This window comes from Haemaphysalis longicornis, unplaced genomic scaffold (genome assembly GCF_048455015.1).
Source record: "Haemaphysalis longicornis isolate Haplotype H1 unplaced genomic scaffold, Haemaphysalis longicornis Haplotype H1 scaffold_6, whole genome shotgun sequence".
Taxonomy (NCBI): domain Eukaryota; kingdom Metazoa; phylum Arthropoda; class Arachnida; order Ixodida; family Ixodidae; genus Haemaphysalis; species Haemaphysalis longicornis.
Window position 1 is genome coordinate 130,628,145 of NW_027526407.1, and position 72,089 is coordinate 130,700,233.

The following is a 72,089-nucleotide window of genomic DNA, read 5'->3' on the forward strand; positions in this document are numbered from 1 at the left end:
TTCTTTTTCTTCTGTCACCTAAGAACAGCCTTCTTACGCCTCAGTTTTCGAAGTAACCCCTTCGATGCAGCCGGAAGTAGCGAACGAGGGTACCCAGCACTCAATAATCGGGAGACGTGGACGTGAAGCATGGTGGACGTGAAGCTTGGGTACGGGACTTTCTAATGGAGGACTCCAAGCGCATGAGGGCAATCGCACGTTTTACAGTTTTTGAGTGAGCTGATTCATAGGGCAGGAGCCGATGGGTCGCACCGAAACAAAATATACAGCACCCATGTTTTCTGCTACATGTGTATAAGACGATTTCTCCAAAACATCCAACGCACTCCTATTTGTCTTGGAGTTCTATTACTACGTCTTGTACCAATCGTGTTCAACGGAGTTATTACGACCAGGTCTACCGACTATTGGATGCTGGGTACACTCGTTCGCTACTCTTGGCTGTATCTAAGTCGCTGTTCGAAAAACTGAAGCGGAAGTAGGTCAATCCTCAAGTGACAAAAGCGTAGAAAGAGGCTTGAGTGAACCATATTTCCATAAACTATTTCCCGGAAGGCCTCATTTCCGCCTCTCCTCTCGATGCTCTCTTTTCATCGTATGAAAGCACGTAATTATTTGGGGTGACTTTAATTCACACCATGAATCTAGGGTGTTCTACCGAGATTCCTGTGGTAGGTGGCTAAGTGGTTGGATCCTTGATAACAATATGGATTGTTATAACTTTGGTTCAGGAAACGTTTTTCGTTGGAAGACTGTTTCAGTCTCAAACTTGATTTTTTCAAACTCCGGCAATATCTCTTCGTGGTCTACTTTAAATCACGCTACAAGTAAAAACCATGTTCCGGTTTTATTTGAGATTGTGGCACCCTCTAGTTCCCGACGTGCTCGTTTTGTTCGGAATACCGGTTGACGATGTATGTAAAACAAAGTCAACATAGCATTTCAGTCTATTCTATCCAGTAATGAGGAACGCAGGGCAGTTCAAGTTACATCCATCTTTTTAGATGCTGCACTGACTTCTCACACGACTTCTCACACAATATTCCAGACACTTTTTTTCGCCTTAAAAGCACTAAAACGCTTTGTTGTCGCGTCAAAATTTGACGATATTAGAGTGGCGATGGTTGACAAAATCGCAGAAGAAGCAGTCACCTTTGTGCTTATGCTCAATAGAGAAGTTTGCCTTAAGTAATCCATTTACACTGATTAAAGATGGTTTCGTCTAGTTTAAAAAAAAACCGAGGTGTAAAAACAGTAAATGAAAGTAAAAAAATCACTAGAGTAAATAAAATACTTGAGCGATAGATTTATTCGTGGAGGCAATATAAAATGTTTGGCATACCATTTTGACGAATCTTTATTTTCTCGAAAATTAATTGCATTCAAAATTCGTTGCTTACTTCAACAACTTACGTCCAACTAAGATACCCCTTTCATAAAAGGTATGACTAATAATGCCATTGGCGAGCTTGTCACTGTTCGGACATTTCTAAGTACTGAAAATGGAACAGAAATATTTTATTCAGAAAAAAATGTAGAAAAAATGACGCAAATGTGCAATTGGACACATCAAATACATTAACAAAAAGCTTTATAGCGAACGCAATACCGCGTTAGATAATCTGGCGGCGCGACATAAGGTTGGTGAGAACCTATTCTGGTGCAGCCAAAGATCAAAACATTGGCGAGTGCTTGTTTACTTGCCTAAACATACCACGCCCCTATGAATGTGGGGATGTGACACTACCCCATTTTTAGAATAAAGAATGGTGTTACATGGCGGCAGCGGTGTGAGGCGATTCGTCGTCGGTTTGAAGTGTATTTACTCGCCGATGCAATGACGTATTTAAGAATAAACATGGTGGACATAAGTTTAGTTGTCGCAAGTACACAGCCGCTCCATCGTCATCGTCGTCTTCGGATTCCAGCAATCGCACCATGTGACATCACCCGCCTCCGTGTCTATGACAATATCTTTCTCCTAACAATAAAATGTTAGCCAATACCTTTCCACATTGCCTTTGCAGGTGCAGGGTCCGTCACGTCTATTTCTGATGTTTGGTAATTTTTTGGAAGCGGTGCTTTAACGCCTATAAATATATAGGCCCAATCAGTACTTTTTGGTTTTAGCTTTTTCTCGCGGTTGTTATCATATTGTGTTGGAAGTATTACAATGAAAACTTGCAGTCCAGCCGTACAGCGACCATACTATGTACGTCTGTCTCTGCCACACACTTTTCTTGCGAGGGAAAAGTATTAAAAGTACAGAAGACTGCCGCACCATTGTGCTGAAACGAAGACCTATGAAGTTGCACATCTACTAAGAATTCAGCAGAATTGATCATTGGTTTGCCTTAGTGAAATATTATTAGATACGGGCAACTGCATTGCTACAGGGCTTACCTATGAAAAAAGTCCAATTACAAAAGAATATTACAAAATTTTTATACCATTCACAATAAATATACTTTTGTTTAGAGTAGAAGAAACGGTATTTCCAGGAGTCATGGTCTAAGAACAAGAGGAAATAGGGATGTTCACCATGCCAATCGCCATACGTATGTCGACGTCGTTGACAGAATTAATGCGCTGAAGGTCAGAGCTAGCTGCGATGTTTACCTGACGACATTCTGCTGTCTGTAGTTATGATGAATAAACGAAAGAAAGTCAAACAAGTAGGAAAAACTTTAAATTGGTAACATAACGGCAACCATAATTGAAATGTCGCCGTCTATAAGGAAGAAATTTCGGGAATATTTTGTATGTTGTTGTAAAGAGCGCAGGAAGCTTTTCTAGGTCTTTGAAGTTTTTATATTACCGTTTTCCTTCTCTTGTTTTTAATTTAAAGGTTGATAATACCTTCTGAGACCATTAAAGCGTGTTTCGTTGGCGACCTTGTTTTAAAATAGAGCTTTTGACTCTTAACTCCGTATTTGTTTTGAGCTGCTTTGTTCGTAGACACCAAACACCATAAACTTAACAAAACATTAGCAGCCGTTTATTTCCTTTTTAGATACACAGGCAAACAATTCTTTCTAATTGTATACGTGGTAATTGAACCCATAGAGAAATAACACACACGACTTGTTTTATACGAATCTTCTATTACTTCCGCATGGCAACAGTTGGTATACAAGGCAATTACCGTTTTATGGGGTGTTTGCAAATTCCATGCCATCTATAGAAGAAATTGAAGATGTAGAAAATGTCTCTTATTTGCAGCAACTTAGATACTGGGCAATATTCTAGGAGCCCCGCATGGCTTACGACAACCACTCGCCAATCGCGCTATGAGAGTACAGAAGAAAGAGGAATAGTTTCATAATGTAAAAAGGTGAGTTTTCGTATGACCGTAATAACATTGGACGCCGGGATGTTTCCAAAGTAGGCTTTAGTTTGAGATTTCGGCACACGGTTTGTGAAAAAAGAAATACGCATCTACAATTGGTCTTGTTTTACAATCGTGTTCTTTGTCCTCCCGAAGTGCTGTTCAGTTCAATTAGGGACATAGCCCTAATAGTGACGTTGCTCGCTACAGAACACTTAAAGCCATATTACTTCAAATCTTTACAAAAGAAGGACACGTTCCCCACAAATATTTCTCGAGCTCCTCACTTGAAAGAATACCCTTACGCTTCAAAGTTGCAGATACACGTAGCAAGGATTATCGGAAAGCGCAATTTTGACGCTGATTTGTATCTTTCGGAGGTAAAATGGCACTACATTCGCTATTCCAAAAGTATTGATCGATTTGTAAACTTGAATTTCTGAAAGGTCCGCCTTTGTTGCTAAACAGTTTTTCGAAAAGTTACCTTGCCTCTTGTATATGAGACCATTTTATCTGTAATGTTCACCTAAATAATTGGAACTCTACAACCACCACATAAAATTAACGTATTTTTTTCGGGAGTCGGGTGGTGCTCTTTCTTTTAAAAAGCATTCACTAAAAGGGTGAAAATATGGAGAGTAAGAGAGAATTCTTCCATTTCCTCAGGACAACTGAAGGTTAAGTGCTAACGTGGGCAGTGCAGTCAAGAGTGTTTTTATTATTTGCTTTATTTGAGCCTGTGTGTGATTTGCAAGGCAGGATTACTCGATTGGCAGAAGTCTACATTGACCGCGCTATACCATGTCTTGGGAAAGACAGCGTAAAGGAATCTAACTGGTCAGTTCCGAATTATTAGTAGGAAGCACTTTGACAACGGATGAATGCTTTTTGTCGTGCGTTTTCGGACAGTGTCTGATAAGGTGCCGATTGTATATAGAGTAGAGAAACCGCCGCGAGAATTTGGAGGAAGCAGTTATATGGTACAGCATTTTGGATAGTAAGTGGAGAATGCCTGGCGTGGCAAAAGAAACCTATTTAGGAATAGTTCAACTGGTAACGGAATAGGATGTGCGGATAGAGAACTAGTTGGAGCGCCGGTTTTCGGAGACATTTTTTCCTTTTTTTCTGCAGTAGAAGGTGAACGTCTCTCGGGGAGCACTCAAGCCCAACCCAGTCACAGTTTTATTTAGTATTAGCTCCCGATGTGCATTATTAGCTGTCGTGTGTATGGTACTAGGGGGGCGAGACTATAATGAAGATAACTTTCACTGAAATGCGGGGAGGACGTCCGGGGAAATATTGTATTCACAAAGGGATCTTAAAAGTGTGGTTTTTAAATCATTGAAGCAGTCCGGTATGCCTATTAGAAAAAAACACAGGAATAATTTCAAATTTCAGGACATATATTTTGGCAATGACTGCATGAAGTTTTAACTAAAGGAGGGCGACGTGTGGTATGCAGGTGCGAAGAACGTACTCTTGTTCAAGGTGAAATTACGCAGAGAATTCATGGAAGATGTTTACTGAGGACGTTGGGTGGTGCAGGAACAACTAGCCGTGCGGGCAATAACGGCAACACGTGGGATACCTTACAGATTGTGACGTGTGACCCACATCCGGACGCCAAAGGTAGGGATACACCATGGGTTGTTACTCTGTTAAGGTCAAAAGTGTACAAGGCTTTTTCTTTCAGGTCAAACTACTTACGACGCTGAAACATACACTTATTAGGAAGCATGTATTTCACTTCCAATACACCCCTGCTAAATATATTTTCTTGAATTGAGTGGCCTTGTTTCACTTTATGTTTGAATAATGCCTGTACTTTTGCACAAATTTCTACCGGTATTGTATAACCCTTGAATCAAATTGGCTGCCTGCTGTCTATAGCCAGCCTGATGCTTTTAGTCCGCCAGCACAACTCGTTTCGTAGAGTGTGTTTGGAAATTGCCCAAAGTTTACTCACATATAGTGCAAATGCACCAAGCATCAAAACACGGGATGTTATGGTGGCCACCGACTTTGAACGCAAATTTCACAACACCTCTGAAGCTGACGCGTGCTTGGATGTAGGCAAGACTCTTCCATAGTACGCCCAAAAAATTAGGTTATTTTTTTACACATACACAAATATTAGTATTGCTCCATTTGAACGATACGTCAGACACCCCTTTAAATGGGAAGAAATTATCCCCGGAAATATAGCCCCACCTAAAATACAGTCATTGTAGCGGGTGTGTTTTTATAAAAACGAAGCTTTTTATATACAGTGGAATGATAAGGTGGCATCACAGGCGGCAGTCTCCGGATATGCGCCGACTACCAACAATTGCAAACATCAGAGACAGACGTATACTAATCCCACAAATACCCGATGCCCGCACAACCTCTTTACATGTAGTTTGAATTGAAGAGATTTCCACTTTGCACAGCAAGAGCAATGTGCAAATCAGTTATCGACACTATTTTTGCCTGCCTGTAGTAGCACACCACAACTTTGTCGAACTAGCCCAGAGCTTTACGTAGCACACCGCAAGGTTGCAGGTGGTATTTCAGAGAAATGTGTCATAAAAACAACCGCTGAAGCCTTAACAGCGTCGCTTTGGAACGAAAAACTGACGTTTTTGGGACATATCTTCACCGACGAGTGTGTCCAGTCCGACCAGGTGAGAACAGAAGGAGAAAAAAAAACAGACGAACGATACTCCTAATCTGCTCTTAGTACTGCCGCTTTTCCGAAAACTTCGCCGAAATTGCCAAACCCTCTCACGGCCGGCGAAACAGTGTGCTCAAATCATTTAGGCGAAAAAGTAGCAGATTCGCTTCCAGCACCTGCCTCTCCTTCAACATCCTGAGGAGTACACCGAGATAGATTTGCGTATACCTCTTGTAACGTAGGCATGGGTAATGCCCTTGGAAAAAAACAGAGCTGCTGCCAAAACGTGTTCATCGATGTCAGCGGCGAAGCATCACAACGAGAAATGAACCTTTGGCAGTACGAAAATGTCCAGGCCAATTCACCCTGCGGTAGTGGTTTGGGAGCGAAAATTTACACATCCCCTAAGACGGGTGACTACAGGCCGCTTGCGTTTTTCACACGTTACACGGTACCTGTAACACGTTCTTCATTATTTCACTTCCGCACGATATTTAGGACGACTGTGTTATCGGTGTGATACCCAGTCAGGCTTTGAAATTTCATGCCAAATATACTCTTCGTGAACGTTAAGTCAATGCACGTGCCACCAATGCTAGTCGGATGTTTTATATAGATGTTGTACACGATTACAAATTTTTTGTTAACAAATGTCCATGTTAACGTGACCAACAATGATCGTGGGCGTCGCTTGGTTATTGGTCGTGAAGGCACAGTGAGTTCATATAAAATTTTTGATGTCGGTCATAGGTGTGTTTCGCACAATGTAGAACGTGTGTGTGGCAAAGCGTCCTCTCGTAGTCCCGGCGCACTCGTGGCCGTAGACGACATCTGTGTCTACGTTTTGAGCGTGCGCATCTGGAGGTCATTGCTAACGTCATCCCTCACAATAATTGCAACTTGCGATGGATGACTGGCTTTACGACTCACAGACGCAATTTACTAGCTCCTTGCACACGGGCAACGCGTGCACACAGCCCTTGCGCGATATGGGAGTAAACCGCACAGCCACGCGAGAGTCACGAGATGCTATCACGCGCCATTCATCCAGAATGCAGGGGCAAAACATAAAGCTATGCTCGCTGAGTACACTGTCTTTCTCAACCGTTTTCACAAGTACTTGCTGCTCAATTGATAAAAACTCGTGCTCTCGCTCGGTTTCTTTCTTCGGGCAGGTTCGATCCCTGGCAGTACATATGTTTCTATATTTGTTCGCTTCTAACTTTTTAGAAGGCGAGGGTCAGGAATGATCCCTTGGCTGGTAGAGGTACAATTCTTCGCTTTAACGAAGGTTTCGGAGCTTAATACGCGTCACTTCTAGGACTCCTCGCGTGTGTACGGCAGGCCATTCAATGTGGCAAAAAATTGCCGTGTGCTGTGATGGCTCGCAAACTTTCGGGAACATTCTGCCTGCCTTGGGCAATAGATCCCGTGCCTGCGGGAACTAAACTTGACAAGCGTTTGCAAGTGGAGCCGGAAATATTTAAATGTAGCCTGCCTGTCACGCGCCAATTTGACACATCTCCACTACACTGCGAAGAAATCGCTGCGTTCCAGTGCATCGCGACGGAAGTCAACATTTACAGAAAGCAGCCCGTCGACCCCCCAATGCCCCTCATAATAAAATACCTAGAAGAATAAATCTTCACTCGCCCAATAAATTGTAAGCGTAACTCCACTACATTCTGCCTGAAACCTTCGGTGCTAGTGAAGGAAATGTTGACTTCACAACAAGAATAAAGTCTTTTTTCAGCCAACCCGGTCTTTGCCACCAATTCCTAAAACCATGCCAATGTGAACCATCAACAAGGCACATCGGCACGCTGCGGATAGTGCGGAATATCAAGGCGAGATTCTCCTGGCGCTAAATTTTATACTATCTTACGAGCTGCGTTTGAAGCACTTCAGACTGCCGGCGGCAGAACAGGCCACCGAAGAGTCACGCCAGAGTTTTTCCGCCCACCGCCATTATTTTCCGGCCCTTCCAACATATCAAAATGGACCTTCTTGGCCCAGTCGCTATTTTTCAACCTGAGAACTAATGATTCATGATTGGATACACCGGCTACACGATGCGCTGCGGAGACGCCTCAATCTTACTAGAGCAAAGCTGAAGACGAAAACAAATATCACCAAGTTCTCGTAGGGGAGACCTGAGTTGTATGCGAAGCAGGCATGGAGTCGATTCAAGTGCCCATTAGATTTCAGTTCGTCGTTTCCGTGAGGTAGAAGTTCGTAGCTAGCGTTATATTTAGGGTTTGGTTTCCCTCATAAGTACCCCACTTTTCACTTACCGGACCTATGAAATGGGAAATTGCGTTGACCCCATGGCTGTTTTGCATACTACTCAGGATTCCCCGGTGGAAGATGGTGTAATTTAATTGGAGGGGGTGGAGGGTTTTAGAGTGGAGAGGCATCAAAGAGAGAGAGAAAGAGACGTTGTACCTTGTATCAGTTTGTCTTTTTTTAAGCATTTTCATCATGTTAAATGTAGTTGCCATCGAGCTGGGGTTTGCGTTCAGCTTTGATGATGACCTCCTTTTGGTCTGTGAATTGTAAAGTCAACGGCTGTTGTAGTGGATGAATCCCGAAGTGGCTGAAGATGCGGTGAAAGAACGTCCGCCGGATGTTTGTGGGCTGCTTGTAATCACGGGCCGCCGTGACTCGCCGACGCATGCCGCTGCCGACGACGATGAAACGTCAAAGGCGCGTGAAGCGTGCTCCACTTGTGCCGGCTCAAGAAGACACAGGCAACATTGTCGCTCTAGGAGCCCTTAAAGGCGAAGCGTACTCGTCTCGTGCCGGCCCAGGAAGACACCGGCAACGATGCCGCTCCAGGCGCCGGAGAAGATACCAGGCGTTCAGCAAGCCGAGCATGCGCAGTTTGGTTGTTGGTGGCGCAACAACGACAACGACAAGGGTGGGACATACCACCAACATGACATGCTTCGCATCTAAAATTCATTATATAAATTAGGCTGGATCAAGAGACCACACATATAGTCACAGACTACTGTACCTAATTGGGTGCAGAGGTCATGAAATGTGTGCTACGCTACAGCAACACGGATGGCCAAAAAGCTATTGTGTACCACAACCAGATGAGCGGACTAACCAAAAGCCTGAACAAGACAATCCCGGAAGTGAAGTTTAAGTGTATGGATGCACAATCCAAATAAGACATGCGAAATGGTTGTGCCCCATGGGAGACATGGACATGAACACGTGGGTCATGGGACACACGGTAGCCATTGTGTAGACATTACTTGATGACTGCTTCTCGAAGGTTTTCGCCTGTTTACGTGTTTTGGGGCATGACTTCGGTTTAATAAATCTTGTTTACTAGATTACTGCATTTGTCTTTTTCGCGCGACATCAGGTGGAGTTGTTAAGTAGATGCCCAATAAGTCCTCGTAATTCACCAAGGGAGTACCAGCTAAAGGTCGTTGACTTGAAGGTCATCACTGAAACTGCGGATTCTTCAAGGCCATCATCCGAATGTAGAAGTTTAACAGTAACCTACACCACAAGTAGGCTACCTGCGTCCCTGCAGACGCCAGCGAAGCAACCGTCATTTTGTGGGTCACCCTCACAACTTCCAGTAAAATCCTAGGGAAGACGAGGTGCAGGTATTTCTACATTAAAGACTCATGTATTTTGCGATTACAAATCTACCACAGTGGAAAGCAAATTTTCTTTCCCTGTTCAGAACCAAATTCTTCAAAACAATCACTGCTGCAGTACTCAAACAATGCGCTCAGTGCTTCGTGGAGACGCGGACCCAGCCTCCCAGTTAAGATATTTTATGTCTTCGTGTTGCGCAAACAACAGTAAAAGGCAGAAGATGGCGACGGCAAAAAGCGGTAATTTTCAACTGAGCTTTATAGAACAAATGCGCAAAGTTAAGCAAGCATTTTTAAAGAAGCTCAGTTGGAAGTTTGGGCATGTGCCATTCGACTAATTCTGTCCTTGTACATTGTGTGCGCCACACGAAGTAACCAATTATCACTACCATCTTGCCAAAACCCAAATTCTGTAAGGCTACAAAGGTGATTTGTTTTCTTCGCAGAAGGCATGATGCACGTACGGTGCGCTGACTCGGAGGTGACAAAAGAGAAGAAAGTGGGCTTCGTTATTGGAAGGGGGGAAGCATGCGCTCCTTGGTTGCCTCGTCCACAGCCACTTTGTCTGCCGCCATGTGCAGCCATCTGCACCCACTTCGTCACAGCCACGTAGCTCATGGCGAACAATTCAACTAGCCGTAGCAAGCTGTCCTCTCGCGTGCCAACCTTTGTGTTGGCGGCCCTCTTTATGAGGCGTGTGGCCATGGTGACCTTAGCCAAAAGGCGATTGATGGTTTCGCCATCCGTGCGACGCTTTTTGATTAACATGCGCCGCACTCAGATCTTCCGGACCTCCGGGATCACCTGTCTCTTGCTGGTTCGGATGGTGATTTTGTCTTTTGCCGTGGCTTCCTCTTCCACCGTCTTTTTTCTTGCGCCCTTCGGTGGCAGCACCAAGAGTTCTGACTTGCTCGGCGAGCATACCAGTCCTGATTTGTCAAGTTGGCTCTCGATGGGTTCCACCGCTTGCTGTAGTGTCGACTCTATTTGCCCGTTGCTGCCACCCGGGACCCACAACGTGATGTCATCGGCATGGATGGTGTGGCGCACATGCGCCAGTGGCTTCAGGTGCTGGCCGACCCCGATCATCACCAGGTTGAAGAGCAGCGGTGAAATCACCGAGCCGTGTGGGGTCCCTATGTTGCCGAGCTTCTTCTCTTCAAGCGTGGTGTCGCCGACGCAGATTTCTGCCGTGCGTTCTAACCGGAACTCGTACACGTAGTTGTACGCCCGGACTTCTATGTTCACCCCGCCGATTTAGGCCAAAACCGCCGCCTGCTTGACTTTGTAGAACGCACTAAGCACATCTAGCCTCACGATGGCCTTGTTGTCACGCGTCTTGGTCTTGTCGTCGATGATTTCAGCCTTGAGCTGTATCATTGCGTCCTGTGTGCTCAACTTGCTCCTGAAGCCGATCATCGACTCCGGGAACAAGTCGTTGTCTTCTAGATACTTTTGCCAGCGGTTCATCACGGCGTGCGCCAGTGCCTTCCCGACGCACGCGGTCAGGTGACGCGTGCGTCGCCTGACCGCGTTGGAGGTCTGACCGCGTCGCCTGACCGCGAAGATTGGGTGGAGGTTCTCAATGCCCGGCGTCTTCCGCGGTTTTGGGATGAGGATGGTTTTTGCTATCCTCCACATTTTATGTAACCTGACCTCCCTCCAGCGTTTGTTGAAAAGGGCTGTCAGGCTCGCAATAGCCGCCTCGTTGAGGTTCTTGAGTTCTTTGTGGGTGATCTTGTCCGTGCCCGCAGCACATCGGCAGTTGAGCTCATGCAACGCTGCTCGCACCTTCCAGAACTCGATGTCCCTGTCTAATTGTTCGTTTGCCACTCCCCCTTAGTCTGGGTGCGACTAAACTTGGCTTCGTGGCAAGTACTTGTTGTTAATTCGTTTGCGTACTTCTTTTTCTCCTAGCTCGCGCAGCGGCTTGTTTAGGATCTTGGCAAGGCTGTCCTTGTAGTGTGATTTTGTTTTTGTTTCGTGCTGGAGAATGGCCCATGTTCTTCCGCTGTGCCGTTGGCTGTCAGCTGCGTTGCCCGTCTCGTACCAGTGCTGCCTGCAAAGCGTGCGGCAGTGCTTTTTGATAGTGCGATTCAACTCAGCCACTCTTTTTTGCAGTCTGCGGTAGTTGCGTTTTTCTTGCCACTGTTTCTAAACTGATCTTTTCGCCTCCAGCAAATGGGCTAGGCGGCTGTCAATTCTGTCTATGTCCTGGCCTGTCTCGATTTCCTTTGTTGACCACGCCACTTTCTGTAAAATTCTGTTTGTCCACTCGTCCAGGTCCCGAATCTCCTCTTCCTCGGCCGGTAACAGGCTTCGGTAGTGGTCCCCGTCCGTGATCTCGTGGACCTGCTTTTTTTACGATGTTCCCCTGAGCGGCACCGTCACCTCAATATTAAAGTGATCGCTACCCAAGTCATGGCCGGAGTTGGTCCGCTCGGGCTGTCGGCCCCCATTCGGCGTCCTGACGAAGGTAAGGTACCGCGTGGTATCCCTGCTGACCGAGTTGCCGATCCGCGTCGGGTGCGCTGGGTCCGTTATTAGGGTGAGGCCCGCCTCAGTGGCGTCGGTCAGGATATCGCGTTTCTTGGCCGAAGTCTTGGCGTAGCCCGAGGATGGGCACGGACCGTTTGAAGTCACCAAAGATGACCAGGTTGTCTTTGCTTCCGGTGGTCTTGCAAGCGTTGTGTAGGATTGATATGAATTTTTGTTTGCTGTGCGCTAGGCTGCTGTACACGTTCACGAAAAATGTGCTTTCCTTCCTCTTACTTCCAGTTATTACTTCGATCATCGTGCGTTCGATCAGTGAGTTCTGCACGCCTTCCCTCTACACGCAGTTGAGACCCTTCACACCAGGGTGCAGCCGCCTCGTCCCTTGCCGCTGGTGGCTCGGCTGGGCGGGCTGGCGTGCGTCTTGTACCCGAGAAGTCGGGTCTCTTCCACGAGCATTTCTTGGATCATTATGATGTCTGGTTTCCTCGCCAATTGTTGTATGTGCTAATGCAAGACCGCCTTCTTGCTTGCGAACCCGTTACAATTCTAGTGCCACGCCGTGAGACTCTTCGCCGTTGTTCTCGCTGTCTTATTTAAGGTCCGATCCATGCTTGGAAGTTGCTGATTTGTTCTGTTAGCTGACGAACCGCCGCGGCGGTCTGGTGTACTACTTCCAAGATGCTTTGGCACGTCTGTTCTAAGCTCGTTACACGAGCCGTCAGCTGCGTCACGTTGCCTTTTAGCTTGTCTATTCACCCCGCGAGCTTACGTTGCCGGAGGTTTTCGACCGCACGTTGCTTCAGTGCCGCCTCCGAGGAACTAGTTGATTGCCTCGCAGTCACCTTGACTTCTTCCTCTTCTGGCTTTTCTTGCAGCTCTTGCTGTGCGAGTGGCTGCTGCGCTTGCTCCTGGCGGGCGTTAGCCTTCAGGAGTTCCCTGAGTTCCTCCATATGTCTGTTGTTCCTTTCGGTTGCCGAGCGCAGCTGTGCATTCTCCTTACCAAGCACTTCGATCATCTCCAACATTGTCTTGATTGCCTCGCTCTTGGCGCTACTATTGGCGCTCCAGCTTCTCGCCGGGCTCAATGCGCGCTACTCCAGCTCGACCTTTCCTCTTCCGCCTCCGTTGCCCCTGGCAAACTGAACCCAGCTCGCTCTTTTGCGTGATTTAGAACGTCCTTTGCTCGCCGCTCGGCTGTTGCTCCCACTGATAACCTTCGCGGCTGTGCGGCTTTGCGACCATGATGTCCACCCATTACTTATTGCCCCATCACCAATCCCCAGTGCCGGGAACCTGCGTGGTGCAAGGTTCTCTTGTTCTTGCATCATCATTTCCTGCTCCGTCATTTTCGCTCCCATCGCCTTTTTTTGACGATGCACGGCATTTTAAGTTTATTTTTACAGCCCTTGCCGCCCGTAGGAGGCTGGCCATCACAGAGTCTGCATTTTGGTTTGCAAACCTCGGCGTGGCCTTCCCCCGGGTTGTTTGCCTCGCAGCCGAAGCACACACGTTATTGTCCGTTCTTTTGCATATATTTGTGCCTGTATTGTATATATCTTTGATCAATTTCGCTGCCTACTGTTTGCAGCCAGACTGGTGCTTTTATTCTGCATGCACAACTTGTTTCGAAGAGTGCGTTTCGAAATTGCACAACTTTACTTAAATCGAGAGCAAATGCACCGAGTAACCAAGCGTGTGACGTTATTGTGGTCGCCGACTTTTAAAGCAAATTCCATAACACCTCCGAACCTGACACATGCTTGGTTGTACATACGGCTCTTCCCTTATAGAAACGAGATAGTTTAGTGCTTTTATTACGCATGCGCAAAGAATATCATTGCTCTACTATAACGATGCGTCTGACACCCGTTTCAAAGGGAAGGAATTCCCCGGAGATATAGCCCGACGTAAAGTACAGTCCCTGTAGCAGGCGTGGTATTATAAAAATGAAGCTGTTCATATACATTGGGAGGATATGGTGACATCACACAACGCTCAGAGAGGCTTTGGGCGGTGCCGGTAACGCCTATACAAAAATAGACGGCATTCTCAGGATATGCGCTTAATACCGTCAATGGCAAACATCATAGAAACATGTATGCTAATCCTGATATTCCCGATGCACTCACAACCTTGTTCACAGGAATATAAATTAAAGAGATTTGGAGTGTGCACAGCACCAACAATGTGCAAAAGAGTTATCGAAATTATTCTATCCTGCCCGTAATAGCACACCAGGATCGTATATCTCCATGACGTTGTCGCACTAGCCCAGAGCTTTACGTAGCACACCACAAGGTTGTAGGCGGTATTTCCGAGAAATATGTCATAAACGTAACCGCTGAAGTTTAACAGCATCGCTTTGTGTACGAGACACTGACGTTTTTGGGACATATAGTCACCGTCGGCCGGTGTCCAGTCCGACCAGGTGAGAACCCGGCGAGTAAAAGGAGAAAAAAGGGAGCCAAACATTCCTTCTAATCCGCTCTTAGTATCGGTGCTTCCCGAAAACCTCACCGAAATTGCCAAACCTATCACACGCCCTACGAAAAATAGTGTTCAAAGGTTTTTGAAACAAAAAGTAACAGAACCGCGTGCTGCACCCTCCTCTAAATTCACATCCTAAGGATTTCGCCGACATGGAAATGCTAATACCCCCTTGTGTCGTAGGCTAGAGTAGTGTCCTCGTGCAACTGGTGCGCAAAGGTATGCACCTATGTCAGCGGCTGTGCATCAGAACGAGAAATTAACTGTTAGCAGTAAGAAAAAGCCCACGCAATCCACCCTGTGCTTGTCGTTGGGAGCGAAGTTCACACATCACCTACCATGGGTGACTGCCGTCCACTTGCGTTTGTCACATGTTACACTGTACTTTTAACATGTTGTTTATTATTTCACTTATTTTCAGCCTATTTTCAGAATATTATTTCAGCTTATTTTCGCCGTGATACTCACTCAGGCTTTGCATTTTCACACTAAATTATGGTCTTCATGAACGTTACTTTATTGCACGTTCCACCGATGCTAGTAGGCAGTTTGATATTGGAGTTGCACACTATTACAAATTCTTTGAGGAAAAAATGTCAATGTTATATCACCAACAATGATCGGGCGCGTAGCTTGGTCATTGCTAGTGAAGGCACAGTGCGTTCGTATGAAATTTTTGATCTCTGTCCTGGGTGTGTTTCGCACGATGTACACAGTGTCTATGACAAAGCCTTCCCTCGTAGTCACGGCACACGCGTGGCCGTAGTCCGCATCTGTGCCCACGCTTACAGCATGCGCTTTAGGAGATAGTTGTAACGTCAGCCCCAACAATAATTGCAACTCCCGATGCACGACTGGCCTCACGACTCGCCGCCGCTTTTTACTAGCCCCTAGCACACGCGCAACGCGTGGACACGGCCGTTGCGCGAGCTGAGTGTAGCGCACAGCCGCGCGAGAGTCGCGAGATGATATCACGTGCCATTCATCAAGAATGCAGGCCTGAAAACATACAGCTATGCACGGTGAGTACACCGTCTCTCTTGCCCGTTTCCACATGCGCTCGCTGCTCAATTTCTAAAAACTCGGTCGCTGGGTCTGTTTTTTTATTCGGACCAGGTTCGATTCTTGGAGTTATCAATATTATCTATTATTTGTTCGCGTCTTTTTTTGTTAAAGCGGATGTTCTCAAACAAACCGTTGGCTTATAGAGGTACAATGCTTCACTTAAAAAGATTTTGGAACCTAATGTGCGTTACTTCTAAGAGGGCCCGTATGTGTACGGCAGACCCTTGAATGTGGTAAAATACGGCGTGTGCTATGATGGCTTTCAAGTTTGCGGGAACCTTCAGCCTGCCTTAGGCGATGGATTCGTCAATGCGGCAATTAAACCTGACCGTCATTGCGGCAATTAAACCTGACCACCTGACCGCCTACTGAAGGTCATGTGCCACTTTGACCCATCTGCACTGCACTCCGAAGAAAGCGCTGCATTCCAGGGCATCGCGAAGAAACTCGACATTTCTAGAAAGCAACCCGTCGACCCTACCATGCGCCTTATGATGAAATACCTAGAAGGATAAACCATCACTCTCCCAATAATTTCTAAGCGTAACTTCACAACGTTCTGCCTGAAACAATTGGTGCTTTGTGAAGAGAAGATTGAATTCAAAACAAGAATAAACTCTCTGGTCCGCCCAGCCGGTCTTCGCCACCAATTCGTAAAAGCATGCCAAGGTGCACTATCAACAAGGCACATCGGCACGCTACGGATAGTCGAGAATATAAAAGCGAAATTCACTTCTCACAAAATTTCATACTATGTTGCCTGCTGTATTTGCAGCACCTAAGAATGCCCGCGGCAGAAAGCGCCGTCGACGAGGCCAGCCCGATTTTTTTCCCACCGCATTGACTTCGCAGCCCTTCCAATACATCAAAACGGAGTTTCCTGGCCATATCACTATTTTACAACATAAGAACTAATAATTCATTATTGGTGCCATTGGCTACATGATGTTGTGCGCAGACGCCCCACTCTTACTAGAGGGTAGCTGAAGACGAAATATTCATTATTCAAATTTAGCTGCATATCTGAATATATAGAGACCGCCTATATATTCAGAGACCGCAGTACAGAATTCACTGCAGAGGTCATGCAAGGTGTCCTACGTTAGAGCAACACGGATGACCAAAAAGCCATTGTTTTCCGCAGCCAGACGAGTGGACTAACCAGACATCTGAACAAGGCAACCCCTGAAATAGAGTTTAGGTGTGTGAATGCACATTGCACATAAAACATGGGACATGGGTTTGTCCCATGAGACATACACATGAGACATGTGGGACATGGGACACATGGTACACATTCTATACACATTACTCGCTTACCGCCTCTCGACGTTTTCGTACTGTTTACGTTTTTTGGGGCATGCGTTCGCTCTAATAAATCTTGTTTACTACATTACTGCATTATTTTTGGCTCCGCGACATCAGGTGGAGTTGTTGAGTACATGCACACTAAGTCCTCGTAATTCGCCAAGTGAGTACCAGCTGAAAGGCGTTGACTCAAATGGCATCATTGCAACTGAGGATTCTTCATGGTCGTCATCCGAATTTAGAAATTGAACAATGGCCTACACCACATGTGCGATACCTGCTTCCCTGCAGACGCCCGCGAAGCAATCAGCATTTTGTGGGTAACCTTAACAAGTTCCAGAACAATGCCTAGGAAAAACAAGATGGAGGTATTCTTTACCTCAAAAACTCAGGTAATGTGCGAATTCAAATTCACCACAGTGGGAAGCACATTTTTTTACTCTCTTTAGAACAAAACTGTTCAAAACGACCACTTCTGCGGCACGCAAACATAGCGCCTAATGTTTCCTGGAGACGCGCACATAGCCACCCAGTGAATGTATTTCATGTCTTCGTGTAGCAGAAACAATTTATTTATTTTTATTTATTTAGCAATACTGCTAGCCCCAACGTGGGGCCATAGCAGAGTGGGTGTACATGGTACAATAATAAAATCAACAGTACAATACCGAAGTCATAACACAGAACAATGCACTTCAAACAACATGGAAAAGATCTTTCATGCAAAGCAAAAAAAAACCAAGCATGGCTAGGCAGATATCAATTTTTCAAATTCCTCAATACTGGTTGATCAATAATTTTACTGTCGAGCTCATTCCATTCTTCGACAGTGCGCGGAAGAAAGGAATACTTGAAAACAATATTTTTGGGCTGGTAAGGAACGACAGTATGTTTGTGACGATGTCTGGTGGAATAACCGGAAGAGAAGTTTAAGTATTCACCTGTAGTGCTATTTATCCGACCATTATCTATCTTAAAGAAGAGCAACAAACGGGCAATTCTATTCTTTTCTGATGTTCGTTTGAATCCGGCTTTGGCAACCAATTCTGAGACTGACGTTGGGCCGTATTTATTGAAAATAAATCTAACAGCCTTGTTTTTGATTCTATCTAGTTTATGGATGTTGACATTGGTGTAAGGATCCCAGATAATGTTTCCATAATCAAGAACGGGTTGGATAAGAGATTTGTATGCTAAACGTTTAGTGTCATATGACGAATATCGAAGAGAATGTCTCAAAAAGTGTAATTTCATCATTGCATTATTACCTATGTAGTTGATATGTCGATCCCAGTGGAGGTTGCTACATATATGCAAGCCGATATACTTGCACTCACTTACTTGATTTACGATATTTCCATCAGCTGTGTAATTATAAAAAAGGAGACACGTCTTATTTGTTATCGCCATAGCCACACTTCTCTGATAGGTGACACACAATAACCAAGAACAACACCATTTCATGAGTTTCTCAATTTCTGTGTTAAGCTTTACTTGGTCTTCGACTTTGTTAATGAAGAAATACAGTGCACAATCATCAGCGTATAAACGTATTTTAACGCCGCAGTTATCAACAATATCATTATTGAACAGTAAAAATAACAACGGGCCGAGCACAGAGCCCTGGGGGACCCCTGAGCCAACATGTAACATGTGTGAGGGATTGTCTTTAAAACAACGTATTGCTGCCGGGATGTTCGATACGATTTATTCCAGTTACACAGTTGCCGGTTTTTTATTGAGCGTTCAGTTTAGGGAGCAATTTATTATGGGAAGTCTTGTCGAATGATCTGGCAAAATTAAAAAAAAACTACATCTATCGGCTTATTCTAAGAAGACCGTAGTATGCTTATGAATGAGATGTTCAAAGATTTTACAACACTACATATTAAAGCTATAGGACGATAGTTGGAAATAAGCTGCTTATCGCCATTTTTAAACAATGGTTTTATATTAAAAATTCTCCAGTCATCAGGCAAGGGACCCGTCGAAAGGGATATACTGTAAATTAATACAAAAATTTAGATTACCACTTAGCGTATCGTTTAAGGAATGCATTAGGTATATTATCTGGTCCATCTGATTTTTTCACATCTAAATTAGGCTAGAGGTTAAATATTCCACTTTCTGTCCTTTCCATATCTTCAATAGGAGGCAATGTCTGGAAATTGTCAAAGAAGGGTATGCTATCATCATCTTTTGAAAAAACAGTTTCAAAGTGGGTGTTGAAGGCCTCAGAAATCTTAGCAGCATTGGATGTAAAATCATTGCCTATGTTATATGTATTTGTACCTGAGACCTTCGGTGTGATGGTCCTCCAAAACTTAGGTGGTGCCTCCTTTACCGCAGTGCTTAAACGCACGTTATAGAAGTTAAAACGTTCCTGCTTCATCTTTTTCTTAAGTTCACGAGAAAGCATTGCCACTTCAGCGATACTTTTTTGACTACTGCTCTTTTTATTTGTTTCCTAAGACGATTTAATTTTCTTTTATTGTGAATACTATCACGTGTTATCCAAGAATTCTTAGAATTGATTTTTCGGTACTTGACAGGTACAAACAGCTAAATGCAGACGTGAATTGTATTTTTAAATTTCAGCCACACTGAATTGACGTCATACACTTCAGTGACCATATTACTGCTAAGTTTGTCGTAGGCCATTTCGAGTCTGTCTAATATAGATGTATCATCAGCCGCCGAGTAGTCAGGAAAATGAGATGCCTTAACCATGGGCTTCTGCAGTAACGAAGAAAACTCTATTAAACACCTTGATGGTCGGAAATTCCCTCAACTATTTTACATAACTATTTCTAGTTGGGTTGAGCCAAATTGAAATGAAATATTAATTAATAATTCGTTAATATTTGCGTCGCTTCTGTCAGCCGAAAGAGTGTTCCAGTTAATGCCAGGCAGGTTAAAATCACCACACAAAATAAATTTAGTGTTATCAGTTGTATTGCAATCAATGTACTTTCTAAGATTCTCTAGTACTTCTAAATTACTCGCAGGTGGTCGGTATACAACGCCAACAATCATATTGGCCCTCATGAAATAGCGCACAAAAAATGCTTCAGCTTCTGCGGCATCAGACATTCTAGCCACGTTTAAATTTTTCTTGAAAAGAAGGGCAACTCTCCCACCACTAGAGTTGCAATCACGACGATAAACGTAAAAATTTGGGGGAGTGAATTCGTTTTCATAAACACCACTGTGAAGCCAGGTTTCAGCAAGCGCGATAACATCGGGGTCGTGAATTTTCACCAAGTGTTCAAGATCAAGACCCTTATTCACGATACTACGACAGTTTACATTAGGCAGCTTTAAGGAATTGCAACCAGTTGTTCGTCAAGTTTGGTGGCGTTTAAGAAAACGAACAATAGAACCGCTGGTATCGTCCCAGATGTAAAGAACATCGTTAATGGACACTTTGTCGAAGAACAGCTTCACTTTCTGTTTATTTTTCCTATTTTCTGCAGTGCAGTCCCATAATTTTGATATTAATTCCCAGACTTTCTGGGAAAAGTCTTCTGTGATATAGTAATCTGACCCTTTGAGTTTAGCGCAGTTTTTGAAAATTGCAAGCTTTTCACGGAAGTCAAGGAAATTCACGATGAGAGGCCGCGTCTTATAAGGCCATTTACTGCCACGTCTGTGACATCTTTCTATTTCTGGCACCGTAAGCTCGACCCGGTCATGAAAAAAATTTTTGGTTACACTCTCCCATCATGAAGTGGGAGTTTTACCAGTGGGTTCCTCAAGACCATGAATAATAATGTTGTTGCGACGACTGCGATTTTCTAGATCATCAATTTTGCTTACCATAAAACTAACACTTTTTCGCAGTATGCAAACTTCAGATTCAACGGCTTCCAGTTTGCCTTGCGTCAGGGATAATTTGGCAAGAGCCGTCTCCAGCGAATCAAGCCCACCCTTACATCCGTTAGTGGGTCAGATAATGTATTCTGCGCAGCACTGAAGTCGTTCATGCGCTTGAGAATTTCTTTCTGCCCCGTGAGAACATTGAGTATCAGGTCGCGATCACTTAAATCTGTGAGCCATGTTTTGAACTCAGATACTCCTTCATCATTATCAGAATCAGGACCCTATTTTGCTCGACATCCCCACATTGTACAATTAAGTCAACAAAAACGCACAAAATGGAATAAACATCATTTTGCACATGGGGGAAAGTCAGCAGCACTAAGCAAACATTAATACTACGAACACACTTAGCATTGTGGAGATAACTAACCGGCACAAGAAAGAAGACGTGCTTGTTCAGCATTGCTGTCGACGTGCTGCCACATTGCCCAATGAAATGCCAGAGGGACGTCGGCCGTTATAAGTAGCTGTCACGTCGTGACGTCACTCCGAAGGAGACGCTGTAGTCGGTAGCTTCCACGCGTTCGTACACCATCGGCTCAATGAAATCGCAGATTGAAGAAACCGTCAATGCGTCCTTTTCTTCTCAAACTACGGCAGCTGGCGAATCCAAGCGGAGGGAAGCATTTTCCAAGGCAAGCGCATGCTCACCAAAGGCGACAGTCAAAACCTGCACAAGAAAGATGTGCTTGTTCAGCATTCCGCTTCACGTGCTGCCACATTGACCACAATGAAAAAGGGCAGAAGAAGGCGACGGCCAAAAGCACTAACCTCCAATTGAGCTTTATAGAAAGAATTCGCAAACTTGAACAACATTTTTTAAGAAGCTTAGTAGGATGTTAGGGCTTCTGCCATACGCCTTATTCATTCCTTGTACACTTTTTGCGCCACCCGAAGTTACCAATTATCGGTACGAACTAGACAAACCCCAAGTACTGATAAGGGAATGAAGATGTTTGGCTTTCTTTGTAGAAGGCAAGATGCACTTATGGTATGCTGACTCGGAGTTGACAAAAGAGAACAAAGTAGGCTTCGTAATTGGAAAGATGAAGGATGAGCTTCTTTGTTGCATCGTCAGGTGCCATCCCGGCTTGGCCCCACCGGGATGGCGCCCGATTTTTCTGCATGGCGGCCTGATCGGAAACGGCGCTAGGAATTTGCATGATGCTGTACTACCGCCAAACTCTGCGATTATAACGGAGAAGTCCACCAACGGTGACATTTCCTACGACCCCCTACACGAGACAAACCATGCCGTAGCAAGGGAGGAGCTGTGGAAGGATTTCCCTACGGCGTGTGAACCCAAAGTTGCTTCCTCGGTTCGTGTCATCATAGAAGTGGCACAGGCACTTTAAGTGCTACGATCGCTGAAGAACTTTCGAGCTGAGAGCCAGATTCTACCCGCCTGCTGTTCATCGACCTCGGCAACCTGTCCCCTGTAGCTAGGGGGGACCTCCAGGTCCACTGAAAGACTCAACCGCGACAAAAACTAAAGGGTGGTGAGCCGCCCGTGTTGCCTGCTGTGATATAACTGCAGAGAAGCCACCGAGATCATCCGTCGCTGTAACTACAAGCACGTCGCCTGCAACTTTTCTTCGTGCGTAACAGTGCACGCTTTATCTGGGTAAAACCAAGTCACCAAACAAGAAGCCAGTCACAATGACGAGATCCTGTCTCAGTCAAATTGATGTCCGGCCCATCCAATTGTTTGCTTTCGCTCTATCCGAATACTCACCAAGCCAGCGCAGCAGTGGAGGCTTTGGATGCGAACGTTTCAACAACCAAAATATTTTCAACTAAAAGCAGCCGCTCCAACCCCCTAACCAAAGCAGGTGACCAAATTAGACACAGGAGGAGGGCGAACGTGCGTTCACGGGGACGGTGCTTGCTGCAAGTACGAGAACCCAGACCGAAATGTGCAACAGAGGATCATTGCATCACCGGGCCCCCACCAACGACGCCATGCCCCGACTGACCCTCACCAACGGCCCCACACCTTCACCAGTGCAAAGCAGTGGCAAAACTCGTGCCACTGTAAGCCGTGTACTGTGTTCCTCCGTCAGATAAAACTTTTTCTGTAGTCTTGTTTAGCCTTATTTATCTCTTGTAAAATGGGAGGAAAGGGGGGCATGCTGAACGAGTGAAGCAAGAAAAGCGAAAAGGTCGGATAGTTTATAATTTAAAAACAGATATAACGCTTCAGTTGAGGTGCTGTTATAGGAAACTATAGGTCAGCAGGAATGTCGGCAGTAACCAATAATTATACGGCGATTTGTATATTTTGGGAGATGCTAAAACTCTCCTCCCTGCCTATTAGTCAGTTTCATGTATTTTAGTTCAGGGATCGTTATTTATTCTCTAGATCACAGAAGTGCGAGGATTTGAAGGAATTTTAGGCTCTACTCCTGGCTCGGATCATTATCTTAGAGCCTCTAGTGACAATGGTTCTTGAGCTGCATATAAGATGCACCTTGGTATTCTCCCGTTTGTAAAACAACTACGCTGCCACTTTTGTCGGTTGAGTTTATGGCTTAGTCGGTTCTGGCTGATAGGCTACTCAGAGTAACTTTTTTCGGGAGAGTTACGTTCTTGCGCTTGTTTAAGTGCTCTGCAGTTCTCAATATTTCGCTTGTCACTGATTTTAAGTGCACCTCTAATTCTGGACATTGGTCTGCGCCTGCAGTTTAAGTGCGAGGTTCATGGAGAGCGTACTCGTAAAGGTAAGTTTGGTCTTGGTTTTCTGCCGAAAAGCTCCCTTAGCCTCATTCTCCCAGAAAAAAGTCAGTGAGATATTGGTGCAACTTGTAAAAATTCAAGTGGTCATTTCTGGGCCGAAAAGGTCGACCTAGTTTTAGGATACATTTTCCTAGACCATTAGTGTTTTGTAAAGGTCTATAACGATGCTGGTACAGGTGCCGAGGGAGCTCGGTTCTACAATTTCATCATTGGCTTGAGCAGGAGGCTGTACAGCAATTTCTGTGTCGAGGAGGAACGTTACATGACATAATCCTTCATATAACGGATTTTCGAGAAGTTCATGTTCTTCAGTACAACTTTAACTTGGCGAGTAAAGATGGCCACGTTCAAATATACACGCTTGCTTTGCAAAGTTTGTTTTTCTTCCGATTTATAAAAAATATCAAGATCTGCTTGTTCCAGCTCGGTCAGCAGAATAGCTTCAATTTCTTCATTGAAGAGGTTCAGTTGCCTGGTGCAATAGTACCTAACAATTTCAAAATGCGAATGCGAAGCGTTATGCAGAATACCTTGCCACGTGGCAGGTTGGTGAGGGAGGAGGACAACGTGGAAAAAATTAACTTTCACGCGGAGCCCTTCGGAATCGTTTAGCTTTGAAAGTAGGAGTACATTTGGAAATAAAATTTCTAGTTGGTTTGCTTGCCTCTCAGCTTTGGAGCTCTAAGGAAATAGCGCAATTTAAGGGTTGGAGCATCCCGTCTGCTCGATGGTATTTATTTAATTTCTTTCCAGCAGTCCTCCAAGGTTACGCTTTTCTGTTTGGAGTTTGTTGTTTAAGTGGGCTGCTAAGCGTGAGGCACGCATCAATGCTAGTTTGTGTGCTTGTTTTCGTTCAAGTGTGTGTTGAGGTCAGCGTGAATGATGAGCATGATGTGTTTGGTGTGTCTGGTTGCTATTTGCTTTCCTGCTCTACAGCTGGTGCTGTGGCCACGTCCGAGGCTTCATTGCTGCCATCACATGCGCTACTCCTAATTGGACGGAGACATCTCTCTAATGTTGGAAACGTTTGATTGCTTCTGAAGTTCTGTACTGGCCGCGGACGAGAGGCTGATGAGCGTAGTAGGGAGCGTCACCCTTAATGCGTTCTCCAGCCAGTACTTAACGTAATGGAAATTATACACTTCCAAAATTAGGTTTGAGTCCATCCATGGCGAGGTGTTGTAGTTTCTGATGGTGAATGGTTGATGTGGGTGTTGGACGATCATAACGCTTTCCTCATCGTGTTCTAGGTATACGAGAAAGTCGTTAGGCTTGGCTTTCCTTTAGAATAAGCTATAAGGCTGTACGTCTGTGGTATTTCTGGCCTGTGTTTCTTTGGACGCGATTCTGGGAAGTAGTGTTGTGAGGGTTATGTTTGCACGTCGTGAATGCACGTCGTGAAGTTTTTTCAGGGCAACGAAAGTGTTTTAGAGGTTTTGTACTTTGGGCCGTTAGAGCCGAAGGGAAGAATGAAGTGAGTGATTTGGCGTGGGTCATCGTCGAGGCGTTTTCTCATGTCATGGGTTGTGGTGCCGCTTTGAAAGGGAATGTATTGTTCGTGCTGTCCTGAAAAGAGGTGGTCATGAATGCACTAAACGTGGCTTTAACCAATCAGCTCTACTACTGCCAGAGAGAGCAGATAGAGGTTTTTTTCGTAATCTTCGAACACGAAATTTATGGAGCGATAACACTTGGAAGATGGTAGGGTACACAATAAAGCAAAACGTCGAACAACATAGCGACTACAATTGTTGCCATCGTTTCACCAAACAGACTTGCCTTCATGAGTGCAAACACTCGCCTGGCTGGAATGCCTAATATAAGGGTAGTTGCCCAGGACAGAAGGAGAATGAGAGATATAGAACGGGAGTATAGGAGCTAGGAGCAGGATTGGTTTGAGAGTGTGAGGAGGAGATATTGGGCGGGAACCAAAGGTGCATCATTTTAGCTGCCAGGATGAAATGTCGAATGTAAGGTTCGGTCGCTTTTACAAAGGGCAGGGTGAGAATGTATTTGTTCTCATGTTGCCTACCATATCCCACAATATATAAAATTATCTATATATATATATATATATATATATATATATATATATATATAAATATATAGCTGAAAGCACAGAAATAAGAGCTGGCATTCAAGAAAACCTCGGAAAACAAAAGGGGGGATGTCGTAGGTCATTGAAACCGATAAAGAGTTTGGATAGAAAGTGGAGAAAAAATGCCCGCCAGGTGGGTTCCGAACCCACGACCTACAGAATACCAGTCTGGTGCGATAACCACTACGCTACCGCTAGGTGATTTTTCCCTCCACTTTCTGGGGTATTTTATGCTAAGATAGTTTTGCTTCCTGTGCTCGGGGGTGGTAGCCAGCGCCACTCGGACTACTCGGGGTGAAGGGGACCTTTTTTTTTAACCCCAGGGCCGTGGCTCAATTGTCTATGACATGTTCAGAGTTGTCGACCGGAGTTGAACCCTCTTAAGCTTCCTATGGCACCAAGACCGCCAGAACAGAGGCCCTCGCTATGCATGGAGCGAATCAGAATAGGAAATGAGGGGCTCGTTGAAAATAACACAGTAATAGAAGCTGGCAGTCAAGAAAACCTCGGAAAGCAAAGGGGGTGTGGTGGTAGGTCATTTACCGGTATTCTGGTCATAGACCGGTATTCTAGAGGTCGTGGGTTCGGATTCCGCCTTGCGGTAATTTTTTCTCTACTTTCTTTCTTTCCCAATTCTTTATCTGTTTCAATGACCTACCACATCCCCCCTTTGCTTTCCGAGGTTTTCTTTAATGCCAGCTCTTAATTATGTGTTAGTTTCAATGAGCCCCTCATTTCCTATTCTGATTCGCTACATGCACAGCGAGGGCCTCTGTTCTGGAAGTGTTGGTGCCATAGGAACCTAAGATGGTTCAACACTGGTCGACCACGCTGGACATGTCGTAGACACTTGAGTCACGGCCCGGGGGTTAAAAAGAAGGTCCCCTGCACCCCGAGTAATCCGAGTGGCGCTGGCTACCACCCCTCAAGCTGGAATCCCTTTCTTCGGATCCCTTTCTTCAGAGTACTCTGAAGAAAGGAAGTCCTCTGCCTGATACGGCAGTAAACTTTTATTTTTATTTTTCATGTCTTTCTCGTGTGTCTCTGTCTCTACTTACCTTATTTTTTTGTGCTCTGTGTGAGGTTTTTGTTGCCAGACTGTAAAAATATATATATATATAAATATATATATATATATATATATATATATATATATATATATATATATATATATATATATATATATATATATATATATATATATATATATATATATGTATATATATATATATATATATATAAATATATATTTATATATATATATATATATATATATATATATATATATATATATATATATGTATATGTATATATATATATATATATATATATATATATATATAGAGAAAGATAAACTCACAAAGCGCGCAGAAATAGTATAAGTAAAGAGTCGGATACACAGCAAGAACAATAACAAACAATGTTTACTTACGTAGCGGCAACGGGACTTGCCTTCGTCAGAGTAAAGTTACATGATTTTACTGTCGCATTTTGAACACATTTCTTATATAGGTTTGCATAAAACTGTGAGAAAGAGCAGAAAATGTTTCGGAAATGGGGAGTGTGCATACAGTCAGGCTACGGCTATGTTACAACATCAACAAACAAACAAGAAAAATAAAAAAAGGGGGGGGGGAGCGAGAGTGAGAAAAAGGGGTCGTGTTAACAATGCAGCGTTCAAGGTTGCACCATGACGGGTCAACGTATGCCGCGCGGGCTGCAAGTTCAGACAATGGGGGAAACTGAACAACCGCAGTTTGAAAAGAAAGGGAAGAGTATACAGGAAGGTATTCAGTGACTGCGGAGACTGGTTCGCGGAAAGCGAAGACGGGTGTGCCCCCCGCGGGTCAAGAGAATAGATAGGGGGCACTAAAGAGCATTTCACAGAAGCTAGCAATTGAACAGGAAATAGGTAGGGTCACAAAAGGTTAAACATGAATAGATCACAAATAGTTAAACATTCTTAAGTGGTGGTGGGAACGAGGCCTCCCTCCCCAGGACAAATGGCATTGTTGAGCCGCATTAGGCTAATAAAGCTGCTGTATTAGGAGAGTTTCTGCGAATTCTGATGGCAAACTCGAGGGTAGGAATAATGAACATAGTTATAAAAATTATGAAGCCGCTAATTTTAATTGACGGATAAGCACGTTAGTTTTCCGTCACTTTCATTAATTCCAAGCGTGGCTGACCCAAACTTATAAATGAGATAAATTCCCGAACCTCGCGGTCGTGGTGCGTTTTGAAGGCGGATTCTAAAATCGTTGCTTTAAGATGTTCAAATGCATGCCCGGGACTGTTCACATGTCTTGACAGGGCAAATAAGGGCAGCTTTTTGCATGAGAGCGGTGATAATTGAACCGTGTTCGGAATGGCGTTTCAGTTTGGCCGATATATTGTTGCCTACAAACAGTGCACTCTAGAAGATATACATTAGCGGAGTCACAGTTAAAGTTACCTTTTATATTTACGTAGTAGTCTGAAGACGTGCTGGTGGCGCGCTGTGTAGTGGTCATGTGTGGGCATACTTTACATCGGGGTTTATTGCAGGGCATGCAGCCAGTAGTTGCCGGTCGGTTGATACGAGAGTTAGTAAGAAAGTCACCTAAATTCTTATTACGCCGGTAGACAACGCGTGGTGGTTCGGGGAATATGCTTTTTAAGCGGTCACTTTGCATTAGGATATTGTGATGTTTTTTTAGCACGGTTGACACTCTTGAAGCGGAGGATGAGTGGGTTAAAACTAAGTTAGTTTGCGGGTTCCCGTTCGGGGCTTTTTTCTTACAGATTTCGTTACGGTCTAATTGGTTGGCTCGCACAATAGCGTCGTCGATAACTTTTTCCGGGTATTTTTTATTCAGGAGGGCGGTCGTGAGTTCTCGACAGTTTGAGTCAAAGTCAGCTTGGTTTGAGCAAATTCTCCTAAATCGGTGGGCTTGGCTGTAAGGTATTGCTGTCTTGCAGTGTCTGGCATGACTGCTTCGGAAGTGCAAATACTGCCGCGTGTCTGTCGGTTTTCCATACAGTTTAGTTTGAAGCCGACCTTGGAAGGTAGTAACCGTGACGTCCAGAAAGTTTACACTGTGTTCCGAATAGGAATGAGCAAGGGAAATACTAGGATGGGCTAGGTTAAATGCCTCAATGAAGGTGAGGAGCTCCACCTCACCGTGTTGCCAGATCATGAATATGTCATCAATATACCTTTTATAGTATATTGGCTTTAAGTTTTGGGTGTCAAGAAAGTTGCATTCGAGGTGAGCCATAAAGATATTAGCGTAGTTAGGTGCGATTCGAGTTCCCATTGACGTTCCGCTGACTTGCACTTAATGAACTCCATCGAACTCAAAATTGTTAAGTTCAAGAATAAGCATAAGGAATGTTTGGAGAGCAGAAGAATCGATAGGTTTGTCGCACGATGACTGCTCATACGCAAGGGATACAGCGGCGATGCCATCTTCATGGGGGATGTTAGAATACAGTGACGCAACATCAAGGGTGACTAGAAGGCAGTTATCAGGAATTAAAATTTTTGAGATGTCTGAGAGAAAGTCATTGGTATCCTTAATGAAGGAGGGAAAACTGGGCGGAATGTCGCAAATGAGATTATCCACATAGCGCGAGAGGTTTTCGGTAACAGTGCCAATGCCAGAACCAATGGGGCGCCCTGGGTTGTTCACCTTGTGGATCTTTGGGAGAAGATAGAATTTACCTGCTACTGGGCTTAAGGGGATCAGGGAACGAGCCGTGGTTTCATTTATTGTTTTATTTTTAACAAGCTCAGCAAGTATATCTTTGACAATTTGCTTATAATCTTGAGTGGGATCATTGGGTAGTGCTTCATAGAACGTCGATACTGATAGTTGCTTATTGGCCTCGTTAACATAGTCGGTTTTTTCAAGGATTACGATTGCGCCTCCCTTGTCGGCAGGTTTAATAACTATGTCGGGACAGCTTGCGAGTTCTTCTAGGGCTTTCTTTTCGTTTTTAGTCATGTTGTGGTGGAACGAAATTTGTGTTTGGTAAGCTTTTCGCACATCGCGTTGGACAGCTTTGATGTACATGTCGAGGCAACTATCACGCTGTGTGGGAGGGGTCCAGTGCTTATATCTAGGTAGGGTTCTGCGGGCTTCTTCCGTCGCGTTGTGATCGTAGAAGTATTCTCGTAGTCTCATGTTTCTGGCGAAGTTATCTAAGTCCTTAAAAAGTTAAAATTCATCAAAACCACCAGTAGCCGGGCAAAAGTTGAGGCCCTTTGACAAGACGTTCATCTGAGCTGGGGAGAGGGTTATACTTGAAAGGTTCATTACATTCCCGGTAAGGTTTTCTTTTGTGACGGCAGGCGAGGGAAAAATATTAGTACAGGGATTTAACTGAACTGTTTGGGGTGCAGTAGTCGAAGCATTTATTACAGTCGTAGTGACATTATCGGTCGTATTGTCAGAGTTGTGGCAGTTACTAGTGCCGGAGCTTGTTAGGTTCTTACGCATGTGGCCAGTGTTAGAAATCTTATCTCGGTTAAACTTTCGGTCTTTTGTACGGGATATGGCGGAGGCCGTCTTAGATTCGTAGTTGCTTAAAAGGTTCAACTCCCTTTTGCTTAGTTCCTGACTTAGTTGATGACATATTCATGATCTGGCAACACGGTGAGGCGGAGCTCCTCACCTTCATTGAGGCATTTAACCTAGCCCATCCTAGTATTTCCGTTGCTCATTTCTATTCGGAACACAGTGTAAACTTTCTGGACGTCACCGTTACTACCTTCCAAGGTCGGCTTCAAACTAAACTGTATAGAAAACCGACAGACACGCGGCAGTATTTGCCCTTCCGAAGCAGCCATGTCAGACACTGCAAGACAGCAATACCTTACAGCCAAGCCCACCGATTTAGGAGAATTTGCTCAAACCAAGCCGACTTTGACTCAAACTGTCGAGAACTCAAGACCGCCCTCCTGAATAACAAATACCCGGAAAAAGTTATCGACGACGCTATTGTGCGAGCCAACCAATTAGACCGTAACGAAATCTGTAAGAAAAAAGCCCCGAACGGGAACCCGCAAACTAACTTAGTTTTAACCCACTCATCCTCCGCTTCAAGAGTGTCAACCGTGCTAAAACAACATCACAATATCCTAATGCAAAGTGACCGCTTAAAAAGCATATTCCCCGAACCACCACGCGTTGTCTACCGGCGTAATAGGAATTTAGGTGACTTTCTTACTAACTCTCGTATCAACCGACCGGCAACTACTGTCTGCATGCCCTGCAATAAACCCCGATGTAAAGTATGCCCACACATGACCACTACACAGCGCGCCACCAGCACGTCTTCAGACTACTACGTAAATATAAAAGGTAACTTTACCTGTGACTCCGCTAATGTATATCTTCTAGAGTGCACTGTTTGTAGGCAACAATCTATCGGCCAAACTGAAACGCCCTTCCGAATACGGTTGAATAATCACCGCTCTCATGCAAAAAGCTGCCCTTATTTGCCCCTGTCAAGACATGTGAACAGTCCCGGGCATGCATTTGAACATCTTAAAGCAGCGATTTTAGAATCCGCCTTCAAAACGCACCACGACCGCGAGGTTCGGGAATCTTATCTCATTTATAAGTTTGGGTCAGCCACGCTTGGAATTAATGAAAGTTACGGAAAACTAACGTGCTTATCCCTCGATTAAAATTACCGGCTTCATAATTTTTATAACTATGTTCATTATTCCTACCCTCGAGTTTGCCATCAGAATTCGCAGAAACTCTCCTAATACAGCAGCTTTATTAGCCTAATGCGGCTCAACAATGCCATTTGTCCTGGGGAGGGAGGCCTCGTTCCCACCACCACTTAAGAATGTTTAACTCTTTGTGTGATCTATTCATGTTTAACCTTTTGTGACCCTACCTATTTCCTGTTCAATTGCTAGCTTCTGTGAAATGCTCTTTTGTGCCCCCTATCTATTCTCTTGACCCGCGGGGGGCACACCCGTCTTCGCTTTCCCCGAACCAGTCTCCGCAGTCACTGAATACCTTCCTGTATACTCTTCCCTTTCTTTTCAAACCGCGGTTGTTCAGTTTCCCCCATTGTCTGAACTTGCAGCCCGCGCGGCATACGTTGACCCGTCATGGTGCAACCTTGAACGCTGCATTGTTAACACGACCCCTTTTTCTCTCTCTCGCTTCCCCCCCCTCTTTTTATTTTTCTTGTTTGTTTGTTGATGTTGTAACATAGCCGTAGCCTGACTGTATGCACACTCCCCATTTCCGAAACATTTTCTTCTCTTTCTCACAGTTTTATGCAAACCTATATAAGAAATGTGTTCATAATGTTTGCGACAGTAAAATCATGTAACTTTACTCTGACGAAGGCAAGTCCCGTTGCCGCTACGTAAGTAAACATTGTTTGTTATTGTTCCTGGTGTGTATCCGACTCTTTACTTATATATATATATATATATATATATATATATATATATATATATATGTATGCATATTGACTTGGTCGGCAGATCAAAGATTGCGCCGTTGTCCGTCAAAAGTCCATTCCAAGAATTACGTCGCGGGAGCAGTTAGGTAAAATGACCAACGCAGCACGGTATGTGGTGCCATATACGGTGACGCGTGATATGCACGTTCCACTCGGCGTTACGAGATGCCCTCCTGCTGTGCGTATGTGTGGACCGTGCCATATTTCCGTAACGTTCTTCAGTTTAGACGCGAATGACCCGCTCATCAATAAATAGTCGGCTCGCGTGTCGATGAGAGCGACTACGTCAAAGCCGCCGATGGACAACTGGACGTCGGACGCTGCCTTCGTGGAATTCCGGGTGCGTCATGGCGTCGTCTCGGCTTGTGTGTGTTGATGGTCAGGCACTGCGCGTAGTCGTTGTCATTGTCTTTTCAGCAGCAGTCTCGGTCATGTTGGGTACGCGTGGCGCCGTTTAGTTGTCGTTGTGGTCAGGAGTCTCGTCAAGGTTCTGTTGGGTCGTCGGAATGACGGCATGTCGTGAATCAGGGTGTTCGGTGGGTCCTTGCGTCGTTGGAGTGTTTCCGTTTTTCCGACGTTGTGCAACTTCACCTCCAGAAGTTGCTGCTTTTAGTTTTGCCCGCGTGGTCTGGGGGATCTTCCACGTGCGAATTCTGCATTGCTGCGGCGGTTCGGCGACTGGTATGGTTAGGGCGACGGGGAATGGTTGAAACGGGTTGGTCAACAGCTGGTGATGGAATGGTATTCGTCGATCTCAGATGGGCTCTGGCCGGGTGGGGGGCGTGGCGCGTCGACGGAGAACCCTCACAGACCGAGCCTCTTGTATGGGCAGCGATGGTAGATGTGGTTGGCTTCTCCGCAGTGGTAGAACAGTAGACGATTGTCGGGCGTTCGCCACGCGTCGGCCTTCCTTGGTGCGGCGGGTTGCACCGCAGGTGGTCGCGCCGGCGACAAGGGACGACGGTACGGAGCCTCGCGCGATAGGGCACAGGTGGGCGAGGGCGACGGACAGCAGCCGCGTAGGCCTTGGCTTACGGCTCGCGAGGTTCTTCTGGCGTCGTTGAAGTTTCCAGCGCTTTCTGCACTTCTTCTCTAATGACGTCGGCGAGGGAAGCGACTTGTGGTTGCGGCGTCGTCAGGAACAGTTTCTGCCGCTCCTCCCTCACTTTTTCGCGTATAGCCTCGTGTAGGCTATCGGCGGGAATGCACTTGCTGTCGACGCAATTCGCATTGGCCATGCCAACAAAGCTGCAGTCATACTGCTTAGCATGCATTTCGAGAGCTTTCTCATTGGTGCTGGCTTCGGTCACAAATTTGGGGACAGTTTCGGGCGGATAGCGGACAAGTCAAGTTACGCTCACTTGTGCACTTGTGAGACATGTTAACGAACCCGTCATAGCAGCAATGTTTTGAAATGACGAATACATGCTGCGGGCAGGAGCTTTTTTCGCGAACCGAGGACCAGAAATTGTAAAAAGCGCAGTTCTTGTACGGTGGATTTATGTAAAACGGAACCTGCCGTTTCACAGCCAGACACCAAGAAAGAAAGCTTTTTTTAACCTCTCGATCGTCAAACAAACAATAATGTCGACGTCAGAAAATCCTCTGCAATTTAAAACGGGTGACATTTGAAGCAGACATTCATAAATGTAGCGCAAATCCGGCACATCTGGAGAAACTCAAACAATCAGAACTCGAACAGGCCCGCAATTAGAGATACTCAAACGTCACGTGTGTGTGGAAGCATCGCTAGCAACAGCTCGGCTAAAAGAAATTCAAATGAATATATGTAGTGCGACAAAAAGTGCACCAGCCACGTGTAAATCTGTATCAATCACTGTCATCCAGCCAAGTTTCAATTCGTGCACTTGTAATTTGACACACCAGACATAACGAGTCGGGTATTTTTTAATATGCCCCTGGTCGTAAAAATATATTGCTGTTGGAGTTACGCTCAGTTTCTTATGGAGTTTTACATCGTTTTTAGCGCCCCTCACGATGAGAGTACTTTACCTAGTCAAGTTGTTTGTTGTATTAGTGGGTGCTGTTCCTCAAAAAATTACATGTTGCAACTGCCACGAGCGTGTGATGTATACGCAGGAATTACGGTTTGAAACTTATTTCGTTTTTGTGGGGAAGCATAGCGCCGGTGTTTGCTTATACGCTCCCTGCTGCATACCGACAACCTTACGAGCTATGTTTTCCTCATCTATACTCCCCGCTCTGTTACGGTGATCACCTGTGATGTTTTCCCTGTCGATTAGAAACAAACGCACAGGTATAAAAGCTAGTCTCTACCCAACTGCTGGTAGGCAAAAACCACTTGTTTATAGAATGTTTTGGCACCAAATACAGTACATCACAATTTTAAATTCATCAAGAAATGTGACTGCTGTCACAGTGATCCCAGAAAAATTTTGAAGGGTTGCAATCAGAGCCTTGGTCAAGCTCTGGCCGTTGAGCCCTCAGGCTGTGTACCAGGCAGGGAGCTCCGTAGCATGACGGACAAAGATGGTAAGGAAAGTGAAAAAGGTACTGCAGTTTCCCGTGTTTTTTTAATGACGCATAGGGATTTTTGTATTCTGAGACCCGATAATACGCCTACAATTTGGAACCACACAAAAGCAAACTTTCTTCACTTCTACAACTGTTGCCAATTTCTGACATTCCCCTCGCTCATGATTACGTATTCTGAAGATAACCGCACTACCGCGTCAAAAGAATCTCTACTGGTGATCACCACATTCATTTATATTGTTATACGCTGTGAACACTGTTTGTAAAGGCGCAACTAAAATCCCCCAAGCGTCCCGTGTTGAAAGGAGTGTTCAGTTGTTGCCCCTCACTGTGGGTGCTGCTTCGCCGCATGTTGGCGGCTGTGATTTGTATTTCTTTGCGCTGGAAATACATATACCTATGTACCATTTACTGTTCACAAATTACGAGTCGTTACGAAAGTGCAAATGTTTCTGAAATGATGTATTGTTCAAGAATACGTTTTTGTGAATCCCAGGTTTCTGTCACAGACCAGCGTCCCGTTCCGGTATTGTGCGTTGAGATGATGGTGCTTCCACCACCCTGAAATTTACGAAGAGTGTCCCCACTATCAGCATTTCTACAGATGGTTGAGCTACATTGGTGCTCTAACCTATATCAGTTTTATGGGCCTCTCTTTTCTTGTGGAGCACGTATGCCCGACAGCACACCCGGGTGCTTTCCAATATCATACTTGGGGTATTGATCACTACCTTAGGCAATCCCATGTGTCGTTCATTTCCTCGACATCCATAGAAAGAATTACGGATTGTAACACCAAATTAAAATCAGGGCATGACAATCAACTTTGACGCAGTCGTGCCCTCTCAAAGTGGATGTCCTGCAAAGCTCTTTTTAACCAGTTGAAAGGGTCATGGAAAAAACAGTAGAAAACAACTCTCGTCATCGTGGGCTTTCCGGTTGCCTTTGGCTAGTGTCACCTGATAACGGTACATAATATCCAGAATATTTTGTCCCATTGTTTCTTGCCACGGCCACACTATTTGGTCAATTCGCATTACCTGACATTTGTTTACATTGCGATGGTTCGTGGGCAGTTGAATTTGGCTGTTTATGAGTTTTAGCTGGTCAAATCTGCAGTGCTACGCTTGTCCTTGTTCTCTGGCTGTCCGCAACTGACATCGTTCCGAATACGAATCAAAGATAACTCGTCTAATAACTTTGTAAGATGCCGTTTTGCAGTAACTTCGGTAGTATTGTAACGATCGACTTTGACATTTGTTTACAGTGCGATGGTTCATGGGCCGCGCATTTTACCGGTTCATGAGTTTTAGTCGGTCAACTCTGCAGTGCTATGCTTGTGCTTGTTCTCTGGTGCGCATCACTGACATCGTTCCGAATACGAATCAAAGATAACTCGTCTAATAACTTCGTAAGATGCCGTTTTGCAGTAACTTCGGTAGTATTGTAACGATCGACTTTGACATTTGTTTACAGTGCGATGTTTCATGGGCCGCGCATTTGGCGGTTCATGAGTTTTAGTCGGTCAACTCTGCAGTGCTATGCTTGTGCTTGTTCTCTGGTGCGCATCACTGACATCCTTCCGAATACGAATCAAAGATAACTCGTCTAATAACTTCGTAAGATGCCGTTTTGCAGTAACTTCGGTAGTATTGTAACGATCGACTTTGACATTTGTTTACAGTGCGATGGTTCATGGGCCGCGCATTTGGCGGTTCATGAGTTTTAGTCGGTCAACTCTGCAGTGCTATGCTTGTGCTTGTTCTCTGGTGCGCATCACTGACATTGTTCCGAATACGAATCAAAGATAACTCGTCTAATCACTTCGTAAGATGCCGTTTTGCAGTAACTTCGGTAGTATTGTAACGATCGACTTTGACATTTGTTTACAGTGCGATGGTTCATGGGCCGCGCATTTTACCGGTTCATGAGTTTTAGTCGGTCAACTCTGCAGTGCTATGCTTGTGCTTGTTCTCTGGGGCGCATCACTGTCATCGTTCCGAATACGAATCAAAGATAACTCGTCTAAAAACTTCGTAAGATGCCGTTTTGCAGTAACTTCGGTAGTATTGTAACGATCGACTTTGACATTTGTTTACAGTGCGATGGTTCATGGGCCGCGCATTTTGGCGGTTCATGAGTGTTTGTCGGTCAACTCTGCAGTGCTATGCTTGTGCTTGTTCTCTGGTGCGCATCACTGACATTGTTCCGAATACGAATCAAAGATAACTCGTCTAATAACTTCGTAAGATGCCGTTTTGCAGTAACTTTGGTAGTATTGTAACGATCGACTTTGACATTTGTTTACAGTGCGATGGTTCATGGGCCGCGCATTTTGGCGGTTCATGAGTTTTAGTCGGTCAACTCTACAGTGCTATGCTTGTGCTTGTTCTCTGGTGCGCATCACTGACATCCTTCCGAATACGAATCAAAGAAAACTCGTCTAATAACTTCGTAAGATGCCGTTTTGCAGTAACTTCGGTAGTATTGTAACGATCGACTTTGACATTTGTTTACAGTGCGATGGTTCATGGGCCGCGCATTTTACCGGTTCATGAGTTTTAGTCGGTCAACTCTGCAGTGCTATGCTTGTGCTTGTTCTCTGGTGCGCATCACTGACATCGTTCCGAATACGAATCAAAGATAACTCGTCTAATAACTTCGTAAGATGCCGTTTTGCAGTAACTTCGGTAGTATTGTAACGATCGACTTTGACATTTGTTTACAGTGCGATGGTTCATGGGCCGCGCATTTTGGCGGTTCATGAGTTTTAGTCGGTCAACTCTGCAGTGCTATGCTTGTGCTTGTTCTCTGGTGCGCATCACTGACATTGTTCCGAATACGAATCAAAGATAACTCGTCTAATAACTTCGTAAGATGCCGTTTTGCAGTAACTTTGGTAGTATTGTAACAATCGACTTTGACATTTGTTTACAGTGCGATGGTTCATGGGCCGCGCATTTTGGCGGTTCATGAGTTTTAGTCGGTCAACTCTGCAGTGCTATGCTTGTGCTTGTTCTCTGGTGTGCATCACTGACATTGTTCCGAATACGAATCAAAGATAACTCGTCTAATAACTTCGTAAGATGCCGTTTTGCAGTAACTTCGGTAGTATTGTAACGATCGACTTTGACATTTGTTTACAGTGCGATGGTTCATGGGCCGCGCATTTTACCGGTTCATGAGTTTTAGTCGGTCAACTCTGCAGTGCTATGCTTGTGCTTGTTCTCTGGTGCGCATCACTGACATTGTTCCGAATACGAATCAAAGATAACTCGTCTAATAACTTCGTAAGATGCCGTTTTGCAGTAACTTCGGTAGTATTGTAACGATCGACTTTGACATTTGTTTACAGTGCGATGGTTCATGGGCCGCGCATTTGGCGGTTCATGAGTTTTAGTCGGTCAACTCTGCAGTGCTATGCTGGTGCTTGTTCTCTGGTGCGCATCACTGACATCCTTCCGAATACGAATCAAAGAAAACTCGTCTAATAACTTCGTAAGATGCCGTTTTGCAGTAACTTCGGTAGTATTGTAACGATCGACTTTGACATTTGTTTACAGTGCGATGGTTCATGGGCCGCGCATTTTACCGGTTCATGAGTTTTAGTTGGTCAACTCTGCAGTGCTATGCTTGTGCTTGTTCTCTGGTGCGCATCACTGACATCGTTCCGAATACGAATCAAAGATAACTCGTCTAATAACTTCGTAAGATGCCGTTTTGCAGTAACTTCGGTAGTATTGTAACGATCGACTTTGACATTTGTTTACAGTGCGATGGTTCATGGGCCTAGCATTTGGCGGTTCTTGAGTTTTAGTCGGTCAACTCTGCAGTGCTATGCTTGTGCTTGTTCTCTGGTGCGCATCACTGACATTGTTCCGAATACGAATCAAAGATAACTCGTCTAGTAACTTCGTAAGATGCCGTTTTGCTGTAACTTCGGTAGTATTGTAACGATCGACTTTGACATTTGTTTACAGTGCGATGGTTCATGGGCCGCGCATTTTACCGGTTCATGAGTTTTAGTCGGTCAACTCTGCAGTGCTATGCTTGTGCTTGTTCTCTGGTGCGCATCACTGACATCGTTCCGAATACGAATCAAAGATAACTCGTCTAATAACTTCGTAAGATGCCGTTTTGGAGTAACTTCGGTAGTATTGTAACGATCGACTTTGACATTTGTTTACAGTGCGATGGTTCATGGGCCGCGCATTTGGCGGTTCATGAGTTTTAGTCGGTCAACTCTGCAGTGCTATGCTTGTGCTTGTTCTCTGGTGCGCATCACTGACATTGTTCCGAATACGAATCAAAGATAACTCGTCTAATAACTTCGTAAGATGCCGTTTTGCAGTAACTTCGGTAGTATTGTAACGATCGACTTTGACATTTGTTTACAGTGCGATGGTTCATGGGCCGCGCATTTTGGCGGTTCATGAGTTTTAGTCGGTCAACTCTGCAGTGCTATGCTTGTGCTTGTTCTCTGGTGCGCATCACTGACATTGTTCCGAATACGAATCAAAGATAACTCGTCTAATAACTTCGTAAGATGCCGTTTTGCAGTAACTTCGGTAGTATTGTAACGATCGACTTTGACATTTGTTTACAGTGCGATGGTTCATGGGCCGCGCATTTTGGCGGTTCATGAGTTTTAGTCGGTCAACTCTGCAGTGCTATGCTTGTGCTTGTTCTCTGGTGCGCATCACTGACATTGTTCCGAATACGAATCAAAGATAACTCGTCTAATAACTTCGTAAGATGCCGTTTTGCAGTAACTTCGGTAGTATTGTAACGATCGACTTTGACATTTGTTTACAGTGCGATGGTTCATGGGCCGCGCATTTGGCGGTTCATGAGTTTTAGTCGGTCAACTCTGCAGTGCTATGCTTGTGCTTGTTCTCTGGTGCGCATCACTGACATTGTTCCGAATACGAATCAAAGATAACTCGTCTAATAACTTCGTAAGATGCCGTTTTGCAGTAACTTTGGTAGTATTGTAACAATCGACTTTGACATTTGTTTACAGTGCGATAGTTCATGGGCCGCGCATTTGGGCGGTTCATGAGTTTTAGTCGGTCAACTCTGCATTGCTATGCTTGTGCTTGTTCTCTGCTGCGCATCACTGACATCGTTCCGAATACGAATCAAAGATAACTCGTCTAATAACTTCGTAAGATGCCGTTTTGCAGTAACTTCGGTAGTATTGTAACGATCGACTTTGACATTTGTTTACAGTGCGATGGTTCATGGGCCGCGCATTTGGCGGTTCATGAGTTTTAGTCGGTCAACTCTGCAGTGCTATGCTTGTGCTTGTTCTCTGGTGCGCATCACTGACATCCTTCCGAATACGAATCAAAGATAACTCGTCTAATAACTTCGTAAGATGCCGTTTTGCAGTAACTTCGGTAGTATTGTAACGATCGACTTTGACATTTGTTTACAGTGCGATGGTTCATGGGCCGCGCATTTTACCGGTTCATGAGTTTTAGTCGGTCAACTCTGCAGTGCTATGCTTGTGCTTGTTCTCTGGTGCGCATCACTGACATCGTTCCGAATACGAATCAAAGATAACTCGTCTAATAACTTCGTAAGATGCCGTTTTGCAGTAACTTCGGTAGTATTGTAACGATCGACTTTGACATTTGTTTACAGTGCGATGGTTCATGGGCCGCGCATTTGGCGGTTCATGAGTTTTAGTCGGTCAACTCTGCAGTGCTATGCTTGTGCTTGTTCTCTGGTGCGCATCACTGACATCCTTCCGAATACGAATCAAGGATAACTCGTCTAATAACTTCGTAAGATGCCGTTTTGCAGTAACTTCGGTAGTATTGTAACGATCGACTTTGACATTTGTTTACACTGCGATGGTTCATGGGCCGCGCATTTTGGCGGTTCATGAGTTTTAGTCGGTCAACTCTGCAGTGCTATGCTTGTGCTTGTTCTCTGGTGCGCATCACTGACATTGTTCCGAATACGAATCAAAGATAACTCGTCTAATAACTTCGTAAGATGCCGTTTTGCAGTAACTTTGGTAGTATTGTAACAATCGACTTTGACATTTGTTTACAGTGTGATGGTTCATGGGCCGCGCATTTTGGCGGTTCATGAGTTTTAGTCGGTCAACTCTGCAGTGCTATGCTTGTGCTTGTTCTCTGGTGCGCATCACTGACATCGTTCCGAATACGAATCAAAGATAACTCGTCTAATAACTTCGTAAGATGCCGTTTTGCAGTAACTTCGGTAGTATTGTAACGATCGACTTTGACATTTGTTTACAGTGCGATGGTTCATGGGCCGCGCATTTGGCGGTTCATGAGTTTTAGTCGGTCAACTCTGCAGTGCTATGCTTGTGCTTGTTCTCTGGTGCGCATCACTGACATCGTTCCGAATACGAATCAAAGATAACTCGTCTAATAACTTCGTAAGATGCCGTTTTGCAGTAACTTCGGTAGTATTGTAACGATCGACTTTGACATTTGTTTACAGTGCGATGGTTCATGGGCCGCGCATTTGGCGGTTCATGAGTTTTAGTCGGTCAACTCTGCAGTGCTATGCTTGTGCTTGTTCTCTGGTGCGCATCACTGACATCGTTCCGAATACGAATCAAAGATAACTCGTCTAATAACTTCGTAAGATGCCGTTTTGCAGTAACTTTGGTAGTATTGTAACAATCGACTTTGACATTTGTTTACAGTGTGATGGTTCATGGGCCGCGCATTTGGCGGTTCATGAGTTTTAGTCGGTCAACTCTGCAGTGCTATGCTTGTGCTTGTTCTCTGGTGCGCATCACTGACATCGTTCCGAATACGAATCAAAGATAACTCGTCTAATAACTTCGTAAGATGCCGTTTTGCAGTAACTTCGGTAGTATTGTAACGATCGACTTTGACATTTGTTTACAGTGCGATGGTTCATGGGCCGCGCATTTGGCGGTTCATGAGTTTTAGTCGGTCAACTCTGCAGTGCTATGCTTGTGCTTGTTCTCTGGTGCGCATCACTGACATCCTTCCGAATACGAATCAAAGAAAACTCGTCTAATAACTTCGTAAGATGCCGTTTTGCAGTAACTTCGGTAGTATTGTAACGATCGACTTTGACATTTGTTTACAGTGCGATGGTTCATGGGCCGCGCATTTTGGCGGTTCATGAGTTTTAGTCGGTCAACTCTGCAGTGCTATGCTTGTGCTTGTTCTCTGGTGCGCATCACTGACATTGTTCCGAATACGAATCAAAGATAACTCGTCTAATAACTTCGTAAGATGCCGTTTTGCAGTAACTTCGGTAGTATTGTAACGATCGACTTTGACATTTGTTTACAGTGCGATGGTTCATGGGCCGCGCATTTTGGCGGTTCATGAGTTTTAGTCGGTCAACTCTGCAGTGCTATGCTTGTGCTTGTTCTCTGGTGCGCATCACTGACATCCTTCCGACTACGAATCAAAGATAACTCGTCTAATAACTTCGTAAGATGCCGTTTTGCAGTAACTTCGGCAGTATTGTAACGATCGACTTTGACATTTGTTTACAGTGCGATGGTTCATGGGCCGCGCATTTTACCGGTTCATGAGTTTTAGTCGGTCAACTCTGCAGTGCTATGCTTGTGCTTGTTCTCTGGTGCGCATCACTGACATCGTTCCAAATACGAATCAAAGATAACTCGTCTAATAACTTCGTAAGATGCCGTTTTGCAGTAACTTCTGTAGTATTGTAACGATCGACTTTGACATTTGTTTACAGTGCGATGGTTCATGGGCCGCGCATTTGGTGGTTCATGAGTTTTAGTCGGTCAACTCTGCAGTTCTATGCTTGTGCTTGTTCTCTGGTGCGCATCACTGACATCCTTCCGAATACGAATCAAAGATAACTCGTCTAATAACTTCGTAAGATGCCGTTTTGCAGTAACTTCGGTAGTATTGTAACGATCGACTTTGACATTTGTTTACAGTGCGATGGTTCATGGGCCGCGCATTTTGGCGGTTCATGAGTTTTAGTCGGTCAACTCTGCAGTGCTATGCTTGTGCTTGTTCTCTGGTGCGCATCACTGACATTGTTCCGAATACGAATCAAAGATAACTCGTCTAATAACTTCGTAAGATGCCGTTTTGCAGTAACTTTGGTAGTATTGTAACGATCGACTTTGACATTTGTTTACAGTGCGATGGTTCATGGGCCGCGCATTTTACCGGTTCATGAGTTTTAGTCGGTCAACTCTGCAGTGCTATGCTTGTGCTTGTTCTTTGGTGCGCATCACTGACATCGTTCCGAATACGAATCAAAGATAACTCGTCTAATAACTTCGTAAGATGCCGTTTTGCAGTAACTTCGGTAGTATTGTAACGATCGACTTTGACATTTGTTTACAGTGCGATGGTTCATGGGCCGCGCATTTTACCGGTTCATGAGTTTTAGTCGGTCAACTCTGCAGTGCTATGCTTGTGCTTGTTCTCTGGTGCGCATCACTGACATCGTTCCGAATACGAATCAAAGATAACTCGTCTAATAACTTCGAAGATGCCGTTTTGCAGTAACTTCGGTAGTATTGTAACGATCGACTTTGACATTTGTTTACAGTGCGATGGTTCATGGGCCGCGCATTTGGCGGTTCATGAGTTTTAGTCGGTCAACTCTGCAGTGCTATGCTTGTGCTTGTTCTCTGGTGCGCATCACTGACATCGTTCCGAATACGAATCAAAGATAACTCGTCTAATAACTTCGTAAGATGCCGTTTTGCAGTAACTTCGGTAGTATTGTAACGATCGACTTTGACATTTGTTTACAGTGTGATGGTTCATGGGCCGCGCATTTTGGCGGTTCATGAGTTTTAGTCGGTCAACTCTGCAGTGCTATGCTTGTGCTTGTTCTCTGGTGCGCATCACTGACATCGTTCCGAATACGAATCAAAGATAACTCGTCTAATAACTTCGTAAGATGCCGTTTTGCAGTAACTTCGGTAGTATTGTAACGATCGACTTTGACATTTGTTTACAGTGCGATGGTTCATGGGCCGCGCATTTGGCGGTTCATGAGTTTTAGTCGGTCAACTCTGCAGTGCTATGCTTGTGCTTGTTCTCTGGTGCGCATCACTGACATCGTTCCGAATACGAATCAAAGATAACTCGTCTAATAACTTCGTAAGATGCCGTTTTGCAGTAACTTCGGTAGTATTGTAACGATCGACTTTGACATTTGTTTACAGTGCGATGGTTCATGGGCCGCGCATTTGGCGGTTCATGAGTTTTAGTCGGTCAACTCTGCAGTGCTATGCTTGTGCTTGTTCTCTGGTGCGCATCACTGACATCGTTCCGAATACGAATCAAAGATAACTCGTCTAATAACTTCGTAAGATGCCGTTTTGCAGTAACTTTGGTAGTATTGTAACAATCGACTTTGACATTTGTTTACAGTGTGATGGTTCATGGGCCGCGCATTTGGCGGTTCATGAGTTTTAGTCGGTCAACTCTGCAGTGCTATGCTTGTGCTTGTTCTCTGGTGCGCATCACTGACATCGTTCCGAATACGAATCAAAGATAACTCGTCTAATAACTTCGTAAGATGCCGTTTTGCAGTAACTTCGGTAGTATTGTAACGATCGACTTTGACATTTGTTTACAGTGCGATGGTTCATGGGCCGCGCATTTGGCGGTTCATGAGTTTTAGTCGGTCAACTCTGCAGTGCTATGCTTGTGCTTGTTCTCTGGTGCGCATCACTGACATCCTTCCGAATACGAATCAAAGAAAACTCGTCTAATAACTTCGTAAGATGCCGTTTTGCAGTAACTTCGGTAGTATTGTAACGATCGACTTTGACATTTGTTTACAGTGCGATGGTTCATGGGCCGCGCATTTTGGCGGTTCATGAGTTTTAGTCGGTCAACTCTGCAGTGCTATGCTTGTGCTTGTTCTCTGGTGCGCATCACTGACATTGTTCCGAATACGAATCAAAGATAACTCGTCTAATAACTTCGTAAGATGCCGTTTTGCAGTAACTTCGGTAGTATTGTAACGATCGACTTTGACATTTGTTTACAGTGCGATGGTTCATGGGCCGCGCATTTGGCGGTTCATGAGTTTTAGTCGGTCAACTCTGCAGTGCTATGCTTGTGCTTGTTCTCTGGTGCGCATCACTGACATCCTTCCGACTACGAATCAAAGATAACTCGTCTAATAACTTCGTAAGATGCCGTTTTGCAGTAACTTCGGTAGTATTGTAACGATCGACTTTGACATTTGTTTACAGTGCGATGGTTCATGGGCCGCGCATTTTACCGGTTCATGAGTTTTAGTCGGTCAACTCTGCAGTGCTATGCTTGTGCTTGTTCTCTGGTGCGCATCACTGACATCGTTCCGAATACGAATCAAAGATAACTCGTCTAATAACTTCGTAAGATGCCGTTTTGCAGTAACTTCTGTAGTATTGTAACGATCGACTTTGACATTTGTTTACAGTGCGATGGTTCATGGGCCGCGCATTTGGCGGTTCATGAGTTTTAGTCGGTCAACTCTGCAGTTCTATGCTTGTGCTTGTTCTCTGGTGCGCATCACTGACATCCTTCCGAATACGAATCAAAGATAACTCGTCTAATAACTTCGTAAGATGCCGTTTTGCAGTAACTTCGGTAGTATTGTAACGATCGACTTTGACATTTGTTTACAGTGCGATGGTTCATGGGCCGCGCATTTTGGCGGTTCATGAGTTTTAGTCGGTCAACTCTGCAGTGCTATGCTTGTGCTTGTTCTCTGGTGCGCATCACTGACATTGTTCCGAATACGAATCAAAGATAACTCGTCTAATAACTTCGTAAGATGCCGTTTTGCAGTAACTTTGGTAGTATTGTAACGATCGACTTTGACATTTGTTTACAGTGCGATGGTTCATGGGCCGCGCATTTTACCGGTTCATGAGTTTTAGTCGGTCAACTCTGCAGTGCTATGCTTGTGCTTGTTCTTTGGTGCGCATCACTGACATCGTTCCGAATACGAATCAAAGATAACTCGTCTAATAACTTCGTAAGATGCCGTTTTGCAGTAACTTCGGTAGTATTGTAACGATCGACTTTGACATTTGTTTACAGTGCGATGGTTCATGGGCCGCGCATTTTACCGGTTCATGAGTTTTAGTCGGTCAACTCTGCAGTGCTATGCTTGTGCTTGTTCTCTGGTGCGCATCACTGACATCGTTCCGAATACGAATCAAAGATAACTCGTCTAATAACTTCGTAAGATGCCGTTTTGCAGTAACTTCGGTAGTATTGTAACGATCGACTTTGACATTTGTTTACAGTGCGATGGTTCATGGGCCGCGCATTTTACCGGTTCATGAGTTTTAGTCGGTCAACTCTGCAGTGCTATGCTTGTGCTTGTTCTCTGGTGCGCATCACTGACATCCTTCCGAATACGAATCAAAGATAACTCGTCTAATAACTTCGTAAGATGCCGTTTTGCAGTAACTTCAGTAGTATTGTAACGATCGACTTTGACATTTCTTTACAGTGCGATGGTTCATGGGCCGCGCATTTTTGCGGTTCATGAGTTTTAGTCGGTCAACTCTGCAGTGCTATGCTTGTGCTTGTTCTTTGGTGCGCATCACTGACATCGTTCCGAATACGAATCAAAGATAACTCGTCTAATAACTTCGTAAGATGCCGTTTTGCAGTAACTTCGGTAGTATTGTAACGATCGACTTTGACATTTGTTTACAGTGCGATGGTTCATGGGCCGCGCATTTTACCGGTTCATGAGTTTTAGTCGGTCAACTCTGCAGTGCTATGCTTGTGCTTGTTCTCTGGTGCGCATCACTGACATCGTTCCGAATACGAATCAAAGATAACTCGTGTAATAACTTCGTAAGATGCCGTTTTGCAGTAACTTCGGTAGTATTGTAACGATCGACTTTGACATTTGTTTACAGTGCGATGGTTCATGGGCCGCGCATTTTGGCGGTTCATGAGTTTTAGTCGGTCAACTCTGCAGTGCTATGCTTGTGCTTGTTCTCTGGTGCGCATCACTGACATCGTTCCGAATACGAATCAAAGATAACTCGTCTAATAACTTCGTAAGATGCCGTTTTGCAGTAACTTCGGTAGTATTGTAACGATCGACTTTGACATTTGTTTACAGTGCGATGGTTCATGGGCCGCGCATTTTGGCGGTTCATGAGTGTTTGTCGGTCAACTCTGCAGTGCTATGCTTGTGCTTGTTCTCTGGTGCGCATCACTGACATTGTTCCGAATACGAATCAAAGATAACTCGTCTAATAACTTCGTAAGATGCCGTTTTGCAGTAACTTTGGTAGTATTGTAACGATCGACTTTGACATTTGTTTACAGTGCGATGGTTCATGGGCCGCGCATTTTACCGGTTCATGAGTTTTAGTCGGTCAACTCTGCAGTGCTATGCTTGTGCTTGTTCTCTGGTGCGCATCACTGACATCGTTCCGAATACGAATCAAAGATAACTCGTCTAATAACTTCGTAAGATGCCGTTTTGCAGTAACTTCGGTAGTATTGTAACGATCGACTTTGACATTTGTTTACAGTGCGATGGTTCATGGGCCGCGCATTTTACCGGTTCATGAGTTTTAGTCGGTCAACTCTGCAGTGCTATGCTTGTGCTTGTTCTCTGGTGCGCATCACTGACATTGTTCCGAATACGAATCAAAGATAACTCGTCTAATAACTTCGTAAGATGCCGTTTTGCAGTAACTTTGGTAGTATTGTAACAATCGACTTTGACATTTGTTTACAGTGTGATGGTTCATGGGCCGCGCATTTTGGCGGTTCATGAGTTTTAGTCGGTCAACTCTGCAGTGCTATGCTTGTGCTTGTTCTCTGGTGCGCATCACTGACATCGTTCCGAATACGAATCAAAGATAACTCGTCTAATAACTTCGTAAGATGCCGTTTTGCAGTAACTTCGGTAGTATTGTAACGATCGACTTTGACATTTGTTTACAGTGCGATGGTTCATGGGCCGCGCATTTGGCGGTTCATGAGTTTTAGTCGGTCAACTCTGCAGTGCTATGCTTGTGCTTGTTCTCTGGTGCGCATCACTGACATCGTTCCGAATACGAATCAAAGATAACTCGTCTAATAACTTCGTAAGATGCCGTTTTGCAGTAACTTCGGTAGTATTGTAACGATCGACTTTGACATTTGTTTACAGTGTGATGGTTCATGGGCCGCGCATTTTGGCGGTTCATGAGTTTTAGTCGGTCAACTCTGCAGTGCTATGCTTGTGCTTGTTCTCTGGTGCGCATCACTGACATCGTTCCGAATACGAATCAAAGATAACTCGTCTAATAACTTCGTAAGATGCCGTTTTGCAGTAACTTCGGTAGTATTGTAACGATCGACTTTGACATTTGTTTACAGTGCGATGGTTCATGGGCCGCGCATTTGGCGGTTCATGAGTTTTAGTCGGTCAACTCTGCAGTGCTATGCTTGTGCTTGTTCTCTGGTGCGCATCACTGACATCGTTCCGAATACGAATCAAAGATAACTCGTCTAATAACTTCGTAAGATGCCGTTTTGCAGTAACTTCGGTAGTATTGTAACGATCGACTTTGACATTTGTTTACAGTGCGATGGTTCATGGGCCGCGCATTTGGCGGTTCATGAGTTTTAGTCGGTCAACTCTGCAGTGCTATGCTTGTGCTTGTTCTCTGGTGCGCATCACTGACATCCTTCCGACTACGAATCAAAGATAACTCGTCTAATAACTTCGTAAGATGCCGTTTTGCAGTAACTTCGGCAGTATTGTAACGATCGACTTTGACATTTGTTTACAGTGCGATGGTTCATGGGCCGCGCATTTTACCGGTTCATGAGTTTTAGTCGGTCAACTCTGCAGTGCTATGCTTGTGCTTGTTCTCTGGTGCGCATCACTGACATCGTTCCAAATACGAATCAAAGATAACTCGTCTAATAACTTCGTAAGATGCCGTTTTGCAGTAACTTCTGTAGTATTGTAACGATCGACTTTGACATTTGTTTACAGTGCGATGGTTCATGGGCCGCGCATTTGGTGGTTCATGAGTTTTAGTCGGTCAACTCTGCAGTTCTATGCTTGTGCTTGTTCTCTGGTGCGCATCACTGACATCCTTCCGAATACGAATCAAAGATAACTCGTCTAATAACTTCGTAAGATGCCGTTTTGCAGTAACTTCGGTAGTATTGTAACGATCGACTTTGACATTTGTTTACAGTGCGATGGTTCATGGGCCGCGCATTTTGGCGGTTCATGAGTTTTAGTCGGTCAACTCTGCAGTGCTATGCTTGTGCTTGTTCTCTGGTGCGCATCACTGACATTGTTCCGAATACGAATCAAAGATAACTCGTCTAATAACTTCGTAAGATGCCGTTTTGCAGTAACTTTGGTAGTATTGTAACGATCGACTTTGACATTTGTTTACAGTGCGATGGTTCATGGGCCGCGCATTTTACCGGTTCATGAGTTTTAGTCGGTCAACTCTGCAGTGCTATGCTTGTGCTTGTTCTTTGGTGCGCATCACTGACATCGTTCCGAATACGAATCAAAGATAACTCGTCTAATAACTTCGTAAGATGCCGTTTTGCAGTAACTTCGGTAGTATTGTAACGATCGACTTTGACATTTGTTTACAGTGCGATGGTTCATGGGCCGCGCATTTTACCGGTTCATGAGTTTTAGTCGGTCAACTCTGCAGTGCTATGCTTGTGCTTGTTCTCTGGTGCGCATCACTGACATCGTTCCGAATACGAATCAAAGATAACTCGTCTAATAACTTCGTAAGATGCCGTTTTGCAGTAACTTCGGTAGTATTGTAACGATCGACTTTGACATTTGTTTACAGTGCGATGGTTCATGGGCCGCGCATTTTACCGGTTCATGAGTTTTAGTCGGTCAACTCTGCAGTGCTATGCTTGTGCTTGTTCTCTGGTGCGCATCACTGACATTGTTCCGAATACGAATCAAAGATAACTCGTCTAATAACTTCGTAAGATGCCGTTTTGCAGTAACTTTGGTAGTATTGTAACAATCGACTTTGACATTTGTTTACAGTGTGATGGTTCATGGGCCGCGCATTTTGGCGGTTCATGAGTTTTAGTCGGTCAACTCTGCAGTGCTATGCTTGTGCTTGTTCTCTGGTGCGCATCACTGACATCGTTCCGAATACGAATCAAAGATAACTCGTCTAATAACTTCGTAAGATGCCGTTTTGCAGTAACTTCGGTAGTATTGTAACGATCGACTTTGACATTTGTTTACAGTGCGATGGTTCATGGGCCGCGCATTTGGCGGTTCATGAGTTTTAGTCGGTCAACTCTGCAGTGCTATGCTTGTGCTTGTTCTCTGGTGCGCATCACTGACATCGTTCCGAATACGAATCAAAGATAACTCGTCTAATAACTTCGTAAGATGCCGTTTTGCAGTAACTTCGGTAGTATTGTAACGATCGACTTTGACATTTGTTTACAGTGTGATGGTTCATGGGCCGCGCATTTTGGCGGTTCATGAGTTTTAGTCGGTCAACTCTGCAGTGCTATGCTTGTGCTTGTTCTCTGGTGCGCATCACTGACATCGTTCCGAATACGAATCAAAGATAACTCGTCTAATAACTTCGTAAGATGCCGTTTTGCAGTAACTTCGGTAGTATTGTAACGATCGACTTTGACATTTGTTTACAGTGCGATGGTTCATGGGCCGCGCATTTGGCGGTTCATGAGTTTTAGTCGGTCAACTCTGCAGTGCTATGCTTGTGCTTGTTCTCTGGTGCGCATCACTGACATCGTTCCGAATACGAATCAAAGATAACTCGTCTAATAACTTCGTAAGATGCCGTTTTGCAGTAACTTCGGTAGTATTGTAACGATCGACTTTGACATTTGTTTACAGTGCGATGGTTCATGGGCCGCGCATTTGGCGGTTCATGAGTTTTAGTCGGTCAACTCTGCAGTGCTATGCTTGTGCTTGTTCTCTGGTGCGCATCACTGACATCGTTCCGAATACGAATCAAAGATAACTCGTCTAATAACTTCGTAAGATGCCGTTTTGCAGTAACTTTGGTAGTATTGTAACAATCGACTTTGACATTTGTTTACAGTGTGATGGTTCATGGGCCGCGCATTTGGCGGTTCATGAGTTTTAGTCGGTCAACTCTGCAGTGCTATGCTTGTGCTTGTTCTCTGGTGCGCATCACTGACATCGTTCCGAATACGAATCAAAGATAACTCGTCTAATAACTTCGTAAGATGCCGTTTTGCAGTAACTTCGGTAGTATTGTAACGATCGACTTTGACATTTGTTTACAGTGCGATGGTTCATGGGCCGCGCATTTGGCGGTTCATGAGTTTTAGTCGGTCAACTCTGCAGTGCTATGCTTGTGCTTGTTCTCTGGTGCGCATCACTGACATCCTTCCGAATACGAATCAAAGAAAACTCGTCTAATAACTTCGTAAGATGCCGTTTTGCAGTAACTTCGGTAGTATTGTAACGATCGACTTTGACATTTGTTTACAGTGCGATGGTTCATGGGCCGCGCATTTTGGCGGTTCATGAGTTTTAGTCGGTCAACTCTGCAGTGCTATGCTTGTGCTTGTTCTCTGGTGCGCATCACTGACATTGTTCCGAATACGAATCAAAGATAACTCGTCTAATAACTTCGTAAGATGCCGTTTTGCAGTAACTTCGGTAGTATTGTAACGATCGACTTTGACATTTGTTTACAGTGCGATGGTTCATGGGCCGCGCATTTGGCGGTTCATGAGTTTTAGTCGGTCAACTCTGCAGTGCTATGCTTGTGCTTGTTCTCTGGTGCGCATCACTGACATCCTTCCGACTACGAATCAAAGATAACTCGTCTAATAACTTCGTAAGATGCCGTTTTGCAGTAACTTCGGTAGTATTGTAACGATCGACTTTGACATTTGTTTACAGTGCGATGGTTCATGGGCCGCGCATTTTACCGGTTCATGAGTTTTAGTCGGTCAACTCTGCAGTGCTATGCTTGTGCTTGTTCTCTGGTGCGCATCACTGACATCGTTCCGAATACGAATCAAAGATAACTCGTCTAATAACTTCGTAAGATGCCGTTTTGCAGTAACTTCTGTAGTATTGTAACGATCGACTTTGACATTTGTTTACAGTGCGATGGTTCATGGGCCGCGCATTTGGCGGTTCATGAGTTTTAGTCGGTCAACTCTGCAGTTCTATGCTTGTGCTTGTTCTCTGGTGCGCATCACTGACATCCTTCCGAATACGAATCAAAGATAACTCGTCTAATAACTTCGTAAGATGCCGTTTTGCAGTAACTTCGGTAGTATTGTAACGATCGACTTTGACATTTGTTTACAGTGCGATGGTTCATGGGCCGCGCATTTTGGCGGTTCATGAGTTTTAGTCGGTCAACTCTGCAGTGCTATGCTTGTGCTTGTTCTCTGGTGCGCATCACTGACATTGTTCCGAATACGAATCAAAGATAACTCGTCTAATAACTTCGTAAGATGCCGTTTTGCAGTAACTTTGGTAGTATTGTAACGATCGACTTTGACATTTGTTTACAGTGCGATGGTTCATGGGCCGCGCATTTTACCGGTTCATGAGTTTTAGTCGGTCAACTCTGCAGTGCTATGCTTGTGCTTGTTCTTTGGTGCGCATCACTGACATCGTTCCGAATACGAATCAAAGATAACTCGTCTAATAACTTCGTAAGATGCCGTTTTGCAGTAACTTCGGTAGTATTGTAACGATCGACTTTGACATTTGTTTACAGTGCGATGGTTCATGGGCCGCGCATTTTACCGGTTCATGAGTTTTAGTCGGTCAACTCTGCAGTGCTATGCTTGTGCTTGTTCTCTGGTGCGCATCACTGACATCGTTCCGAATACGAATCAAAGATAACTCGTCTAATAACTTCGTAAGATGCCGTTTTGCAGTAACTTCGGTAGTATTGTAACGATCGACTTTGACATTTGTTTACAGTGCGATGGTTCATGGGCCGCGCATTTTACCGGTTCATGAGTTTTAGTCGGTCAACTCTGCAGTGCTATGCTTGTGCTTGTTCTCTGGTGCGCATCACTGACATCCTTCCGAATACGAATCAAAGATAACTCGTCTAATAACTTCGTAAGATGCCGTTTTGCAGTAACTTCAGTAGTATTGTAACGATCGACTTTGACATTTCTTTACAGTGCGATGGTTCATGGGCCGCGCATTTTTGCGGTTCATGAGTTTTAGTCGGTCAACTCTGCAGTGCTATGCTTGTGCTTGTTCTTTGGTGCGCATCACTGACATCGTTCCGAATACGAATCAAAGATAACTCGTCTAATAACTTCGTAAGATGCCGTTTTGCAGTAACTTCGGTAGTATTGTAACGATCGACTTTGACATTTGTTTACAGTGCGATGGTTCATGGGCCGCGCATTTTACCGGTTCATGAGTTTTAGTCGGTCAACTCTGCAGTGCTATGCTTGTGCTTGTTCTCTGGTGCGCATCACTGACATCGTTCCGAATACGAATCAAAGATAACTCGTGTAATAACTTCGTAAGATGCCGTTTTGCAGTAACTTCGGTAGTATTGTAACGATCGACTTTGACATTTGTTTACAGTGCGATGGTTCATGGGCCGCGCATTTTGGCGGTTCATGAGTTTTAGTCGGTCAACTCTGCAGTGCTATGCTTGTGCTTGTTCTCTGGTGCGCATCACTGACATCGTTCCGAATACGAATCAAAGATAACTCGTCTAATAACTTCGTAAGATGCCGTTTTGCAGTAACTTCGGTAGTATTGTAACGATCGACTTTGACATTTGTTTACAGTGCGATGGTTCATGGGCCGCGCATTTTGGCGGTTCATGAGTGTTTGTCGGTCAACTCTGCAGTGCTATGCTTGTGCTTGTTCTCTGGTGCGCATCACTGACATTGTTCCGAATACGAATCAAAGATAACTCGTCTAATAACTTCGTAAGATGCCGTTTTGCAGTAACTTTGGTAGTATTGTAACGATCGACTTTGACATTTGTTTACAGTGCGATGGTTCATGGGCCGCGCATTTTACCGGTTCATGAGTTTTAGTCGGTCAACTCTGCAGTGCTATGCTTGTGCTTGTTCTCTGGTGCGCATCACTGACATCGTTCCGAATACGAATCAAAGATAACTCGTCTAATAACTTCGTAAGATGCCGTTTTGCAGTAACTTCGGTAGTATTGTAACGATCGACTTTGACATTTGTTTACAGTGCGATGGTTCATGGGCCGCGCATTTTACCGGTTCATGAGTTTTAGTCGGTCAACTCTGCAGTGCTATGCTTGTGCTTGTTCTCTGGTGCGCATCACTGACATTGTTCCGAATACGAATCAAAGATAACTCGTCTAATAACTTCGTAAGATGCCGTTTTGCAGTAACTTTGGTAGTATTGTAACAATCGACTTTGACATTTGTTTACAGTGTGATGGTTCATGGGCCGCGCATTTTGGCGGTTCATGAGTTTTAGTCGGTCAACTCTGCAGTGCTATGCTTGTGCTTGTTCTCTGGTGCGCATCACTGACATCGTTCCGAATACGAATCAAAGATAACTCGTCTAATAACTTCGTAAGATGCCGTTTTGCAGTAACTTCGGTAGTATTGTAACGATCGACTTTGACATTTGTTTACAGTGCGATGGTTCATGGGCCGCGCATTTGGCGGTTCATGAGTTTTAGTCGGTCAACTCTGCAGTGCTATGCTTGTGCTTGTTCTCTGGTGCGCATCACTGACATCGTTCCGAATACGAATCAAAGATAACTCGTCTAATAACTTCGTAAGATGCCGTTTTGCAGTAACTTCGGTAGTATTGTAACGATCGACTTTGACATTTGTTTACAGTGTGATGGTTCATGGGCCGCGCATTTTGGCGGTTCATGAGTTTTAGTCGGTCAACTCTGCAGTGCTATGCTTGTGCTTGTTCTCTGGTGCGCATCACTGACATCGTTCCGAATACGAATCAAAGATAACTCGTCTAATAACTTCGTAAGATGCCGTTTTGCAGTAACTTCGGTAGTATTGTAACGATCGACTTTGACATTTGTTTACAGTGCGATGGTTCATGGGCCGCGCATTTGGCGGTTCATGAGTTTTAGTCGGTCAACTCTGCAGTGCTATGCTTGTGCTTGTTCTCTGGTGCGCATCACTGACATCGTTCCGAATACGAATCAAAGATAACTCGTCTAATAACTTCGTAAGATGCCGTTTTGCAGTAACTTCGGTAGTATTGTAACGATCGACTTTGACATTTGTTTACAGTGCGATGGTTCATGGGCCGCGCATTTGGCGGTTCATGAGTTTTAGTCGGTCAACTCTGCAGTGCTATGCTTGTGCTTGTTCTCTGGTGCGCATCACTGACATCGTTCCGAATACGAATCAAAGATAACTCGTCTAATAACTTCGTAAGATGCCGTTTTGCAGTAACTTTGGTAGTATTGTAACAATCGACTTTGACATTTGTTTACAGTGTGATGGTTCATGGGCCGCGCATTTGGCGGTTCATGAGTTTTAGTCGGTCAACTCTGCAGTGCTATGCTTGTGCTTGTTCTCTGGTGCGCATCACTGACATCGTTCCGAATACGAATCAAAGATAACTCGTCTAATAACTTCGTAAGATGCCGTTTTGCAGTAACTTCGGTAGTATTGTAACGATCGACTTTGACATTTGTTTACAGTGCGATGGTTCATGGGCCGCGCATTTGGCGGTTCATGAGTTTTAGTCGGTCAACTCTGCAGTGCTATGCTTGTGCTTGTTCTCTGGTGCGCATCACTGACATCCTTCCGAATACGAATCAAAGAAAACTCGTCTAATAACTTCGTAAGATGCCGTTTTGCAGTAACTTCGGTAGTATTGTAACGATCGACTTTGACATTTGTTTACAGTGCGATGGTTCATGGGCCGCGCATTTTGGCGGTTCATGAGTTTTAGTCGGTCAACTCTGCAGTGCTATGCTTGTGCTTGTTCTCTGGTGCGCATCACTGACATTGTTCCGAATACGAATCAAAGATAACTCGTCTAATAACTTCGTAAGATGCCGTTTTGCAGTAACTTCGGTAGTATTGTAACGATCGACTTTGACATTTGTTTACAGTGCGATGGTTCATGGGCCGCGCATTTGGCGGTTCATGAGTTTTAGTCGGTCAACTCTGCAGTGCTATGCTTGTGCTTGTTCTCTGGTGCGCATCACTGACATCCTTCCGACTACGAATCAAAGATAACTCGTCTAATAACTTCGTAAGATGCCGTTTTGCAGTAACTTCGGTAGTATTGTAACGATCGACTTTGACATTTGTTTACAGTGCGATGGTTCATGGGCCGCGCATTTTACCGGTTCATGAGTTTTAGTCGGTCAACTCTGCAGTGCTATGCTTGTGCTTGTTCTCTGGTGCGCATCACTGACATCGTTCCGAATACGAATCAAAGATAACTCGTCTAATAACTTCGTAAGATGCCGTTTTGCAGTAACTTCTGTAGTATTGTAACGATCGACTTTGACATTTGTTTACAGTGCGATGGTTCATGGGCCGCGCATTTGGCGGTTCATGAGTTTTAGTCGGTCAACTCTGCAGTTCTATGCTTGTGCTTGTTCTCTGGTGCGCATCACTGACATCCTTCCGAATACGAATCAAAGATAACTCGTCTAATAACTTCGTAAGATGCCGTTTTGCAGTAACTTCGGTAGTATTGTAACGATCGACTTTGACATTTGTTTACAGTGCGATGGTTCATGGGCCGCGCATTTTGGCGGTTCATGAGTTTTAGTCGGTCAACTCTGCAGTGCTATGCTTGTGCTTGTTCTCTGGTGCGCATCACTGACATTGTTCCGAATACGAATCAAAGATAACTCGTCTAATAACTTCGTAAGATGCCGTTTTGCAGTAACTTTGGTAGTATTGTAACGATCGACTTTGACATTTGTTTACAGTGCGATGGTTCATGGGCCGCGCATTTTACCGGTTCATGAGTTTTAGTCGGTCAACTCTGCAGTGCTATGCTTGTGCTTGTTCTTTGGTGCGCATCACTGACATCGTTCCGAATACGAATCAAAGATAACTCGTCTAATAACTTCGTAAGATGCCGTTTTGCAGTAACTTCGGTAGTATTGTAACGATCGACTTTGACATTTGTTTACAGTGCGATGGTTCATGGGCCGCGCATTTTACCGGTTCATGAGTTTTAGTCGGTCAACTCTGCAGTGCTATGCTTGTGCTTGTTCTCTGGTGCGCATCACTGACATCGTTCCGAATACGAATCAAAGATAACTCGTCTAATAACTTCGTAAGATGCCGTTTTGCAGTAACTTCGGTAGTATTGTAACGATCGACTTTGACATTTGTTTACAGTGCGATGGTTCATGGGCCGCGCATTTTACCGGTTCATGAGTTTTAGTCGGTCAACTCTGCAGTGCTATGCTTGTGCTTGTTCTCTGGTGCGCATCACTGACATCCTTCCGAATACGAATCAAAGATAACTCGTCTAATAACTTCGTAAGATGCCGTTTTGCAGTAACTTCAGTAGTATTGTAACGATCGACTTTGACATTTCTTTACAGTGCGATGGTTCATGGGCCGCGCATTTTTGCGGTTCATGAGTTTTAGTCGGTCAACTCTGCAGTGCTATGCTTGTGCTTGTTCTTTGGTGCGCATCACTGACATCGTTCCGAATACGAATCAAAGATAACTCGTCTAATAACTTCGTAAGATGCCGTTTTGCAGTAACTTCGGTAGTATTGTAACGATCGACTTTGACATTTGTTTACAGTGCGATGGTTCATGGGCCGCGCATTTTACCGGTTCATGAGTTTTAGTCGGTCAACTCTGCAGTGCTATGCTTGTGCTTGTTCTCTGGTGCGCATCACTGACATCGTTCCGAATACGAATCAAAGATAACTCGTGTAATAACTTCGTAAGATGCCGTTTTGCAGTAACTTCGGTAGTATTGTAACGATCGACTTTGACATTTGTTTACAGTGCGATGGTTCATGGGCCGCGCATTTTGGCGGTTCATGAGTTTTAGTCGGTCAACTCTGCAGTGCTATGCTTGTGCTTGTTCTCTGGTGCGCATCACTGACATCGTTCCGAATACGAATCAAAGATAACTCGTCTAATAACTTCGTAAGATGCCGTTTTGCAGTAACTTCGGTAGTATTGTAACGATCGACTTTGACATTTGTTTACAGTGCGATGGTTCATGGGCCGCGCATTTCGGCGGTTCATGAGTTTTAGTCGGTCAACTCTGCAGTGCTATGCTTGTGCTTGTTCTCTGGTGCGCATCACTGACATTGTTCCGAATACGAATCAAAGATAACTCGTCTAATAACTTCGTAAGATGCCGTTTTGCAGTAACTTTGGTAGTATTGTAACAATCGACTTTGACATTTGTTTACAGTGCGATGGTTCATGGGCCGCGCATTTTGGCGGTTCATGAGTTTTAGTCGGTCAACTCTGCAGTGCTATGCTTGTGCTTGTTCTCTGGTGCGCATCACTGACATCCTTCCGAATACGAATCAAAGAAAACTCGTCTAATAACTTCGTAAGATGCCGTTTTGCAGTAACTTCGGTAGTATTGTAACGATCGACTTTGACATTTGTTTACAGTGCGATGGTTCATGGGCCGCGCATTTTACCGGTTCATGAGTTTTAGTCGGTCAACTCTGCAGTGCTATGCTTGTGCTTGTTCTCTGGTGCGCATCACTGACATCGTTCCGAATACGAATCAAAGATAACTCGTCTAATAACTTCGTAAGATGCCGTTTTGCAGTAACTTCGGTAGTATTGTAACGATCGACTTTGACATTTGTTTACAGTGCGATGGTTCATGGGCCGCGCATTTGGCGGTTCATGAGTTTTAGTCGGTCAACTCTGCAGTGCTATGCTTGTGCTTGTTCTCTGGTGCGCATCACTGACATTGTTCCGAATACGAATCAAAGATAACTCGTCTAATAACTTCGTAAGATGCCGTTTTGCAGTAACTTCGGTAGTATTGTAACGATCGACTTTGACATTTGTTTACAGTGCGATGGTTCATGGGCCGCGCATTTTACCGGTTCATGAGTTTTAGTCGGTCAACTCTGCAGTGCTATGCTTGTGCTTGTTCTCTGGTGCGCATCACTGACATCGTTCCGAATACGAATCAAAGATAACTCGTCTAATAACTTCGTAAGATGCCGTTTTGCAGTAACTTCGGTAGTATTGTAACGATCGACTTTGACATTTGTTCACAGTGCGATGGTTCATGGGCCGCGCATTTTGGCGGTTCATGAGTTTTAGTCGGTCAACTCTGCAGTGCTATGCTTGTGCTTGTTCTCTGGTGCGCATCAATGACATCGTTCCGAATACGAATCAAAGATAACTCGTCTAATAACTTCGTAAGATGCCGTTTTGCATTAACTTCGGTGGTATTGTAACGATCGACTTTGACATTTGTTTACAGTGCGATGGTTCATGGGCCGCGCATTTTGGCGGTTCATGAGTTTTAGTCGGTCAACTCTGCAGTGCTATGGTTGTGCTTGTTCTTTGGTGCGCATCACTGACATCCTTCCGAATACAAATCAAAGATAACTCGTCTAATAACTTCGTAAGATGCCGTTTTGCAGTAACTTCGGTAGTATTGTAACGATCGACTTTGACATTTGTTCACAGTGCGATGGTTCATGGGCCGCGCATTTTGGCGGTTCATGAGTTTTAGTCGGTCAACTCTGCAGTGCTATGCTTGTGCTTGTTCTCTGGTGCGCATCACTGACATCCTTCCGAATACGAATCAAAGATAACTCGTCTAATAACTTCGTAAGATGCCGTTTTGCAGTAACTTCAGTAGTATTGTAACGATCGACTTTGACATTTGTTTACAGTGCGATGGTTCATGGGCCGCGCATTTTTGCGGTTCATGAGTTTTAGTCGGTCAACTCTGCAGTGCTATGCTTGTGCTTGTTCTTTGGTGCGCATCACTGACATCGTTCCGAATACGAATCAAAGATAACTCGTCTAATAACTTCGTAAGATGCCGTTTTGCAGTAACTTCGGTAGTATTGTAACGATCGACTTTGACATTTGTTTACAGTGCGATGGTTCATGGGCCGCGCATTTTACCGGTTCATGAGTTTTAGTCGGTCAACTCTGCAGTGCTATGCTTGTGCTTGTTCTCTGGTGCGCATCACTGACATCGTTCCGAATACGAATCAAAGATAACTCGTGTAATAACTTCGTAAGATGCCGTTTTGCAGTAACTTCAGTAGTATTGTAACGATCGACTTTGACATTTGTTTACAGTGCGATGGTTCATGGGCCGCGCATTTTGGCGGTTCATGAGTTTTAGTCGGTCAACTCTGCAGTGCTATGCTTGTGCTTGTTCTCTGGTGCGCATCACTGACATCGTTCCGAATACGAATCAAAGATAACTCGTCTAATAACTTCCTAAGATGCCGTTTTGCAGTAACTTCGGTAGTATTGTAACGATCGACTTTGACATTTGTTCACAGTGCGATGGTTCATGGGCCGCGCATTTTGGCGGTTCATGAGTTTTAGTCGGTCAACTCTGCAGTGCTATGCTTGTGCTTGTTCTCTGGTGCGCATCACTGACATCCTTCCGAATACGAATCAAAGATAACTCGTCTAATAACTTCGTAAGATGCCGTTTTGCAGTAACTTCAGTAGTATTGTAACGATCGACTTTGACATTTGTTCACAGTGCGATGGTTCATGGGCCGCGCATTTTGGCGGTTCATGAGTTTTAGTCGGTCAACTCTGCAGTGCTATGCTTGTGCTTGTTCTCTGGTGCGCATCACTGACATCCTTCCGAATACGAATCAGATAACTCGTCTAATAACTTCGTAAGATGCCGTTTTGCAGTAACTTCGGTAGTATTGTAACGATCGACTTTGACATTTGTTCACAGTGCGATGGTTCATGGGCCGCGCATTTTGGCGGTTCATGAGTTTTAGTCGGTCAACTCTGCAGTGCTATGCTTGTGCTTGTTCTCTGCTGCGCATCACTGACATCGTTCCGAATACGAATCAAAGATAACTCGTCTAATACCTTCGTAAGATGCCGTTTTGCAGTAACTTCGGTAGTATTGTAACGATCCACTTTGACATTTGTTTACAGTGCGATGGTTCATGGGCCGCGCATTTTGGCGGTTCATGAGTTTTAGTCGGTCAACTCTGCAGTGCTATGCTTGTGCTTGTTCTCTGGTGCGCATCACTGACATCCTTCCGAATACGAATCAAAGATAACTCGTCTAATAACTTCGTAAGATGCCGTTTTGCAGTAACTTCGGTAGTATTGTAACGATCGACTTTGACATTTGTTCACAGTGCGATGGTTCATGGGCCGCGCATTTTGGCGGTTCATGAGTTTTAGTCGGTCAACTCTGCAGCGCTATGCTTGTGCTTGTTCTCTGGTGCGCATCACTGACATCGTTCCGAATACGAATCAAAGATAACTCGTCTAATACCTTCGTAAGATGCCGTTTTGCAGTAACTTCGGTAGTATTGTAACGATCGACTTTGACATTTGTTTACAGTGCGATGGTTCATGGGCCGCGCATTTTGGCGGTTCATGAGTTTTAGTCGGTCAACTCTGCAGTGCTATGCTTGTGCTTGTTCTCTGGTGCGCATCATTGACATCCTTCCGAATACGAATCAAAGATAACTCGTCTAACAACTGTTGAAGATGCCATTTTGCAGCAACTTTGGTAGTATTATTATCGATCTACTTACCCGAATTTACTGGCGATGCCGTAGATGCAGCAATCTCGCAACATGTTTTAACGTCAAAATGACCACCGCCGCTGCTGACTTGCTTGGTGATGCTCTAAGACTGTACCTACTGATACTACGTTCGACATCTCTGTCGGCAAATGCTGGTCCCTGTGCAGCCTGACGCATGCTGTCCAGTCTTGATCAAGAAGCGCTCGTTTTTGTGGCACTAGTCCTGCCTAGCCTTCATCGATAATTTTAAAAAAATAATATTGGTACACATGGTTGGGGTAAGCCCAATTTTGACAGGCACATTATCCCCAGGAATTTGTTTTTTACGATTGATTTGTTGTTTTCAAAACAAAAATCGGAACTTTTTACGGTAGGCCTGACTAGCCTGGCGGGTGCGCTGGGCGTCGTGCACCTTGGCGCTTCGGCGTTTCCTGCCATGTAGAATAAACTATTGGGTGATTGAGCGATACAGCTTTGATACCAAATTCATTGCTAGGTCGTGCGAACAAACTCCTCCTACTTCGTCCGCAGAACATTGCTGTCCTGTGAACAAAAAAATACGGGCAATGCCCGCAGCCCCACAACCGCACAGAAAACTGCCGTAGCAATGCCTTTAAATTTTCAAACTCCCGAGGCTTTCATCTAATATGCGCAAAGAGCGAAAAGTTCCAACTTGAACAAACATCTTCAGGTGTAATTTATTAAAAACACCTATGCAGAATCGACAATGATGCAGAGAGCCTCCGGTTCTACAAAGTATATGGAGTCAGCTTGCTTGATCTCGACACCTCGGTAACCTCCAGGACATCAGGCAACAAAATGGGCGTTGCCTACTTCTAGCGTGCATTACAGCATAAGGAATGGAGTACGTCTAAGTCCACAGATTACCCTCCCTTCAGGAAAATATCCGAGATAAGCGCGACAGCTTCATCTCACCAGATCAGCATCAGAACACCGTCAAAACGTTTGTTAAAATTTCGTCAAACCTTCATGAAGATTTCGTATAATGGGTTCTCCAACCTTCAAAGACCGAAGAACTAACACATGCGAAGGCTTTTACCGCCATAGATAAACCCTTCTACGAACAATATAATGTATACGAATGTGTGGTTTATTTGATAAAGCTAAACTATCATACTCACTCTTTATAATCAAGGTTTGTATTGTCTTACTTTGACACGTTATTTTATTTCAATTTCAAGAAACCGTCTTGACACAGTAGCGAGTCCGCTCGATCTACAAAACGTGTGTCCGGATATCTTATAGCAGGTTTTCATTCCACCAAACGGTCTCCGGAGTAGTACATTAGATTTTTTGCATCACGCAATTGTTCCCACTAAGAAACGCTTCGCTTTCAGCCAAGAAAACCCACAACAAAATTCACTGTCAATAGAACGCGCATAAAGCCACATTTTCAGAGCTCTTGCTAGAAATAAGACAAACACAAATGCAAGTCCTTCAAAAAAGTAGTGTGCTCAAAAATCTAGATGGCATACACAAAATACAATATTCCCACCTAAGAAGAGTCGCATAATTATAGGAAACACAATAAAACTTCCAGCACAGAAATGTGTTGGTGAAATAGGTTATTTACTTAAAGAAAGCTATTTGCACATTGTCGTCTGTGGTGCGAACCTCGTTTCCCAACATTTTCGTCACGTCACACTATTAATCTAAACTGTGTGCTTCAGATTGTCATAGTTAGAGCCGTATATTGGGTCATTACTAGTACGTTTTGTACATTCCTTTAGATTATAAGATATGTATTAGTCACTTTAGGAATTTTATAAATCATTTTCATGCAGCACACATAATAAAAGGGGACCTAGGTGCACATGATAACTATGGAATTCTTGTGGCCCGAATACCTTAGGTCCCCATTTTGAAACTTTCTTAACATTGTCAGGATCATGAATTTTTAACAAAAAACAGCCCAAATATAATTACTTGGCAAACACACGCACACGTCTACATAGATATTGGCTCTTCAGTTGTCTTTTTATGTCTAGAATGGAGGTGTGCAAGTACCAGTAATATAGTGAGGACTCCCCAACGATTCTAACATATCCCGGTAAAGAAAAAATAGTCACCTTCCAACAGAAAGCTCAACAAAGCCACAATAAACTGTATACGGTCACAGAGACCTCTTAAGTAGATTACACATCCATAACTCGCATGTAGTAGGCGGCAGTGCTACAACGTGGATGGTAGGTTTAAGGAGGACTCTCATAATAAGGCGTGGGTCACTCTTCTTAGTGCTTCCCACCTTATACCCCTTGAGTTGAAACGCCCATGGGCTTTTGGAAAGCCTGCGTGCCGAGAGGCAAACCACGAGCGTTTCTACGCCTTCCTTACACGAATAAAGTGACACTCATACAAAAACCTAATCTTGACCTGAATCCGTTACACTAAAGGCCAATATACACGTACCCTGCTAATGATAGGCACAATTGAAGACAGCAGTGAAGGCCATTGTAAACGCCATTGTAAAACGGTGTCGTGCCCCTATAAAAACAATGCGAGCATGTGTCTAGTCCTCCACACTAACCATGAACGTTCATAAAACGAAATACTTTCCACAAAAGAACTCGACAATTTCTTACAATTTTCATGGCATTTCAGGAGTTGAGGGCTGCTGGTGCGCACTTGTGAAATTTGAGCTTCAGATGCAGGTAACATTACATACACATTGACACAACACCTAAACCCTGACACACTTGCAACATTTCTCCATTCAACCCACAAAAAAAAGTTTGCAGGGCACTTTGCGATGTAATGGAAGGAGGCAGTAGTAGTGACTTTCGTGAAGGCGGTAAGAGACTCATACTGTTCCCTAAGTTATTGCTCCATTTATCTAACTCACCGTTTGTCCAACCTTGAGATGATAAAAGGAGAATTTTTATTTTTTAGCGTGCAGTTATCTTTTTGAACGCAACCAGGCAGGCTTCATAAGTTGCGATGTAGAAACGATGAACTAGTGGCCTTAAAATCATGTAAAAAAGATCCTTTGATAAACACGTTTTTGATATGCATAATTTTTTTACATAACAAAAGGCTCTTATTCTTTAGCACTATTCTCGCTTGTACGTAACAGGCGGGTCAGCACTGTTGAAAGTTTACGATGGTGAAAATGTCGTGCATCAAAAAATAGTATCGAGCTCCACGTTGCTTATACTGAAAATAAATTCACCTTAGTAAACATTCCCGCCATCAATCTCTTCTCGAATAAACGATGTGGAAATATTGCTTATATCTTGTTAACACGTTGTGCTTGGAATAAAGAGGCTTCTTTTCTGAGTTGATGAAATAGGTTTTGAAAAAATTGTTTTGGAAAGCAGCTGTGGTATATGTTTTACAAACAATCTCACAAATTCCCTATAACGAATACAAAGAAAAGTGATAAGATTTGTTTATAACATGCACAGAATGACAGACTCACACAGAGAAATTTAAAAAAAATCAGGTCTCTTAACAATAAAAAACCGCGCTAAACTGGCACGTCAGAAATTCCTGTATCAATTAGTTCACTAACAGTAAAATATAGACAGTTCAAAGTACATGTCATACGCACAAACAAGGCCAACACGACAAAAGCATGCACAGACACTGAAAGAGTATCAGTGCAGTACTGACTGTCCGAAATATTATTTTCTTCTCTATCAATTATTGAGTAGAATTTTTTGCCAATGAGTATAACAAACAGTCAATCATTGGAAACATTTTCATTCCTGCTTCAATGTTACTTATTGTGTTTGGAATGACAGTTTTTTTGCGCACTGTTTGAAGTGCTCACTATTCTTTTTTCAGTACTAGTTGGTATTGATGTCGCATGGTATTGATGTAGTTATATTTGTACTAATGTAGTCATAAAATGTAATGCTGTCAGTTTTGTCTCACTTATATTGCAATATTTCAGTGAGTACTCTCTGGATAAATCTCGCACTTTCACAATGTATGTGCCCTTCCTGCAATAATCCCTAATTGGGATTGGTAGGGTGTGTAAATAAAAATAAATAAATAAATATAGAGGAAGAAAGAGCAATAATGTGCAACTCGCCAAAATGTATTTGAAGGAAATTAAGTTGCTTAAAATAGGATTATACAGATACACATAAACCTATAAAAGCAGATAGGAAAAGCGATAACAATACGAAAGTAATCATAGTCCGTCTTTCGAATCAATATTCGGACCCTTGTTATATTTTTGCGTATAAATGATCTACCGGTGATACCTGGTCCACCGAAAATAATAATTTATGCCTACGACACCAATCTATTTTTCACAGATATCGCCTTGCCACAATTGGTAACTATGCTTAACCAATAATTTTATCTTCCCTCCCACTGGCTGCATCAAAATAAGTTACAATAAACATAGGTAAAGTTATTATGTGGTGTTCACACAACTAAGTAAACCACTGGCTTATAGTAAAGATTTCTTCTATCAGAATGTCTGACTCAACCAATAAAAACCACAAACATTTTCAGGTGTTTGATTTGAAAACAATCCTTCGTAGATACAAATGTGTGCAAATAAGCTGCTTATCGGAGCAACACGATGGGATATCTATATGAAATTCGAAATAAACTGGTATGGTTAGAAAAGACACTGTAATTCTTGTTTATAGTTTATAGACGTTCTAATATGCGTTATTTTTCTAAGTTTCCGACTCCGCTTTAGTATGGGGCACAATACTACCCAGCACTATAACAATTTGGTCATGTTACAGAAAGCATTAGGAATATACAAAAAATTAGTGCGGCAGTCCCCAATACCTCGCTAAACATGAACTAGTTCTATACCATTCACTTCTAAAGGCAAATCAAATATACTTCTCAACTCACTTCCTTACATTAGGGACAACAATTTATGTACTTGCAACCCTGTACCTGTCACGCAACGTACATGGCATTGACGACATCGACCAACGCCTTCTACGAGAACCAACTAACTGCCGGCTACAACGATTATGAAATCCCCTCCTTATTGAACGATGTTCACAATCACAGCACCTTTTTTCACAGGTTGTGAAACACAGGTAAAAAATGTCGTCTGAGAGAAGGCAATTCCGTATAGTTAAAATTTACCGAAGCATTAAATAAATTGTTGCTGCGAAATAAAAATATCTATGCTGAAATAAGTCTCTGTTTCGTTTTTTTTGTCCGTTGACTGCTTTCCCTGCACGGTAAAACTGGCGAGTGCTGTGATAGTATACCCTGTGTGTAAATATTGATCTGTACTTGTTTGTTTTGTGCCAAGTGGTACCCCATAAAATGATCAAGGATCATGATTGTACATGTATTCTCGGCAGTTTTTTGTATATTTTTGTTTTTTGATTTTAATTTTTTTTTGAAACTCGACTACCAGTGTGTAATATATTACACCATGCCCACGCGCTACCTGCAGCCGGGTCAGGGACCCTTCTCAGTCTTCAAGCCTTTAGCCGCTGCTCCCCTTTCTGTACGGAAAGAAATATTCAAGACAAAAAAGAAGCCTAAAAACATTTTATTCCTACAATCAGATAATGTCGGTTCACTAATGACGTCCTCAAGATTTTCTTGAATGAAGGACTCTTCTGAAACCTCACGCGCCAGTGTCATGGCTTCTGTGAAGAATAATATTTTGGATCCCACTTTGGAGTCCACTTTGGATCTCACCTTGGATCCCACTTTTCATTCTCCACAATTCTTGGCGCGTTTCTTACCGCATAGGCTTGGAGTCTTTTTTTCGGCTGATACCGCTGCAAAATTCACCTAGCCGGCGTGGTGACGATTACACCATAGGCACTTGATATTTCGTAGCCCCAGACCTAATCCTGTGAACATGGGTAAGTGGCTGGTTCCCTCAAATCATTGCCCATTCCTACGTGGGGAATTGGCAAAGAGGCTTGTACGAAATAAGCAAGCGACCTATAATATTTTATATCTGAAAATTTGAAAAAGATAATAGAGAACAGAAAATATTGTTGTATATGTATAGAGAACAGAAAATATTTTTGTATATGTCATAAAATACAAAAGTAGAGCTAGGAAAAAAATAAATAAATGCAAACGCTTAGCTGAATAGCAGGGAAACGAACCTGTCGCAGCAACATAAGAGTGAAGGGCAGGCTCAGTATCCCGGTGACAAACTCGTTTGGCGTAAGCGGCTGCTGACAACCTGGGAAGCAGTTTGCGGAAGCTGGAGGCGCCAATAGTTGTGCACCACGTGCGTGCATTGCATTGGGGGAGAAGAGGCTGCAGTGAAAGGGGAAAAGTTTATATTTTACAGTTTTTCCCCGAAAGAACACTGCGGAGATAGAGTATTTCACCTTTCTCGAATGGGGAACCGTATATACCAATCACTTATTATTTGGCTTTGCGAGAGCGGCAAACTTCTCGGTGTTATGGACTCATTTAGCTTGAGACACAGTCTTAGTATAGAGGCCCTTATTTTGTAACTGGTCAAAATTGAATGGCATTGGTTTTCAAGAAGTAGCTTTTAAGCCGCCTGCCTTTGTCGATACTCCAGGGCGCGATCTTTATTCCACCACGTGCTATTACAAGCCTCTTTGGGAAAAGATGATGAATCGAGAAGGCTTTAGAGAATCCTAAAGGATGGATGTAACTTGAGCTGCCCTGCGTTTCTAGTTACCGGATAAAATAGATTCAAGTGCTACCTACACTTTTTTTGCATACAGTGTAAATTGGTTTGCCGAACCTCACGAGCACGTGGGGACCGAGAGGCGCACAACACGTAAAAAAAATAAGACCATGGTCTCTACTTGTAGCGTGATCCAAAGTAGACCACAGAGTGAAATTGCCGGAGTTGGAAAAATTCAAATCTACGACTGGAGTTGTCTTCTAACGACAAAGTAACGCTGAACCAGACTTCTAACAATGCATATTGTTATAATTAATCCAACCATTTAGCTGCCTACCTCAGTTATCTGTGCAAAACACGGAAGAGATGTCCGGTGTATCATATTCATCCCAAATAACCACGCGGCGCTTCCATACGATTACATAAAAACCGCATCGAGAGAAGAGGCGGAAATGATTCCTTCCGGAAGAAAGGTGTTACTGGAAATACAGTACCACCTCATGGCTGGTTCTTTTCTTCTGTCCCCGTAGGACTGAACTGCTTATACTTCAGTTTATCGAAACAACGCCTCCGATACAGCCGACAGTAGCCAAGGAGGATACCCTGCATCCAATATTCGATAGACCTGGCCATCAAAACTGGTTTACATACGATGGGCACTGGACTTTGTTATCGAGGACTCCGAGTACGTCATGTGTGCGTTCGATGTGTTCTTTTTTGTGTCGGCGCGACCAATAGGCTCGTGCCCTTTGAATCATCTCTCTCAAAAACTGTAGAACCTAAAGCGTTAAAATGTGACCTCCAACAATAAACTACGTACGTCTGCTATAAGATACGTTTCTACTTGCACAAAAGATGGGGCTATCGACAGCTTACGACATTGCGGTTGGAATTTTTTAACGCCTTACTCTAACCTTTGCACAACGACATATCTGCTGTAAAAACATGCGTCCGCTGGCACGCCGGTCCATTTGTCGCAATAAATGTCTCAAGCTTTGATTGAGACTGGTGCGCAAAGCGCCACACGAAAGGAGAAGCCCTAGAAGCCCGAGCATTTCATGCTGTTTTACGCCGGACCTATGCTACAAACTGCCTACTTAAACGGGGACCCTCAAAAGGCGGTGTAAAACGCAGGAGTACGATGTCGGCGCCGCAGAAAAGATGCGAGATATCTTTTCGAATGTATATTATTTTAGACAAACAGTTTTAAATTGTAATAGGTGAGGTGTAAATGCGACATAAGGAAAATAACGCAAGCTGGACATATGAAGGAAGGAATTCCAGCAATGCGCAATTTACAACCATTTCTTTGAAGAAATTAAGGTTACCTAAAATAGGCTTCTACATATCAATATAACCTAATATCAGCAGATATAAATAGTGATACCAATACCACAATACTACGCCTCCGCCTACCACATGATTTATACAAAATTCAAATCAACCCACTGATACATCCACGCGATATTTTTAAAGAGTAAGCTTCTGATAGCTCACGCGCCACTGCGTCTCAGCTTGTGTCAATCAAATAGTTTCTTTGATGTGCGGCGTACATTCACAATCAGAGCAATGAATGGGCAAACATGTTCTAGTGCCATTCCTAAACTAATAAATCATGTTATCTGATGTTATCAGTTATGCAATGTCCAATTTGCATAAAATGTACCTTGTCTCATGTGAGCGGTACAAGGTAAACACTACCAAACCTAAAGCCCACATATTTCATGTCGTGGTCCTTCCTTCATGGTTTACGCGTATTTCTTCCGCTGATGCGGCTGAACAACCCACCAAGCTTGCGTTTTGCGGAAAACAAGATAACCATTTGATATTTCGTAGCAACCCGCTTGAGTATGTGAGGTAATTTATGAAATACGTTACCACCGCAGGCCTTTTTTTCTTTCTTCTGTCACCTAAGAATAACCTGCTTACTCCTCAGTTTTCGAAGTAACCCCTCCGATAGAGCCGGCAGTAGCGAAGGAGAGTACCCTGCATTCGAAAATTGGGACACCTGGACGAGAAGCCTGGTCTGTATACGGTGGGTACCGGATTCTCGATTAGAGGACTCCAAACGCTTTAGAGCAATCGCACGTTTTACACATTTTGAGTGAGCTGATTCATATTGCAGGAGCCCATTGGTCGCTCCGAGACAAAACATACAGCGCGCATGTTTTTCCGCTACATGTGTATTAGACGCTTCCTCCAAAATATCCAACGCACTCCTAATGTAGTTTGAGTTCTATTACAAATTTTTGTACCCTTTGTATTTAAAGCAGTTCTGACGACCAGGTCAATGGAATAATAGATACTGGGTACCCTTGTTCGCTACTGTCGGCTGTATCTGAGGCGTTGTTTCAAAAACTGAAGGGGAAGAGGTCAATCCCCCTGTGACAGAAGCATAAAAACAGGCATTAGTTTCCATTTTGCCATAAACTTAGTTCCCATGCTCCCATTAGTTCTCAAATTTTCATATTCCCATAACCATATTCGCATAAACTATTTCCCAGATGGCATCATTTCCGCCTCTCCTCTCGATGCTCTTCTTTCATTGTACGAGAAGCACGTAATTATTTGGGGTGACTTGAATCCACACCGTGTCTCTAGCGTGTTCCGCACAGATTCCTGTGGTAGGTGGGTAAGTGTTTGGATGAATGATAACAATATGAATTGTTATAACTCTGGTTCAGCAAAAGTTGTTTCTTGGAAGACTGTTTCAGTCTTAAACTTGATTTTTTCAACTCCGGCGATTTCTCTTCGAGGTCTACTTTGCAGCACGCTACAAGTAGGGACCACGTTCCTGTTTTTTTAGATTGTGTATCCCGGTAGTTCCCGACGTGCTCGTATGGTTCGGAATACCGATTTCCGCAGTATGCAAAACAAAATAAACGTTGCACTTCAGTGTATTCCACCCGGTAACGACAAACGAAGGGCAGTTCAAGGTAAATCCACCCTTTCGGATGCTGCAGAGATTTCTCGATTCGTCATCTCTTAAAAAAAGACAGCAATAGCACGTGTTGGAATTAAGATTGCGCTCTTGCGTGTAATTAAAGGCCGGTGGTGCGAAGGCTAGTTCTTAGAAACCAATGCCCGTCTAACCACACCAACTACAAACTTGCGGCTGCCATACTCAAACGGAAAGTGTCTAAAGCAAAAGAAGTCCATACCACCCAGAAGTTTGCCTTTCTCTCAAAGAGAAATATTAGGCGATTCCGATACACGTTTTCGTCCTTGAGAAAGGTGCTATACAAGAGCACTACAATCACAATTCAGAGTACACGGGAATGTTTTGTAGTGCATGGACAAATTGCACATTAAATTATATTTCAATTTTAACAGTGAACTTTCTAAAGTTAGTTTAAACCTGTGACCATGTTGGAATTGACTGACGTTGTTTCACAGCGGTTTCTGGCTGCTCCGGAGCCAAATAGCATTACTGTGCCAATGTCACATATTTTATATAAGGAATCCTATAAATATTTACTGAAGATAGAAAACGCAAGGCTGAAACAACGCTGAATGGTTCGAGAATAAAACTGTCTAAGATAGTGCCATTGCTCAAAACGAATGTTTAGGTTATGTCTACCATAACATCAGGTGGCTTTCCTTAACTAACAACTTGGTAAAGCTCATAGAGAAGATACCATATGATCACCTTATGTGGTTTCTAATAGCAATTAAATGTAAGATCACCAAGATGGCTTCCCATCTAAGAGTTCTATATGAAAGGTCCATGCTGACATTCAGAGCCGGGTTAAACAAACGTGCGGACGAAAGCACGTAGGCGCATTTGGTACTCTGGATATAACAAAGCCCAATGACGGCGTTCAGTGTACTATTTTCGTGTCACATCTACAAAGTAGCGAAGTTACAGTATACATTCAGTTCTGAATTGGTTCGTTTTTAACTGGAAGGATGTTCTTTTGTTCCAACGATGGCGTATATTCGTAGCAATATCAGCACTTTTGCGGTGTTCCTCAAGGGTCAGCATTTTCTCCGGTTGTTTTCATTGCTATTCTAACATCAATTTCGATTATGCAGGGCATTTCAACTTACGTTTATGCCAATCATATAGCTTTTTCTCATCGGGCGGGCAATTTCATGACTTGCGTCAACGATTAGAAAGCTATCTGCTCGC